The sequence below is a fragment of the Corvus cornix genome, chromosome 9, assembly GCF_000738735.6.
Source record: "Corvus cornix cornix isolate S_Up_H32 chromosome 9, ASM73873v5, whole genome shotgun sequence".
NCBI lineage: Eukaryota > Metazoa > Chordata > Aves > Passeriformes > Corvidae > Corvus > Corvus cornix.
Window position 1 is genome coordinate 2,365,515 of NC_046339.1, and position 72,089 is coordinate 2,437,603.

Below are 72,089 nucleotides of genomic sequence, written 5' to 3' on the forward strand. Positions count from 1 at the left end.
AGATGTGACACTCATGATATGGTCAAAGGTTGGATTTGATGATCTCAGAGGTTTTTCCAAACCTTCATGATTCTTTAAGCAGTTTCTTCTCTAGAAACGTCACATATTACAGAAATTATATTAAATGAGTAACATCCCCAGAACTCCTCGTGGTAGCATCACATCTGTGATGGGTTTCTCAATAAAATGGACTGGTTTTATAGGAGAAGGTGCTACAGAGCAAAAGGCAGGGCAGAGCAAGGGGTGAGGTCTCCTGAGCTGCTGGACCAGTCTGAGATGGTCCCACTGTGGCTTTGGACCTCAGCCTTCAGCTGTAGGTTCAGAGATTTCATGGGCAATTCTGGCCTTTGTGAAAATACCTCAAGTTTGGAATAGATTGAGATAGAGAAGGTTTTTCGGGAATCCTTGCAGACTTGTGACCAGGAGATATTTGACTTTTAGTCCTTGTGTTAGCAAAGCCTCATCAGAGAGCTGTGGCCTGGGAATGGGGGTGATTTGTGTCCTGCTAAATTTAATGATGAATTTTTGGGGGTTTTATTATAGGTGTGTTTATTCCATGGACAGAAGTCCTGGGATTCCTGAGATGAGGATGGTGGAGTTGGGAGTGCTCTGCATGTTGCAGAATTCGCTGTAGAGACTCTTTTCCTCCTTTTCCTCTTTTCCATCTGAACAAGATCTGCTGCCCTTGAGTCTCAAAAATTGGTATTTTCCTGTGTAGAATGAACTTCCTCTGCAGAGAAGAGGTGACACCTCTGACTCATGTGCTGTTAAACAGATTGTTTGATGTATTTACCTTCATTTGCTTGAGCCTCTTACTGTCAGCTCTTATCCTTCTCTGACCTTTGGGGAGTTGACGCAGAATTTCGAAGCTAATAATATCTGCTAAACCAGGCATCTGCTAGAAATCATATGCTGTGCTTCAAATCACTCCAGAACAGGTCAGAATTCAGCTGGAAAATTGAGGAGACTCTGTTAACTTTATGCAAGCTCTGAACTGTCTTCCTAAAAGAGTAAAATATATGTTGGTTTTATAGGAAATCTTTGTTCAATGTTTCACCTCCCTTCCAGGATCAGAGTAAGAGCTTGTTCTACTTTGTAATTCCATAATAATCCATGGATTTTCAGTCAGTTAAATGAATCCAGGTTGTGGAAAAGGCTGGTGGTGTCTCAAGAGTGTGGGAGTCATTGGAAGAAAATGAATGGGAGGAAATTTGGGGTAGGATTGGATTGTTTGAGGTTTGGTGTGATAACCCTCGTTCTTTTTTGTCTGCAGTAAAAATGACTTGGGATAAACATTTTGGTTTGATTCCATGTGTCCATTTCATCTGGAATGGATTTTATTCCCTTTACCACTGATGGTAAATCTGCTGGATATTCAGGATGTGATTCTGCACCTCTTTTCATTGCCATGCAAAACCTCCCTGCAAGGATGAGTTTGTGGAGGAAACAGAACCTTACAGTCTCTCTCCTCATAAATGTTCCTTTAATGTAATAAAATCCCGGATTGGTTTGGGTTGGAAGGGACCTTAAATCCCATCCCATCCCAGCCCCTGCCATGGGCAGGGACACCTCTCACTATCCCAGGCTGCTCCAAGCCCCTTCCAACCTGGCCTTGGACACTGCCAGGGATCCAGGGGCAGCCCCAGCTGCTCTGGGCACCCTGTGCCAGGGCCTCCCCACCCTCATAGGGAACAATTCCTTCCCAATATCCCACCTAGCCCTGCCCTCTGGCCCTGGGAGCCATTCCCCCTTGTCAGCAGTCCCTCCCTGCCTCTTTGTTTCACTTTGCTGGCAGTGGCTGTGCCAGCTGCATTCAGCCCTGCTCCTCCTGTTCCTCAGGACACATTTATGCTTTTTAATTGTAATTTTTTTGGTGCTTTCTATTTTTTAAGCAGCAAGTTGGAGTTGGCAGAGGGAGGTGGGGAGCTGAATATGAACCACATTAAAGCAGAGTCCTTCCCAGAAGAGTGAATGGATTCCAGCATTATCATTTCCAGTCAGAGCAATCCCCTGAGCACAGTGGGGACAGTGAGGAGAGGGATGGGAAATAACAGGAGAGTTGTTGAATGCAATAACAAATGAGGGATGAGGAGATACAGCTGGTAATGGACCTAAGTCACAGGAGATGGAGATGAGCAGGACAGCCCAGGACACCAATTTATTTGTGGTTGTCACTGGTGTGTGTCCATCCCGTGGATTAATGGTTGGGATTGTCCCCAAGCACCGGGGCTGGAGGGGGGTGAGAATTACTGCTTCCAGGGGAAAAACTGCCAGCCAGAAGTGTGAAAAATTACTCTGTGGGATTAAGGACAGCCCAGCAGCTTTTCCCTGGCTTTAGTGCTATTGCTGAAGAGAGGCTTTTTCCTCTTTTGTTTAATTCTTTCTGACGAGTTAGATTCAGCAGTGGCCTTTGGATGTGTTCGCTGTGGGGTTCTGGGATTGTGTTTTGGGTTTATCTTGATTACTGCACATCCCTTGAGTCATTTCTGTGTCTTGTTGACTCCAGTCGTGCCTCTGCTGTGTGTTGGGAAGTTCCTTTTTCTCTCTTGGCCAATGTTATTGCTCTGTCTTTATAAAACATTAGCAAAGAGAAGAATTTAAGGGACAGGGCTGCTTTACCACTGGGCTGTCCCCATCTCTGTTGCCCTGTAGGGAAGAATTTTGCCTTATTTTGGGATGGTTGGCTCAGTTAAGGAAAGGATTTGGTTCCAGTTCCCATTTTTGTACAGATTTCGTGTTCCATTTCCAGCTGAACATCTGGGCTACATCAAGGAAAGTAAGACACGAGCTCCTCTGGGAGCTTGGCCTGAGCACGACATTGCTCAGCTCCCTCTTCCTTCCAAAGAAATTCCATTACCCCATTTCAAAGGGTGCTGTGGGAATAAACACACGGAAAGCTTCGGGATGCTCTGGTGCTGCAGCAGCCTGAGCAGTGCAGGAGAACAGAGCTGGCCTTTAGGTGTTTGTGTCTCAGCTTGTGTCCTCGAGCAGATCCCTCATAATGAGGAATTCCCATCGCTCTTGTCTTTGTGAACAGGAATTTTTTTTCCTTTTTCATCTTTCCTTTTCCTTTTTCATGTCTTTCCTTTTACTTTCCCACTGTCACTTGTTAATTCCCATTGCCACCATGCCTTGTTAAATCTACTGGGGAATTCTTGGTTTGTTTTTTTTTTTTTTAGTACTTACTGACCAATACACTGTTTATTGGGTCATTTGATCACTGTCCATTCTTTGATTGATGCTGATTCTTTGATCATTTGATGTCTTCTACATTCAAGGGTATTAAAATTTACAAAATCAGCATGCTGAGCTTCAGACTCTGTCACAGTTTGGTTTCTGACCCTATTAACTCCTTGGATACTCTTGCTGGACTCTTCTACCTTGACAATCATTAATTAACTCTCTTGGTCATTAACAGCCCTCTCTTGGTAAAATATTTTCAAAATGCTCCAGCTGGACTAAAATTTTTCCCCATGAGAGGCTTAGGAGTTGTGTCCTCCTCTCCTTTGTAGAGAGGAGGACACAACTGATTATAGTGAGCAGAGGAGAGTTTGAGTAAATCCCCAGTTTAAATAATCTCCAGCTTGATACTGGAAGAGTTAAGGAGGCAGATAACATAGTAGAAATAAAGTAACAATAAAGTAAAAATAGTAAAATAGGAAACACAATTGAAGCTTGGTTACAACTTCAAAACAGTTACCAATTTTTAATTCAAAACATTTATTTTCCATTAGCTTTTTTTTTTCCCTTCAGTTTCTGCAGCTTTAAAACATCTCCAGCTTGCTATAACCTTGTTTTTTGTTTTTTTTTTTTAAGATATCATTTTAATTACTTTTGATAAGGAAGAAATCCTCAGGCTCAGTACTAAAACCTAATTCATCCTTTAGTGAAAAACCTGATCATTCATTGCCAGCTCCAATCACCTGCAGAATTTTGGGGGCAGCTGACCCCAAGCAGTCCAGCCTGGAGTCCCCAGTCCTGCTCCAGCAGCGCTGTGGGAAAAGGAGATGGTTTTCCTTGTAAAACCCAATGGGTGAAGGAGGTTTAGTCCAGACTAAACCACATTTCTTTGCGCATTCAGGGAGTCTGGCAGTGTCACAGCAAGCCCAGAGTCCTGTGGCTCTTCAATGTCTCTCTCAGTGAATAATAAAACATCATTTCAGTTTCCTTCATGCCCTAAACTGCACAGGAGCCTCTCTCACAGAGCTATTGGGGGAATTTGCCAAAAGCTCCACAGCCATGACAAGAAGAAAATCTCAAAGTGTGTGTCATATTTGTAGATGAATTTTATTTTGTTCAAATATAGGACAACTCTTTCCAAATATTGTCTGTAGGTTACAGGCTGCTCCCACTTCAATATTGCCACGTCTGTGAATTGCACCTTGTGTTTCTTTCTAGTCCATTCACTGCTGTGGGCACTGAGATTGATGCATTTCCTTTATTTTTATTTTTTTTTATTAAGCCTGTAATATGTTGGCCTTCCTCAGGTTCTCATTCTGACGACCTGATATTTGTCCTTTTGTTTCTGGGGTGTCCCAAATTGCTCACAGTCATAGGGGTATCACTTTGCTTTCCCTTCTCCCCTGTATTTATTCCTTCTTTAGAGCACTGTTTTTGATGCTCACAGGTTTTAGTGTTACATTTTTGCTGGCAACTCCCAAATCTATTTTTCTATCAGTACCCACTGACCCTGATCTGGCTCTCCCTTTGCTGTGCCTGATTGGCTTGATGGCATTCCAGGTTGGAATGGATGGCATCAAACTTTCTCAAGTTGAGTTGTAGCTTGAGGAGCTGTCTCAGTACTACTTTTATATCTGTATTTCTTATTTTCCTTTAACTCTGGTGGATTCAGCAAAATCTCTCCTGATTTACTCTAAGATCTGTAACTAATATCATTAAATTATTGGTGTTACATCATGGAGGCCTTAATAGGAATTCCGTGTTTAGTAAACTTATCATTCTCATAATCAAATTAATGAATTTAGGCAACTGGAATTTATTCAGTGGGTAAGGATGCTGACCTGTTAAAAATGTTTGTCTGTTTTGAAGGGCAGTTCAATACAGAACTTTAATGATAAAATTCAGGGAATCTTTATGGGCATGTAAACCAAGCCCCCAAATTTGCCTGCCCAGCAGGTTCTGTGTGTGCCACATCCTCCTGGGCAGCTGGGACCCAAAAGAGAAGTGGCACCTGCAGAACCCCCCAGAAATTCCTGTAAATCCAGGAAACACCTGAGCTGCCAGCAGAGAACATCTCGGGAGAGCTCGTTTGGACTTGTATTGATGGAATACAAAGCACTGACCAACATGCTCAGGACCCATAAAAATTGGTGGAAATTTTTGTCCTGAAGGATTGGCTCTAAGGATGGATGCTTTAGGGAACGATGAGGGGTCTGCTTCTGGGGGAATTCGTGCACAGTCATTTAGAAAGAGTGAGAAGTCTGGTGAATGTTCCTTTCTAAGCTATTTTTCTGTTAAAAACTCCACGGATTTAATTTGCAATGCTGAGGCGATTAAAGCTAAGTTCTATTTTATGATCTCCTGTGTGGTTAAAACAATAATTTTCTTTACATTTTCACCTTTGCTTCAGTCTTTACCCTTATCTTCTCCTCTGCTGCTCTCTCCCCTCTCTCTCAAGCCTGTAACAGAACTCCTTATCTCATCACCCCCTATCTCTGCTGCCTTCTCTGAAAAGAAAAGGTTGATCCAATGTTTATACCCTTTGCTTCCATAGTAATTTGCTCCTTCTGGGGCTTCTCTCTGGCTTCCCAAGTCTGGGTTTAACATCCGGCTTCTTTTGAAACACTTCTCTGTTCCTTAGACTTCCGTTGTACTTCTGAACATCCAAGTTCAGGACTCATCCAGGCTTTAAGATATTTGAACACAATTTGCAGAGCAGCTTCAAATCAATCCCCTGTTGGAAAACCAGTATAAGCCCAGTCCGGGAAGTCTTATTATTCAAAGAATTATGCTTAAAATTAAGAGTTTAGTGGCAAAAGGAGTCAGGCTCCAGAGGCAGGAGTTAAAGGTCGTTTAATCCTGTTATTCTGTGGAGGCCTGGAGGGCAGATCTTGAGCCCTGCAAGAACTGACCTTGCTATCCACCTGAAAACCTGGAGAGGTGACATGCAGGCAGAAGGCTGCAAGGCAGAGGGAAACCTCTTCATACCTGGAAATAGCCACAGAAAAGCTTTTCTATCACCAGTGAATGTCACTGCTTGGGAGCTGTTCCTGCAGGGACAAAGGGAGAGTGACTTTTGACACGGGAGGGTAGCGAAAGGGGGAATAGTGTTTAAGTAAAACAGGAGAGATTTAGATGGGATATTGGGAAGGAATTGTTCCCTGGGAGGGTGGGCAGGCCCTGGCACAGGGTGCCCAGAGCAGCTGTGGCTGCCCCTGGATCCCTGGCAGTGTCCAAAGCCAGGTTGGACATTGGGGCTTGGAGCAGCCTGGGATGGTGGAAGGTGTCCCTGCCCGTGACAGGGGTCGGATGGGATGGGCTTTAAGGTCCCTTCCAACCCAAACCAATCTGGGATTCCATGATTTCTATGATCCAGCTTTCATCCTTTAGGACTGGATGTTGACCACCCCTCCAAATATAGAACAGTGAACAGTTCTGGTTGCTTTGGGCAGCTGTAGGGTTGGAAATCTCCCCAAATGGTAACAAAATTTGTTCCCTTTTCTTGGTACCAATTAATTCACCAGTGTGCTTAACACTTGCCTTTCTCTGAGATAAGTTAACCCCCTCAATCTGAACTTCTCATTAATTTACTCCTCGTGATTCCCAGGAGCGATAGCGACACACGGAACATTTGGCTGCTGAGCAGACTCCAAACCGCGCGCGTGGTCATTGTTTGTAAGTCCGTGGAATTTGATTAAGCTGCGTTTAAGCACCTTAGAAAACAATGGCTGAAAATGATCTAAATAAAATATTTGCAAATGGGCACATAAATCTGCAGGGCTAGTTTGGAGCCGGGCTCTTTGCAATGCTGGGCTCATCTCTGTGCACTGGCAGCTTCCAGCACAGCCCGCCTCTGGTAATTGCATTTTGCCTTAACAAACACAAATGGGACGGATGCTTATTTTGAATTATGGTAATGCTTCCTTTTTTGATGCATCTCACTAATAATGTGCATGGAGGGATGCTTGGTTTTTTATATTCCAGGGAGAAGGGAAAAGTCTCCATGTTCAGAGTTAGGGAGGGTTAGAAGAAGGAGCAAATTTTTGTCCTTTTAGTGTGAATTTTAGGGCACGCTTCAAACCCGTTTTGTCCTCATGAGACTTCTCCAAGGGAATGGAATTTGTTGTACGTCAAAGGGATGGTTTATGTTTAATCAGCAGTTTTCACTCTAGGTTTTGTTCAGATATGCCACTGTTGTGTGTGGAAATATGGGATTTCAGAGTGTGACAGGACACAGGGAATGGCTTCCCAGTGCCAGAGGGCAGGGTTGGATGGGATATTGGGAAGGAATTGTTCCTTGGGAGGGTGGGGAGGGGCTGGGATGGAATTCCCAGAGCAGCTGTGGCTGCCCCTGGATCCCTGGCAGTGTCCAAGGCCAGGCTGGATGGGGTTTGGAGCAGCCTGGGACAGTGGAAGGTGTCCCTGGGGGTGGAACTGGACGGGCTTTAAGGTCCCTTCCAACCCAAACCCTTTTGAGATTCCATGATTTTAAGTAAAGGCCTGGATCTAACCAAAAATCCCTATTTTCCCTCTCCATTTTTCTTTGTCTCACACATTTTTCAAGCCATGGGAGTTAAGGTTAGTCACACTGTTAGTAATAGGGCTTTTGACAGTTTTTAAAATGCTTACCTAAAAAAAACCCAAAAGCCAAACCCAGCAGAGGAGGATAATGCCAGGGATTTATCAATGTAAATTGGCTTTCTGGCTTCAAATTAACTTTTCAGAAATGTCACAAGACAGTCACAAGTGAAAAGCAGTTCTGTCCCAATTAGACAGAATTTTCTCCTGGTTGTTACATTTTAGGAAAAAAAAATTAAAGAAAGACATTTAAACCCCTTATTTTAAGACACAAATTGAGAAAAATCAGTCTTTCAAAATCATTCATAACCCTTTCCACTGAAAGGAAATGAGAGCACAACCTTCCTCCTGGAGAGTTTGGAAGTGTCACTTTGAACTTGATTTGCCACCATGGAAATCTCCATTGACCAGTTCAAGCTGAGGACTTGGAAGGAATGCTGGGATCTCCATCCTGGCCTATTTTTTTCCTCTGCTAAGTTTATTTCTAGCTGCAGTTGAATTTTGCTGTTGTGTGCCTGTAGACTTTTATTATTATTATTTCCGGTGTGAAAATCCCTAAGAGGTAGGACAATGAAATGTGTAAGAAAAAGAGGAAAAGCAATGATTCCCAGTGATTTCCAGATGATTTTCCAGTGCAACTGATAGTAATATTTGGGACAAGTAGGAAGTTACTCCTAGGTGCATCTGCCATGGTTTGCTCTTTGTTATTAGCACGTGGCACTCTTTGTATTCTTTTGGGATTTGTGGGTATTAGCAACTGAGAAGAGCGGTAGGATGAAGGGTCTGTTCTCTGTGTTGCATAAAAATCCTTGGAAATGCATCAGAGGAATTTCTGCAATTCCATCAAACTCCAGGGAGTTCTTTGCTCCTGCACCACAGAGTGCAAAACTGGGGCTGATAAGAAATTGGGTGAAAATATTTTGTCAAGTAGCCATGGATGCTCCTTGGTTCATTATATATGCTATTCAATAATTTAAAAAATGTATTCACAGGGGGAAAAATGGGTTAACAATGGTGCTATTCCTAAATTTTAATGGGATTCCTCAGGGGCCCAGCAATGCAGAGTGGTTTATCTCATTAGACCTGGGTTTATATCAGCAGCAGTTCGGATTAAACCGGAGTGCTCCCTGAATCAGGAGACCTGGCTTCAGCAAATGCTGAATTTAAAAGAAGTGTTCTTACATTGGTTATTTTTCCTGGATAGGGTAAAAGTTAGTTTCAATTAAGAAAAGGGTTTTCCCCCTCCTTTCACCCTATAGATTAGGAAGGGCCTAATCCTGGAGTCTCTGGGAAGCTGGGAAGGGCCTCAGGCCACTTTTTGGGCAGCAGTGCCAGGTAGAATTCCCCAAATGCCAGAACATCTTTTTGATTTATCCCATGTTAGTGGGAAAAAGGGAAATATTGCCTGCTAATGCTTGTCACTCACCTGCCACATCCTTGTCTTGCTTCCAGCACTGCTGATCTCTTCTGTCCCTCACATCCCTCCCCTCTGGATGAAGTGGTGGCCTCTGGAAAGAGCCCCTGTAATTCCATCCATGTTGGGATGCAGAGGTTAAGTGGGAATCCTTTGGCTGCCTGACAAAAGCAAATTTCTTTCCAAGAGGCACCTCTTAGCCGCACCTTGGGGAGGAGTTGTTGTTCACCTCTGTGGCTGCTGATGGGCAGTGCTTAATACAGCTGCTGGAACAAATTTGGGGTTGTTTTTTCCTTCCACAGAGGGAATTTTCATCTTTCCACAGCCCAGAGCACGGTGGCAGCACACGGTGAACTCACACAACCCCCTGGCCCTGTCTGCTGGCATTTCAGTTCCGACAAAAACGCTCCAATGTGCCCACACCGGGAGTGAACACAGAGAAAAGAACGTGTTTACCCTTTTAGTGTGTTTTATCGGCTCTATTGATTTCTGGATGTAACGTCTCCGAGATCTCTCTGTTACAGAGCAGAGCAGCCTCACATGTTCCAGAGGCTTTTCCCATGTGCCCCACTGGGAAAAATCCTGGAGCCTGGGAGGGCTAAACCCTGATTTCAGGCACTCTGTAGAGAGTCGGGAATACTCAGCTGGGAATACTCACTGAGCACTTTTAACTGGGTTTCTGCCAGTGTTTTAAGGATGACAGATAAACTCCTGCCATTACTGTGAAAAACACTATCATAACTCTCGGTGTTGTGTGTCCTCAGGGAAAACACTTGGAAATGTGGTTATTCCTGCCCCTTCCAAGGGCTTGGAGCAACCTGGGATAGTGGAAAGTGTCCCTCCCATGGCAGGGATTTGGAAAAGATCAACTTTAAGGTCCCTTCCAACCCGAACCATCCCGTGGCATTGGGTGTGTGCATTGCTTGTTTACCACTAATTGTGTATAAAATGGTGATCCTGATGTTGTTTAAATACCAAATTATAAAAGATGAAAAACCTAAAAAGATTTTCACCAAATGACCAATGAGATGGATCAGCTATGGATGTTGTAATAGTATTTTTAGCTTTTGTAACATTTTCCTTCCAAGAAACTCACCCTGGGTACAGCACAGTTTGTCAAATGTCTCTTACAGGAATGAAAGGATATCAGGAGTATTGAAAAATCTCTATGAATTATCAAATAATAGCTCTCATCATCAGAAGCAGCTTCCTTGGAGGTAGAAAGAAATCATTTTGGAGGGGAAAAAAGCAGGTGTTTTGTCGCATGACAGGAAACTCAAGGGAACTCAGACTTCTGTTAATAAATATTTCTGAGTCCTGGTAATGAAGCTGAGAAGTTCACTTTTGAGCCAAAGATTGCATTTAATCCATATTTCTTCAAACACCCTCCTTTATTACAAATATCTACTCCTGGATCCTGTGCCCACAAGAAAAAAATTCTTCAAATTCTCTGCCATAACTTCATGCTGCTCTCTTTTTCTTTATTGTTAAAGATTTGCAGTAGCAAAATGTTAAGATCCAACTTTTATAAACACAAGGATTGGAGGGATGGCTTTTGGGGATTTTTTTTTTCCAAAGGTCTCTTTAGGTTTCTGCTTTTTGGCACAATGAGATCACCAAACCAACTTTCAAAATCCTGGAGAAATTTGCTGATTGATTTCCAACATCCAGGCCCAGGTGACTTTCAGGGTTTGTGATTCTAATGGCAGCATTTGTAATTTAGCACCTTCCGTGGCAAAAAGACAGCACTAAGTTAAGTATATTTAAAATGTAGAATTGCAAATGGTTAAATAGATTTAAAATTCAGAGATTTTGGAGTCTTTTGAATTTCTGTCTACAATGGATCTTTTAAGGGACTGTTATCATAACTGTTGGGAACTCTCACTTCAGGAGTAGGAGTCTGATATTTCCATTTTATGCAACTTCTGGTTTTTTTTTGCTTTGGTGGCTCAGGATCAGGCTCTGAGATGGGAGATAGGAGCCCTGTGATAGTGGGTTATTTTTGTCAATAGCAATCCTGGGTAATGAGATGTATCTCTTTCTTTCATTTGAATTTTAGAAGACGTTTCAAGTTATTTTTAAAACTTTATCACGACTGTCTGAAAGGAAAGATAAGACAGAAAGGATGTGACACTTTTGGAAACTCTGCTTTGGAGATGGATGAGATAAAGGGTCTGAGTGCAAGTGGGAGAATGAGTCAATGTCATGCCAGGAATGGATTTAATAAATATAAATATGCAGGTAATTAGACTATTAGTGACTTCAGCAATTCTTGCTGCAATCTGAGAAAAATATGTATTTCTTTCATGCTCCATTTCAGTTCTGCCACCTAATGGCTTCCCTGGAACAAAAAAACTGGGAGAGAAGGGATCATTCACTGTTTGCTTCCATTGAGGAGACGTGCTTGGTGTCAGATGGTTCTGCTGGCATCCTCCTGGGCTTTGGGGAAAAAACAGTTTTCCCTGTAAATGCTCAGCTGGGAATACTCACTGAGCACTTTTAACTGGGTTTTTGTCAGTGTTTTAAGGATGACAGAGAAACTGTTGCCTTTAGTGTGAGAACAATCTATGTCACAGGGAGTTTGCTTCAATTTTCGCTCAAATTTCTGCTAAAAAAAAAAATCTGTGTGCTCCAGTGGGGTCATTGGGGCTGTTGGTGGCTGCTGGCCAAGAGGACACTTTTATGCAGCAGCTGTGGAAAACATGGAGAGAGGGGTAATCGCTGATTTTGTTGAGAGGAGACAGTGTTTGCAAGGAGAGGGGATGGAGAGATTGCCAGCACTGTGGTCTGTGCACATATAAACAAAAATACCCCCATGGAAGGCAGTATAGAACCCACCTGGGCTGCGTCACAATGCAAACCTCTGCTTGTTCCTCTGCCTGATTGTCAGGGAAGGTTTGGATCTCAGGGAAAGGCCCTTCCCCCAGAGGGTGGTGGGCACTGAACAGGCTCCCCAGTCCCAGAGCTCCAGGAGCATTTAGGCACCGCTCCCAGGGGTGCCCAGAGTGGGATTGTTGGGGGGTCTGTGCAGGGCCAGGGGCTGGGATGATCCCTGTGTGTCCCTTCCTGCTCAGGATATTCCATGATTTTAACAGACAACAACAAAACTGATTTATTCATGCATTAAGCTGCACCAGAGGTCAGTTTAATTAAAACATGAGACTACAGAATGCTGTTCCTACCCCAGCCTTGCTCTGGGCTCCCTCCTGCCCAGGTCTGACCAGCAGCTGGATTCATCTCCGTGGGCCAGTTTGTGCAAGGAAGGCTCCAGCTGGTTATTAATAACCCCAGACCTGCCAGACATTAAGCCCACACGCAGTAATGAGCACACCCTCCCCAGCAGACTCTCTTGCACAAAAAAAACCCCCAAACCCCTCCATATATTAAATATACACTCGAGAAACACGACCTAGCAGCGCTCTGGTTGCAGGCATATGCTGCTGAGAGTACGCAGCAATTTCAGCCTCAATCATATGTTCTCCAAGGAAACCCACTGATACTTAATTACAGGAAGATTACAAACGATAATGACAACATAATGAATTACAGAACCTTTATGACTTATTAGCACAGCTCCCTGCTATGCATCAGGACACTTGGATGGGATGTCAGGAGAGCTTCCAGTGGCATTTGCTCGTGGCTTCCATGGGAGGCCATGGGGAATTACAAACTGGGTACTTCTGGTTTCATGAGGATGGCACAAGTTCTTGTGCCTGCTATGGTTTTTATAAAGTTGGAGCCAAAAAGATCCTAATTATGGTATTTCCCAAGCCTTTGCCATCTCTGTTGGTACCATGGTGTCCTACGTCGTGTCTGCTTTTCCAATTATTACATTTCCATGATCCCACATTTTCCTTTTAGCCCTCATTTGTTCAGCTGTCTTTCCTGCTGTACCCTACAGGTTAAGAACACGCAAATAAAATTGCAAAGGAAAGGAATTATGGAGATTGATACAGCCAAGATCACGCTTCCTATCATTGCGCCTCCTTCTGTAACCATTCATTGGGTTTCAGACATGGACAACACCACGATGTAAGAATTGTACATAAAATGTAGATAAAAATCTCAGTGTCCTCTATACAGTCACAAAAGTAGTGTTGATTTTGATGAAATCATGTTTAACCCCTGACATGCTCCTTGCTCAGGCAGAACTCTGCAATTTTGCAATTATCTTCTACAGATAGCCCTGAATTCATTGCTGACTGGAAATTTGGGTTTCAGTTTGAACAGCTTAGCCAGGATTTCCTTAAGCCTTGCTAATCTTTATTCTCTTCTTCTGTATAACTCAGCAATATTGCAGAATTAGATACTGTGGTTTTCAAAAAATGGAATTTGTTTCAGCCAAAAAAAGGCAGAGGTGAGGTTTGAAAGAAAAGGAAAAGCCTTTGCCTAAAAGGCACACCAGTGACCAAGGAATTTATAAAGAATTTTCCTTCCAGTGGTGTATTATGGCTAAGCAGACAAGAAATGTAATGAAAACACACAGTAAATTAAAAGAAATCCTGTCTTTTTTTTGCCCCGTTGAAAGTCGATGTAAACCCAATGTGTTTTACCCACAGAAGAAAAAGTTGTTTGTCACTGGTGTCAAATGTGAGACCTTGGGGCATTTTAAGAGAGGTGAGACCAAAAAATTTCATGAAACCAGTACATTGAGCAAAATATCAAATATCTGTGTGTGGCTCTGTAGAGCTGTTGGCAATGCTTTTCTTTCCATGGAAACAAACCCTTTTATTTTTTTTTATATCAAAATTGAACCCTGAAGTCCCCTTTTCAATGAAATGTCACTCTCCTCGTGTGGAAAGCAAACCTTTGCAGGAGAACAATGTCCTGTGATTCCTCCTTCTCCCTGATTTCTCTTAGGAGTAGGAGGAAAATCTTTGCCCAAGCCTGTTTTTAAGTTTAGTTTTGCCACTTGACTCTTGGGAAGTACTTGGCAGGTACTTGTTTATCATTATTCTTCCCTGATAGCCGGGAGCTTCTCCTGGGTTGGAGGGCTTGTCCATGTCTTCCTAAATCCAGAGTGACTTGCACAGTTCCCATGGCTGGGAACCATGTCTTTTGTAGTAATTATTAATTCCTACTTGAATTCTATTGTGATTCAATGGGAATTAAGGAGCTGGCCCAGGATCTGGAGATAACCTGCAGTGGAACGAACTGCGGGGTTGGCACCAAAGAGAGCAAAGAGAGATCTGATTTAGATAAAGGGATGGTCACAGGCTTATTCTGGGGACACGAAAAAAAAAATCTTCAGAAATCTGTTCCAGATTCTTAACCACACTGAATTTCCAGCTAGAAGAACATCTGTGTGCTCCTCCAGAGCCCCTTGGAGCCATCAGTGGGATAATTGTATATACTGCCAGTAGTGACTCCTTAAAATACCTTTGACTTTTCTTGAAAGAAATAGAAATCTAGTTTAGAGAATGGTGTTTCCAACATCTTTTGTGTAGCTTTCAGATCAAATATTCAAACAAAAAATAATTTGGGAATTTGAGACAGGTTTAAGATCAGTTTGTCATCCCGGGGTGGTTAGAACCGTGCATCCAAGTGTTGGGCTGTGTATGTAAAAGGAAGGAAGAAATGAAGCCAGTTTCCTCATGGCCAATGAGCTGAAATATTTTGTTCTGAGAAGTTTTTTCTGGTGTAAAAATGTCAAAACTATAACTCTTAAAATTTGTGTCTTCCCTTATCCATCTACCCTAAGAGTCCTGTGGCCTTTTCCCCTCCACAACAGTCTTCCAACAAATGGTCACAAAGCTATGGAGAAGGTTTGCTTGGTTTTGCAGAAAATCTCCAAGGGACAATTGTCCAGCTGGTTACTCTGGACACTGGAAATTCTTGGCATAAAGTTAATAAATTTGAAAGGTTTGAGAGAGAATTCAAGGAGGGTTTCGAAGATGGTCTTGAAGGGCCTTGAGGGGAAGAAGGATGAGGAGAGGCTGAGGGTGCTTGGAGTGTTCAGCCTGGAGAGGAGGAGACTGAGGGGAGACTCATCCCAGTCTGCAGCTTCCTCCTGAGGGGAAGAGGGGCGACAGACACCGATTTCTCTCTGGTGAGCAGTGACAGGACCCAGGGAACGGCTGGAGCTGTTCGAGGAGAGGTTTAGGTTGGATATCAGGGAAAGGTTCTTCTCCCAGAGGGTGCTGGGCACTGCCCAGGCTCCCCAGGGAATGGGCACGGCCCCGAGGCTGCCAGAGCTCCAGGAGCATTGGGACAGCGCTGCCAGGGATGTGCAGGGTGGGGTTGTTGGGGTGTCTGTGCAGGGCCAGGAGCTGCACTGGATGATCCTTGTGAGTCCCTTCAGGATAGTCTGTGATTGAATTATGTTGTTTTCACTTGTGACCACCAAAGCTCAAATATTGTTCTTCTCTCACCTTTGTGTTGCTCTGTGACTGTTAACCAGAGAGGGAGGATGGGGATAATGAGCCACAGATGGTGAATCCTTATATTTTCCTGATGTAAACTTCATTCATCTTATGTGGGATCCAGAGTCCTTCCCTTTGAGAGGAGGCTCTGGGTGAAGCTGTTACTGTTGAAAGAATAAAAAGTGCAATTAAAATACCCATGTTGTGACGGAAAAAATCATTCCTTGAGATAAACTGTGCCAAGAAATCAGCTCATCCCCTGAAGGGAGCTTGAAAACAAGTGAAATAACTCGGTGCTGAGCCTGGCTTCTCCAATTTACATCCCAGTGTGCTGCAAGCACAGTCATTAAAGCGGGCAAGGCACAGATTTTATTCACAGGCAGGGGAACTCTCAGCCAGCTCCAAATGATGAGAGACAACGGGAACCTCCCAAGTTTTGTGCATCTGGAGAAAGTGCTGGAGCTTCAGCTGGTGGCATCCCCCAGGAAAGGACAGGGAATGAAACTTACAGGACAGATGGATCTGGAGCAGTTTGGGAAGCCAGCAGGAAAATCCAATTAGAATTTGCCAAAGGTTGCAGGTGGGAAAGGGTCTCAAGGTGCTTGAAATACCCAGAGTAAACTCCGGGGGTGCAAAGCTCCCTTCTGTGCATGAAAAGTGCCTTTGTCACGAGAGCTGTATGCTTTCCATGCATTTGAGTGTGAAAGACTGCAATGAATCATCCTCCAAGAATATGCAGAGTTAGAAGAGTTAAATCTAGTACAGTATTGAAGAAATTTGAAATTCTACACTTAGGAATTCAAGGCAGTAGGATTCTGGATTAATCAATGAATTCCTGACAACGAATTTCCATCATTTGAACTGTGATCATCTTTTTTTTTAGCCTCAGATTCCTACAGCCTTCACCAATCCATTTCAACACATGCTACATGTTAATTTTGTGGCAGAATCTGAAGACCAGGGAGGAAAAGCCAGGTTCTCTCTTTCTGTTCATCATCTTTTTCTTCTTTTTATTCTTAAGGCCTGGCCACGTTTGACAGAATTCTAAAGGAGCTGAACCTGCAGAACCACATCAAAAAAGTCCTCTTATCTTTTTAGCTTTAGAAATTATGCTTTTAAATTTTAAGACCTGGGCCATTTTCTGTGGGGAAAAGTCATCCTGAATTAATAAGAAAATGATAATTTAACTTTTTTGGGCAGATAATTCTGTAGAAGACAGTAATTATGATTTTGGTTATAGTGAGCTGTGAAATTGTGTAGGCTTCAAAGCATCCAAACCCATCAAATTTCCTTTTGAGACAGAGTGCCACAAATTCACAGACGAGCAGATTTGATCTCTTTTCTAATGTACATGAGCTATAAAAAAATTAAGCTGTCGTATTCTCCTTGCTGGATCAGAAAATAGAAATAACTGGAAGAGTGTTCTGATATTTCAGGCACTCAAAAAACCAAGAATCGAATGTAAGACATTGATTTTCCCTTCCAGTAATTGTTCCAAAGAAAACGAGTTTATTCCACAAAAGAGAAAGGAATGGATGAATGTCTGCACATCAACCAAACTCTTGTTGAAATATGGGATGGTTTATATTGATAAGTAGATGAGCAGGGAAAGTCGGGAAACTTGAAGCCAGAATCAGTAATTTACTTATGAAATAATGATTAGATTTCCCAAAAGCACTCCCATAAAAGGATTTCACCGGAGTAGAATGAGAAGTTCAGGCTGGAAGTGTGCAGAGTTGGAAGTCTGGGATACCTGCAGCCAGTAGAAAAGCAGGATCAAACCTCCAGGTCTTTGTTCAACACATTTTTAAATTTCATTTTTACATCTGTTCTGCAGCCTCTCAGGCTGCTGTCAGAGTTAAGGCAGCAATTCCAAATGGCTGGAGTGGAAAACATCATTTCTGATTCCGAGCTGGAAAATTGAACCAGCGGGTGAGCACAGGTAAGCAACTGCTTTATGGGAAGAACAAATGGTTCTGTGATTGCTGAGGTAAAAGTGCTTCTGGAAACCAGAAGTATATAAGAAAATGTATAAGAAACCAATCATGAGCCTTAGCAACTCCAGACTCATACTGCCTTTATATTGGAAAGAAGTAATTTTTAGGTGTGCTGGAAGATTTGCTGAGGTTCAATTTCCAGTTTTTATTTAGTCCTTTCATTCAGTCTATTGTGTAAAAAACCCAAAAACCCCTTTGGCATGAATTGAGTGGTTTCTCCTTTCAGTTGTTTGTTAATCATTTCATTAAACACCTCAAATATTTAGAGCCTGAAAGGACACTTATTTCTGAGTGTGCAGCTGGGTGGGATCCAGGGGAAGTTCAAATGATGCTTGAGAGATCTTCCTGAATGAGGTGATTTTCCTGGCAGGACCACACTTAGGGAGGAAATTCAATGCCATTTTGCAGGTTTTCTGATGGAACATTTCACACCTATGGCTGGGAGACGAAAGAATTATTTAGCTTATGCTTACTGGAGCTGCTGTATATCCTAAAATCAATTTAAACACGTCTCTTGATACGCTGAGGAACTAGAGAGGCTTTACGTGCATCTCAATGTTTTATTACTGCTTCAATTTGCAAGGTTAATTTGAAAAACATGCCCTCAGCCTAATAATTGAGACTTTTTTTTTATTTATGAGGGTTCTTCAGTGATTTGTTTATTAATCCAATTGCAAACAGATGGTGGTGAGTTGTCTTTTTTTTTTTTTTTTTTTTTTTTCCTGGCTGTCTTTCTCTCCCATCTGACCTCATTGAGAGGTTTCCCAGTCAGCTGAATGGGGAAAATTTGGGTTATGTTTGAGATCCGAGACAGCTCCTTGAAAGAAGGTGGTTCATATGCAAAGGCAGCATAGGAAGGTCATGATTAACGAAAATAACACCTGAGATTTCCTTGTAGACACAGAATGGTTCACATCTGTTCCACAGCTGGGGAGAGGTTTTGTCAGAGTGAAGCTAAAAAACTAAAAGTGACCAACTGCATTTCATTCTCTTGCCACATTTTTCTGGTGTGTTGCGTGCTGCGACAGGAAATTCAATGGCAGCAGATGCACCTCCCTCGTCCCCTCCAAATATTTTGCTCACTGAACAAACTCTGATCTTTAGATATTTAAGAGGGATTTATGCTGCATGAGCTGAAGTTGCTCCTGTAATAACTTTATTTGCTGTTTTTTTGTTGGCGTTGCTTGAAGACAGATTGGATCAGAGAAGTCCCATCAAGCTGATACCTGAGCAATTTTACACTATAAATGCAAAGTGCAGAAGTGCTGAAATTCATCAATTTTTTTCGCCCTCATTAATACTGGAGGAAAAAAAACCTCTGTCATCTTTGAAAAAGTTCAATAATATTTTATCTAATGAAGAATGCTCGTGCCTCTTTTATTTCTGGAAAATTCCTTCTCCTTTAAATAGCTGGTACTTTAATTTTTTTTTTTATTTTTTAAGAACCAGGCCTTTCCATCATTCATTCTTGTTCTATTATTGTTGTTATTGTTATTATTATTATTATTATTATTATTATTATTTTAAGAACTAGGCCTTTCCATCATTCATTCTTGTTCTATTATTGTTGTTATTATTATTGTTATTATTATTATTATTATTTTAAGAACTAGGCCTTTCCATCATTCCTCCAAGCTGGTTTTTGCAAGGACACAGAGATGACAACCAGGACTGCTGAAGGGTGGCTTTGGGAAAGTTTTCTCTGGATACTTTTGCAGGGAACCCCTCTGAGCTGGGATTTTGGGCTGGTGTTGAGAGTTCCTGCTCTGACATGCAGCCGTTTGGTTTGATTTTTCTGTCTTTTGAATTTTGCAGTGACTGTGGGATATTTTATCTTCCCATAAATTAAAATTACTGCTTTCACTGAGCACCACAGGAGATTTCCAAGAAGAAAACTGCTGTGACCTCGGTGGGTTTGCAGGGAGTATTTCACCAGCCATCAGGGGTGGTTTATGATTTAATCCATTTAAAACTCTTCCTGTAAGTACTTATATTTTCCACTTGATTGTATCCACTTGATCCTCGGCAGTCCTTCAGGAGATAAAGTTATTGGACCATTATCTAGTCATGAGGCATTGATTTGTGCCATATAAAGAATGTATGGATCTCACTCTTTTAGAATGGGAAGATCTCTTTGCACTTGATCTTGTAAATGTGAGAAGATTTTTCCCTCTGTGAACTTCAGGCTGAAATCTGTCCAGATCACAATTTTTTTTTTTTTTTTTTTTGAACAATGTGCTGCTTATAACACCCTTAGAAATGGGATTTGGATTTTCCTTTGTGACCTTTGAATGGTGATATTTACAGTCTAATGAAGTGACATGCCTAAAACAAGAGGAGAAGGGCTATTGATGGGATGGAATTGGATTTTATTCAGTAAGACATTGTAAAACTGGCAAAAGAGGAGTTGCCTGTGGATGTGACCAAGGGAATTGGCAACACTGGGCAAGCATTTCCAAAGGTTACTGTCTGTGGTGTCTCCTCAGCACCATCAGCTTCAGCAGGGTGAATTACAGCTGCAATTAGAGCCTGGAAAGAGTCTTAGCAATTCTGATGTCCTCCTGCTCCAGTAATTCAGCTCAGGGATAAATCCACTCACTGCACACACCACCTTCCTCAGGGCACTCCACCTCATGGGGGCAGTTACAATTAAAAGGTCCTTTTCAACTGTTTGTAGGACAAATGTAGGATATTATTGGTATGAGCTGGTGCTCAGGGATGTGATGTGAGGGTGAGGTTATGGCAGAACTCTCGTATTTTAAGCTCAGCAACTGATGGCATGACTCTGCTGAAAATTTCTCTTACGGGTCCACTTGAGTCAGAAACCAGTGCTGGTGGCTCCCCAGCCTCCCAGGGAAGGACTTATCCCAATATTCATCTAACCCTACCCTCTGGCAGTGGGAAGCTATTCCCTGTGTCCTGTCCCTCCATCCCTTGTCCCAAGTCCCTCTCCTGGAACCCCTTTAGGCGCTGAAAGGGCTCTGAGCTCTCCCTGGAGCCTTCTCCTCTCCAGCTGAGCACCCCCAGCTCTCCCAGCCTGGCTCCAGAGGTGCTCCAGCCTCGGAGCAGCTCTGTGGCCTCCTCTGGACTCTCTCCAGCAGATCCATGTAGGCTCTTCCTGGAAGTCCTATCTCCTAAAAAAATATCACAGTTTAAATGAATGTGGTGGAAGAAGCCATCCCTGTCCTGAGGTGCTGATGGTTGCAGGGGGCAGGATGGGAATCCGCAAGAGAATCCCCTCTTGGATGGCCAGATTTATGGGCATGGGCTCACCCTAATAAAGCAAAAGGAGGAGCAGTAGAAAACACAGATGTGTCAGGCTGAAAGGGCATCTTCAGTCCTGCTGCCTGTGGGAAAGGATTTCTGAGAAGGGCAGGAGCAGCACTGGGAGGAAAGGGCTCCCTGGGCCTCCCGAGATTGATGGGAATGCTCATCTCTGGCTTGTGACTAATTAACGTTTGCCACAAATCTTCTGATTGTCTTTGCAGGCTCTGGAGCATCCCAACTCTTCAGAGCCATTTATTCCTCTGCCTCTATCTGTGTTAATATCCAGCCAATCCATTGGCTGCTCTCTTGTAATTGCTCTGCCCGTGGCGCACGAGGCTGGAGGTTTGTTTAAGCCGTCAGGAGTGATGCTCCTGTTCATGTTTCTTCTGCTGAGATGGCACCAAGAGGCTGCAGTCAGTGCCTGAGATAATCCTGCCTGGCACTGGACACGGGCACAGATTCCAGTTAATGCACTCTGCAAGGCTTGGGGCATTCCTGTGGTGATGCTGGAATTCCTGGAAGTGTTCAAAGAGTGGGTGGAGGTGGCACTTTGTGATCTGACTTAGTAGCAGGGTATTATTCAGTCAAAGGTTGCAACTGATGATCCTGGAGGTATTTTCCAATTCCAGGATTCTTTGTTGGTTGTGTGGACCACTGGGAGGTCACCCCCAGCACACATTCCAGTTAAGGATGGAGTTACAAATGGAACATTAAACAGTCCCTGCTACAACCTTGACCCGATTTGTGCAGGTGATTATTTGTACAACTCCATCCTTCTCATCCTCCAGTTCAGTCCATGCCTTATCCTGGGAGAGTCTGTAATTCCTGCCCTCCCTGTGCCACTGCCACCCCTCACTTATTTTCAGAACTAACCTGTGGTCACTCCTGCTTTCTCTGGCTATTTTTTGCAGAGGAAGGTGGGTTTAGATGTTCAGGTGGTGTGTGAGATGGGTAATGGCTGAATTTGTCCTGTTGTGCTTCAAACACATCACAGGAATTTAAAAATATTCCCAATATTCCCCGGCATGCACATTACTCCAAATACACTCTGAAAAATTTTTCATGTTTAATGTGTTTATTATGCCCATGTAGAGGCACATCAGAAAAGTGAATCATGGTTTTAGTAAAAGGAATATTACTTTATACTCTTCCCACTTTTCCCTTATCACTGATTTTGAGGAATGTCCATTGCACAGTTCAGCTGGGATTGGGATTTACTGGGAACTGAGTCTTCATGTGCTTTGGAGCTCATTTTATTCTATTAAAGAGTGTCTCTCTTTGGTTCTTCAGTTCAAAATGCTCATAATAAGAGCTATCACACAGATTTGGTCCCATAATTCCTAAAATTCATAGAATCACAGAGTACCCTGAGTGGGAAGGGACCACGGGGATCATCCAGTCCAACTCCTGGCCCTGTCCAGAGCACCCCAACAGTCCCACCCTGTGCCTGGAGCATCGTCCAAATGATATTTTCTGGCTAAAATCCATCATTTTGACCCACCTGCCTCACCCAGTGACTCTGTACCCTATGGATCTCGTCAGCAATGCCCACCAATCCATATCCTCCTTTCCCAAGCTGAATTTTCTGCATTCCAAAATCCTTTCTATTTCTAAATTTGCAATGAATGTTGCTGCTGTATTTTTTGGTTGTTGTTTTTCATCTGGAGTGCTTTAATTTGCTACCAGTGCAAATATGTCTCAAGCTATTGTTAAACTCCAGCTGACAGCACCTCATGCTAATGTGGCAAATAATAAGCCCACTTTGTTATCAAGCAAATAATTTAAAATACATCAAGAAGAATTCATTATAATCTGTTATAAAAGCAATAAGAAAAGAAAGACAGCTTTTCACAAGGCCATAAAACATGGCTGGTGGAGTTCACCCTACAGCACAATCAAACCAGGAGTAAATGATGCCATAAAATCAGCCTTGCCATCCTTAATTGCTTAATTAACACTGGATTTTAAGGCAGAATTTTAATATAAGGCGCTGCAGAGATTCACCTGAGATGAAATGTAGGCAAGTGAAGTAATTTTGAATGTGTTTACAGCAGACCTCATGCCAGCCTTTCCTGCAGCTGTTGTTGCAAGGATCAGCTTTGGCTTCTGATTCCAGACCTTGTAGGGCAGGACATGCCAAAATATTCTGGATTTCAGAGCTGCCACGTCCCAGGTCATTCGTCTGGAAGAGCGATAGGATCAGCATGGAGCAGCACGGATATTTTTAGAGGAATATTTATTTATTACCCCACGGTGTCACCATGGGATGGCATCCTGTGATCCAGGAACTGAGCCTTTGACACCAGAAACGGGGCCCAGATAAAAAGTGTCTTCAAACGTGGAGTGGCATGTTGTGGAGCTTGAATTAATTAAGCAATTAATTAAGTGCTATGGGGTCTTTTCCTGAAAGGAGCTCTTTGTGGCAGTGCTCTGGTTGTATTTGTAGAACAGAGGTGGACTCTCATAAGGTGAAATTTGCTTCCTAAAACCCCCTGAAAAGAAGTGGTAGGCAGGTGGGACTCGGACTTTCCTCCCAGGTAAAAAGGGGAAACGGCCTCAAGTTGCACCAGAGGAGGTTTAGATTGGGGATTAGGAGAAATTCCTTTGTCAAAAGGGTTGTCAAGCATTGGACCAGGCTGCCCAGAGAAGGTTGGAGTCACCATTCCTGGAAGTGTTCAGAAAATGTGTGGATGTGGTGTTTAGGAACATGGGTTAGTGGGGGACCTGGCATTGTTGGACTTTGATGATTTTGGAAGTCTTTTCCAACTGGAATAATTTTGTGGTCATGGCTTGGAAAGGCTGCCCAAGAAGTTATACTTCCATTTTTCATTTCTTGTGTATGGTTTGGTTGTTGTTTTTTTGGGTTCTTTGACTGGTTTTTTGGATTTTTTTGGTTGGTTTGGGCATGGTAAAGCCCAGAGACTGTGAAAAGCAGGCTCAGTCTGTATCAAACCTCTCCCATTTTACAGTGTTCCTACTCAGTGGTTTCAGTGCCTGGGTGACACAGCTGTACATCAACGTCATTAACTCGGTGCCAGTTCTGGGGTAATCTATGGATTTACAGCTGACACGTTCCCAGACAGGGACTGACGGAACATGCCTTTGACTGATGGGTTACTGCTCCTTTGTCACTTGAAATTAAGCAAATCAATTAGCTCCAAGTTTTGTGTGCAGTGAAATGCAGCTGGAATGGGAGGCACATTCCCAAGCAGAGGTGTGTGGGGGCATTGCAAAAATTCAAAGTAAGCAATTTAAAGTGCAGCTCAGACATCATTTTCCAATTATGCTGTTTGCACCAGTCCTGCAATTCCTACTTTTTTGAGCCACTTATGAAATAACACTTGACTGAGGATTAAAGGATTGTTACAGAAAACAAAGCATTTTATTTATTTATTTATTTCTATATTATAATAGTAAAGTTATTACAGGCTTGTAACAATGAAATGACCCAAATTTGAGCTCTTGCTTTAGAAATTCCAGGAGATTTTTTGATGCTGATCCTAGTCCAAGTTTAAGCCATGAAATAATTGTTCAGCCTGGTGCTCTGGGAAGAGCTTCCACAGGAATTGCTAGGATGGTGGCTGCACCGTGGCCACCGAGGTGACACCTCTGCCTGTGCCCAGGGACAGTCTAGAGACTGGATGAGTTGGTTATGTGGGAAAACGAAATCCACTTTTTATTTCCCAGTTTCTGAGGCAGTTCTGCCTCAAAATAATGGATTTATAGGAGGTAACACCACAGTAGCACTTGTTTATTTATTTATATATTTATTGAGCTTTATTCTGGAACACAGAAGCTGTAGGATCAACCTTGTGGGAAGCCATGGAGTATAGGCATGTGAGCATCAGGAATTCTCTGAAAGTCCATTGCAGACATGGAAATTCCAAAAGAACAACCAAGAGCCCAAGAGGGGCATCGGTTCCAGGAAAAGCTCCCCTCACTTTCTCTCTGTCAGCCACAAAGGCTTCCTGTGGACACTTCATTGAGCCCAAAAATAAAAGTAGTCCAGTAATAAAATGTTCTTTTGCAACTTCCCAGTGCTCCCTGAAAGTGAAAAATGAGGGAAAAACAAAGGTATGGAATCCTAGTTTTTCTTTTGAGTGTGTGAAACCTACAGAAAACGCAGCCTGACGCCAAAATTCTATTTCTTGCAGTTAAAAATGTCTATTCTCCTACGCTGCTCTTGGAAGCACATTCCAAAGGAGAATGTTTGGATGGAAGACTTGAAAAATAATTATTTGTTTTCCTGCAAGACACCCTGTGCAATCTAAGCAAAATAGAAATAGCACTCCTAAAATAGGAAGCATTGTTTCTATTTGTGCTGCTTCATCAACTGAACCACTTCATGATCCTGTTTCTTTATCAAGGAGACATTTAAATCGAGGAAATGATTTTTAATACTAGGGCAGAAATTAATTTCATGCATCTGCTGGCAAATGCCTATTATCAAGAACCAAGTAAACAAACATTTGCACATCTGCTCCTGCTCTGTGACAACAGGATTCAAATTAGAAAGGAAGTTGGGGTTTGCTTTTTAGCTTTCTAAAGGCTGCAGTTTGCCATTTAAAATGTGAAGTGCAATAGAAGAACAGAACATGCATTTGTAGCCAGGATGAGGGAGAAAAATATCCTTGGTGGTGATATTATGAATTTTTAGTGGGAGCTGCTGCTTTTTAGTTTAGTGTATTTTAGTTTGGTGTTTGAGCAAGTCCAAGTCCTGCACTTGAGGTTATTGGGAGAGTCTCCAAAGATGTTCCTCACCTTTCCTTTTGAATTTGGGTGGTAAAACCTGAGGCAGAAAATCAGTGTCACTCAGGCTGCTCTCAGTACTGGAAATGTCCTGTTATGGGACAAGCTGTAGCCATAAACCTGGCAAATTCCTGGGGTGGGAAGGCAGAGGAGCTTCTGCTGCTGGAGCTGAGAGCAAGCCAAAAGCAGCAGGTTTGTGCTCTTCCTGCTCTGAAATTTCTTTTAGGAAATTTCTAGGTCTTTCTATGACTATTGTAGGAACCCTTTTTGTGTAATAAAGGTATTGGGTGAGTAGGAACAGCTAAAAGGTGTTGGTGCAGACTGAAATAAAAATCTCATTAGCTCTCACAGACCAAATATATTTGGTCATAGAATTATGGAGTGGTTTGGGTTGGAAGGGACCTTAAATCCCATCCAGTGCCACCCACCTCCCACTGTCCCAGGCTGCTCCAAGCCCCAATGTCCAGCCTGGCCTTGGGCACTGCCAGGGATCCAGGGGCAGCCCCAGCTGCTCTGGGCACCCTGTGCCAGGGCCTGCCCACCCTCCCAGGGAACAATTCCTTCCCAATAACTAATCCCAACCTGCCCTCTGTGAGTTTGAAGCCGTTCCCCCTTGTCCTAGTCCATCTCTTGAGAAAGCTGTTGGCTAAAAGGACTCATATTGGGAAGTTTTGGCTTTATCCTGCCTGGCTGTGTTTGCTTTCTCAAGTGTCAGATGACACACGCTGTGTTTTAGGTTACATGGTACAGTGGGAAATGGTCTCTGAAGAGCATTTTGTCTAAATACTCCTGCAGTGTGTACTGAATAGAAATTCGATTTCCTTTGGCTGTAGCTTTACTCATGGAGTGTATTTTGGACGGTGGTGATATTCCAGGAATAGCCATAGAGGCACCAGAAGAGATGGGAATGTCTCCATAGGAAGAATTGTGCCAGACAGCTGATTACACACTATAAATAGAGATTTAAATATGGTTTAAGTAGTCTGTGGAAGGCATCATTTAAATCAGTCACAGACACATGCAGTACAAGCATAATAACATATTTTATCTCTGACAGCGACTGGAGTTAATTCTCAGGTTGGATTTTTCGACATCTGCCTCCTCACAACACATCCCAAAAAAGTCCTAACAAAGAAAAGCTCTGATGTTGTTCAACAAATCGAGCAGAAGAGCAAATAAAGCCTTTGTGGCCGGAGCTGTACATCATTAACTGTGATCCCCTGGGCGCAAGCCACTGTTTAATGGCACTGCTAAAAGCAAAGCAGGAAAAACCCCACCCCAAATCAAGGCCAACTTAAAGGTAACATTGTTTTCGTACCCTCAAAAACACGGAGGAGGAAGATTAGGGAATGTGATTGATTTTTTTGGAAAATGCAACTGATGTTTTTAAGACGCACTCAGGAATTCTCCTGGTTTTCTTGTTTTCCTGTGGCCGGTGTCCTTGATATAAAACATCACAGAAGGTAAATAATGGATCAGAGGTATCATTCCCAGAATCTCTCCTCACACAATAAGCAGGAAACCGGATCATTTTTTACCTATTAACTGCAGTAGGAACAATTCTACTTTCCTTGAAGTCAACGAGGCTTTTCCCATTTCCTTCTGTGGGGCCCAGATCTCACCCTGGAATTGCTGAGGTAGACTCTAATATAAAACCTATTGGAGTCAATGGAATTTCTCCTCCTGATTTTAGTGGATTTTGCCTCAGGCCCAGAATGGACACAATGTTAATATTGCATCAGTGGAGACTCAAAATGCTGAGCCCTCATTTTGTTACTCCTAAACAATAAAATGCAGTCTGTTAGCAACAGTGAGACAGATTTCTTTCAGGGCTGTTGTGAACCCTCTGACTTTGCCTTTAAAGGAATCTGAGGATGCTCTGCATTGTTTAAATTTAACCCCAAAAAACTCATTGATGGCTGCACGTTGTACACAAAAAACTTGCATTTCAGCCATCCCAATTTGGCATAAGACAAACAGAAATATATTTTTTCCCAAATCAAAAGCACTAAATCTTGATAGGGGGGAAAAAAAGCATTGGGCACAAATGCCTTGAATTAAAATAACTGTTTTTGGATGGGTGAAACAGAGCATGGAGTAAATCTCCTCAAATAAAATACCAGCACTCTGGAGGATTAGTTGCATGCTCTATTTCCCCCTCATAAATGTGCCATGGAGTGCTGGGCACTCACCCTTGCTCTGCTGGAATCAAGGTGTGTTATCTCCCTGATGCAGATACAGCCAATCCTTGTCAACCTGTTGAACTGGGGGCTTTCAGGTTGTAGCTGTTTATTAGAGGTGACAAAATCATCACACTTTGGGACATAATAATAATAATAATAATGGAAAGTAATAATATTTTTCATAGAAGCAAATGCAGCCATGCACTAGAGCAAAATGTGATGTATTCATTAATTTGGAGCCCCTCTTTTAAACTGGCTGTAACTGAGGGGTTTGTATCTTGTTTTGTTTCCTGGCTGGGGATTGGGATGCTTTGGGAGCTGGATGTCATTCCAGCCCTCAAGAAAGGAGCTTTATCAAGCCTGCAGGGATGAGCAGGTTATTTCTCACTCCTCACCTGCTCTGATGTATTGTGGTAAAAACATGTGCCAAAGTAATGTGGAAAACAGGAACCTGCCATGAAGTTCTGGTGTGTCCTCAGTGTCTTACACAGAAGTTGACCTTTCCATGAAACTAAATCAGGGAAAGTCAGCAAGAACAAGACAGAGGACATCATTTGTCACTCTCTAAACCCTGGCTGTGCCCACAGCTGGAGCAGCCTGTGCTGTCTCCATCCCTGCACCTTGGGAAGGGCACGGGAAGTCACAGAAGTCACTGGGGAGGGTGAGAGAAGTGATCAAGGCTTGGAGAAGAAGGTGTGGGAGGGACGCGATGCTTTGCTTTGAAGAGGAGAAACCCAAGCACAGAGACTGAGTCACAAACCCACGATCTGGGGGGAGGATTTTCAACAGATTGCACTTTTTAAAAAATTATTTCTCTGTGCATGGATTCTAAAATGCGTTACCTTTCTGTACCTTCCTATTTTGCATGTTATAGCTTTATAAAATGCACACGTAATTTTTCTCTTTAAAGAAAACCTGCATGCCTAGGGGCTGGGGCTGGGAGTAGTTAAATTAAATGCTCTTTTCATGGTGAAATAAGGGCAGTGGAGAAGAGTGCTTAAAGAAAGAAACTGTAAAGAGTACATTCTCTGCCTCCAAGGTTTGACCTCACAGCAGCTAAATCCATCCAGCAACTAAATGATTTTACTCTATAAAAGTCTTTGGAAATAGATTTTATCTTTTTTCTTTTCTTTTTTTCTTTTTCTTTTTTTTTTTTTTCTTGGGAACATATCAGAGCAGGGGAATTGATTTTTGGAAAGAAAATAAGCTCCACAGTGTAAATTATGTTAATTGCAGAGTAAAATGCTAATATTAGAGGTATTTAGGCCAACTTACGTGGAGATGCTCTGCTAAAACTCCTGCCTTCTTGTAGTTAAATATATATTGAACACAGATTTAAGGAGTCATTTAATGAGGGGTTTTCTTCACAGAAAATGGGATTGGATTTTAGAAGAAATGGTTGCATAAGGAGGGTTACACTGGTTACTTGACCCAATTAACCCACCCACTCTTATTCCAGATATTTCTTTTCAACCTCCATGGAGGCCTCATCCTGCTTTCCCTAGACAAGGAATACTCATGGAGAATTTCCACTAGAGCTAGGAGGAAAAGCAGGATGAGGTGGTTTTTGGTCAGTGCTTCTTCCTGGAAACACAGAGAAGGGGAAAAGAGAGAAAATGGCAGAGTGGGCAAAGAAACCATCAAATGAACCAGTCTGATTTGCAAACAGAAAGAGAAACCTGGGCAAATAACTCAGTGCATGAGCTGGAGCAACTCTTAGGGGTTATAACTTGTGTAACTTGGATTTATGTAACTTGTAATTCAAACTGACACCGACTTTGCCACCACCGGGAGGGTCATTTTGTGCTGTTCTTGAGAAATTTCAAGGCTCAACAAACCATCCCTCATGCCATGGATTTAATGTGTACAGCTGACACTTTGCTGAAAAAATAGCTTTAATTTTGGGGTGAATCATAAAAAAAGAAGGAATTCTTTGTTGGTTGTCAAAGTCATCTTTGTGTCTCTTGGTGCTTTTTGAGGGCGATGTCTGAGTTTCAGGGTTTTGTTCCAAATTCCTGTTTGCATTTTGGATCTTGTTTGAGAAGCTGGAGCCAAAACTCAGCTGCTGGTGTTTAGTGCTGTCCTGCACCACTGGTTTTTGTCATTTGAGGATTGCAAAGGATTTTCTCCTGGTTTTTGGCATCTGTACATGTGGCACGCGCTTCCCGAATCAAGGGCTGCGGGTGTGTGTAGCAAAATTAGCAGAACTGAGTCCAAGCTAAAATATGAGAGAAAAAAAATCAAACATTGATGAAAAAAGATCTTAATTTTCCCAGAAACTTTATCTGGAGCACTGCCATGCTGCTTTAGTCCTCATGCCCAGAGCCCAGGCAAAGTGAGAGCTGGGATGCCAATGGTTTTTGTGGTGAAACCTCCCCCAGTCCCCACCACTGTGCCCCAGCAACTCTTCTTCAGCTCCTCCTGTCTGCTGCCCACAGGGACTATTTTTTAAATTGCTAATTCATTTTGGTTTGTCTGTGTGCAGTTTAGTTAATCTACAATAAAAATTTCCTTTTTTTCTAGTGAGGTTTGCTCCTGTTGCTGGCTGAGGGTAAAAGTGCCATGTCAAGAAAGGGGGGCTGAACCATCGTTAGTGATTTCATGGAAACATTTTAAAATGCAAGAGTTGGATTCCTCCTTCCTTTTCAGTTCTATTTCAGTTTGATTTTGGGCTTTTTTAATGTGAGGAATTTATGGTTTATGCACCAAAGAAAAAGGACAGTGTTTGCTCAGGTCTGAAGAGTACAAAAACTTTCCATTTTTGATCCTCTGAATCCCAGGATGGTTTGGGATGGAGGGGACCTTAAAGCTCCTCCATCCCAGCCCCTGCCATGGGCAGGGACTCTTTCCACTGTCCCAGGTTGCTCCAAACCCTGTCCAGCCTGGTCTTGGGCACTGCCAGGGATCCAGGGGCAGCCCCAGCTGCTCTGGGCACCCTGTGCCAGGGCCTGCCCACCCTCCCAGGGAACAATTCCTTCCCCAAATCCCATCTATCCCTGCCCTCTGTGTGTCTGAAGCTATTCCCCCTTGTCCTATCCCTCCACCCCTTGTAAATTGTCTCTCTCCATCTTTCCTGCAGCTCCTTCAGGAACTGAAGGCCACAACTGGGTCACCCCAAGGCTTCTCTTCTCCATCTGAACAATCCCAGTGCCTCTTTCTGACTCAGCCCCGGTTCAGTTCCCTCAGAAGGGTCAGAGCACCCAGAGCCCTGGTGTTTTCTGTTGTAGGAGTTCTTGCAGGATTTCTGCTGCAAGTTTTGGTAATATTTCGAATGGTAAATGTAATTGCATGTGCTCTTTCCTCTTCATATTTGCATATCTCAGAGATGGCTCCATCCCATAAATTGTGTTCTGGCAATTCTGTGCTTCACTTCATGTGGGGAAGGGGGCACAAAAGGGAGCGTGGCTGTAGGATCTGTAGGATTTTGGGGCAGATCCCCACTAATTTGTGCCGAGGGAGCTCAGAAGTGAAGAAAATGTTCTGGGGAACACAATTTACCAAGAGGAGGGGTGTGGATAATCCCCAAATCTGGATTACATCAAGCACAAAGTTGACTTGGGGCTGTTCTTTGAACTCGCCTTTCTCAGTGAAAGTCAAATAAATCCCAAACATTTTGAATTCCAGTGCTAACACTCACAGAGATGTTTTGTGAGCTCTCCTGCCAAGCTTTACAGATGCCAGCAGAAGTGTCCAGCTCATTTCTGAAGAGGCTGACATGTGTGTGCCTGGATATTTGGATTAATATTTTGCATCTATTTGGGTGGCAGCATGGCTAATGTGCTTCAGGAAAGTTGGGAGTGTAGTTTATTAGAAATATTTGGTGATATATTATTTATTGAGAGTACTATTGAGCTCCTTGTCTGTAAACAATCCAATACTGATTTTAGAAATAATTGTACTAATGAGATAGAGCTTAATTTATCAGAATAACATGAGGAACTGTGCAGCTAATAATGTTCTTTATTAGAGTGCTATAATCAAATTAATGTTCATGTAAAAGCAACATCATAAAGGCAAGAATGGTTAGTGTGTATTGACTTGTGTGAGAAAGACTGGGGGGAAAAATATGTATATGCAGGAAAAAAATATCATGGAAATTCTGCTACAGAGAGATGGATGATCTTTTAAAAACATCACAGTAAATGTATTTATGGAGAGCAGTAGAGGGATCTAACACAGGATATTTTACATTCTAGCTCTGAGATTCCAGCTCCTAACCGAGATTATAAATCCCAGCTCTCGGATTCCTGGTGCAGTCACTACATCAACGGTGTTTAAAGCAGAAAGGCAGCAATGAGGCTTTGTGGAGCTCCTAAGTAGGTGTGTAATTGCACAAAATGCAAATCAGCACCTGGCAACTTCAAATAAGGACAGGGATCTGCAAGGGAGGCCCGGGAGTTCTTATGGAAGTTGTTTATTCTAATAACGACTCCTGAGTGGTCAGAGTGCCCTGGGAGTGGCTCTTTACAGGAGAATAAGAAGCTGTGCTACTCTGGAAGAATCTTTAGTCCTCTTAGTGTCACTGGCCATGTGATCAAGGAGAAGGGAGGCTGCCTGGGGGTTAATCACTGCTTTAATGAGAAATTCCCCCTGCAGAGGTGGGAGAGGTGGGATAGAGACCTGCCGAGGTGAGGCTGCAGCCAACTCAAGCTGCTTTAATTTAACCCTCATTTAGATTAGCTGGAATAAGACTGAATTTAGGATAATGGGGAGATTGTATTAATAATGATTAACATTAAATCCCCCCCTCTGGAACACTGGTGTAGGATTTATTTTCACGGAAGTTTATTCTTTCTTAAAAAGCTCTGGGAATACGGTGCTGAATGAGAATTAGGCAGGTTGAGAGCATTAGGAATAAACTGCTGCTGGCTCAGGTTCCACAAATGGGAATCACAGAATGCCAGGATGGTTTGGAAGGGACATTAAGGATTATCTTGTTCATCCCCCTGCCATGGGCAGGGACACCTTCCACTGTCCCAGGTGGCTCCAAGCCCTGTCCAGCCTGGCCTTGGACACTGCCAGGGATCCAGGAGCAGACACAGATGCTCTGGGGAATCCATTCCAGGGCCCAATCACTCTCACAGGGAGGAATTTCTTCCCAGTATCCCATCTATCCCTGCCCTCTGTGTGTTTGATGCCAATCCCTCTTGTCCTGGCACTACAAGCTCTTGTAACTGCTCTCTCTATGTTTTACAGGCAGGGATGAATATCTACCTTTGTGCCCAGAAAAAGGGAAAAGCACTTCGTGGGAAAAGTATTCCTTCATAGGAAAAGAAACGCATGAGCTGTTTTCTTTCTACCCTTTTTTAATGACACCCTTTTATATTCTGAGTTATCACCATTACAGGGTGCTGATCCAGTGGACAGGACAAGGGACCTAGAAAATTCAGAACACGTGAAATAACACCAAGCTTTCCCTAAGTTATTTCACCTCAAAATTCAAGAATGTCTCCATCTCCCAGATCCAGGCTGGACTTTGCTGATTGGATTTTGGCTGCCTTGGATGGGAATCCAGAAACTTTGATCGATGTCAGAGCTGCTGTTGCATCTTTAGGATTGAAGATCAAGGGAATAGAGAAACCACAGCTTTGGCAGGATGCAGGAGAGTGGGACAGTGAGCTAAATTAATATGAAATATGTTCACACCTTAACTGCTGTTCCAGCAATTGCTCCGAGCAGGGGACAAACAGGAAAAGCAATTCCCAATTATTTACCGTGGCTGGGAATTCACATCATTACTGAAATGTGAGCCTTCACCTGTTATACTTTTGCCTGAAGAATTTATCAACACTGACACTTCTCTGTTTAGGTCAGTCCCAACAGCATCCCTTTGCCTTTCAGAAATCATTTAATAATCAATCTGAGAGCCTGTTAAACACAAGCTGGGAGTTCATTGTCATCTGGCGAAATCCCAGCCTGCACATTTGGATCTGGCTGTGCTGGGAGAAGAAGAATCAGCCTTTCGTCCACCAGGCAAGCTCAAAACAGGAAAAGTTGCCAATTTTCATCTCCAGCCAGAAATGGAAGTAAGAATATGCAGTATCATGCAGGAGATGGTTAAAAAAACGCACATTTTTTTTCATGTAAATTGGAAGTCTAGACTGCTCATTTGAAATATTACAGTCACCACATCAATAAGAAATGAGAGAAAGCTCAGTCCTTGCCTCCAAATTAATCAATTGCACATCGATCCAAGAACAGAGAAAATAATTTTGAAGTCTTTTCCATCATTTCCTTATCACAAAGTGATCCGTATTTACATCAAAGTCATGTGTTTCCTTATCTTGCAGCTAAGAATGTTTTTTTAAACGTTAAATACCTTCAGACTTTTTAAAAGTCAGCAGATTTGAGAAATGAGCACCTTTCTGTTCTCTGGAGGGAGACCTCAACTCCTGAGCTCCCGTGTGGAGGCAGGAGGTGGTCGTAGCACAGGGAACAGGAAGAGTGTGGGGATGCCCAGCACTGGAATGGGAATAAAACTGGAATGAATGAACTGGAAAGGGAGGAAGGGAAGAGTTCAAGAGTGTGCCAGGAGCAGGCTGGTGGCTCCAGCAATGCAGAGATGCAAGTGCTGCTCATAGACTTTAGACAGAACTTAGAACCACACTAATAACTTGATTTTTCCATGAATATTTGGGATTGATTTAGGATCAGTGAAATCCCCTTTGGAAAGAGAAATGGGCCAAAGCCCACAGGATAACCCAAAGGGTGCAAAGGTCTTTTAAACCTCTGTTGTCCCAATGACTGCCCTTCTTCCCTTCTCCACCTCAACCCTCACCCTGGTGGCTTCTCTGTGTCCCTCTGGGTCATTCTGCTCCTTGGGCCTTTTGAACCTGCTCTTTCTTCCTTTCCAGAAGCCCTGGTTTAAATCTGGGGAGTTTAAACTCTGAGAGTTGGGTTCCCAGTGTTGGTCCATGTGAATCTTGGACTGAATTTCCTCTCCTACAGCTCCTGTTGCCCCCAGCGTTGTGAATTCTCACCACAACTCACCCCGGCATGGCCTCAGATGAGTGGAAATGAATTCCTGGTGCCCGCAGGCTGCTTCAGAAAGGAGCAGCACTAAACCTGGAATCTGAAACAGATCCAGAAGCTTCCAAACCACCAAACCCAGCTGAAGAGCTGTTGAAATGGAGGTTTTGCCAGAGAGCATTGATTTGAGCTTCAGCCCATGCAGTGCTTGGTTCCAGACCATGTCCTCTCTCTGCCTTGAAGAAAGCACTAAATTCCATTCAAACCACTTCAGATGTTCAACAAGATGACATAACTTGGGCTCTAGAAAATATCTGGTCCTAACTGGTTAGAAATTAGCTTTAATATCTGAATTTTTTAAAATTAATATTGTAACTTTGACTGCCCTCATGATCTGTAAAGGAATACAGGTTTTTTAGCATCTGGAAAAGTTCTCAGCCTCGGTGATAAACTTGTGAGGATTTCAGGTGTCTAATTCAGTCTTGTATGGAAGAAATCCTCTTTCCTGCTTTGTACCCTTATAATTCCTCATGCTGCTCCTGAATTTTTACATCAGGAGACTGGAGAACAGGATTCCACCATCCCTCTGTTGTTAGTAAGTCTGGATATTTTATTTATTTCTTTTTTCCCTTGTCTCCAAGGCAAACAATGCTGCTTTAAAAAGTTTTCCATGTCAACAACAATCCTTATTGCTTCTTTCCACAGGCCATCATTCCGATGGGATGCTCCTGAGCACGGGGTTTCAGGAGGGAATCAGGGATTTATTTAATGACATTATAAACTTTTCTGGATTATTTTTCATCCTACTTAAATACTCTGAAGTTTCAGTTGCTTTTCCAGCAAAGAGGTCTACCCTCAGCTGCTGGAAATGATCCCATCGTTTTCCTGCTTTGCTACAATTCATGTTGAAACTCATACAGGCCCTGGGTAGTTCAGACTCTCCTCCCCTGTATCCATCACTTTGTATTTCTTAGCACTCCTTTCCTTTTCCCCCCTTCCTGAATATCAATTTAGGCTGGAACTTCCTGGGGAAGCTCAGGAATGCAGTCCCAACAGCATTTGCATTTCGGTAATGGTGTCTCATTTCCATGTTGGATGGCGCTCCCTTGTAGCATTTTCCTGTGTCTATCCCACAACTTATCCCAAATGCTCATTTTAAATAATTTTAACTGGCTGGGAGGATATTTTAAATTTATTTTTTAAACGTTTCTGCCGGCAGAGTGTAATTTGTGAGAGGCAGACAATTTTCTAAATCAAAGTGGAATTCCTGTGCAGGTAGAGGTTGTATTTCATGTGGTACCTGGAGAGCACATGGAGTTATACTTTATTACAGCTGAGCACCAAAGGGAAGGAGAACACTTTGAAACATATATAAATAGGGTGTGCTTTATTTCAAGCTTCATGAAAGGTTTCAAGCTTTGATTTCTGGTGTTATTACAATGCCTTTAATTTCTAGATATTTTTAGCTGTTCTCCATTTGGATTTTTGAAAATTATATTTCAAAGCATGGTTGGACTTGACGATCTTGAAGGATGGAAGGGAAGTAAAAGCCCATCCAGTGCCACCCCTCCATGGCAGGGACTCCTTCCACTGTCCCAGGCTGCTCCAAGCCCCAATGTCCAGCCTGGCCTTGGGCACTGCCAGGGATCCAGGGGCAGCCACAGCTTCTCTGGGCACCCTGTGCCAGGGCCTGCCCACCCTCCCAGGGAACAATTCCTTCCCAATATTTCCCTATGATTTTCCAGGGTAGTCTGTTCATTCTCCACGGTGCTGAATGTTGAGAGCTGCATTGAAAGATCTGTGTTGTGTCTCGGGGGTGAAATGAGGATGGTGGGTGCAGCTGAAAGATAAAGGACACGGTAAAAGATAAGGGACACATTAAAATTCCTCCTAAACAAGCTGGAATGGAGAATCTTACACAAAAAGCAGCACTGGTAGCCCAAGGTCACCCTCTGTCACTCACTCAGCTCCACCCATCCCCAGCGTGGTGGCATCCGGGTCCTCCAGCTGGAAAAGTCTCCTGAGAAGGACACAGCTGGAGGCTGCCTTGAATTCACCTTCTGCCTGAACACCATCATGAATGATGAATTACAGGTTTATTCCAGGTGCCTGAATATTTCAGCCTTACAGCGAGTACTAAAACACCGTCCTGAACGCTGTCAGGAGAAGTTGATAATACTGAGATTTTACACGAGTGCCTGGATGTGCATAAGGAGCAGGAGAGAGCTGTGTCTGTGCTGCTAAAGAGAAGCAGGACTCAGAACAGCTCTCCAGTAAATACAGAATCCAAAGCTCAGCTCTGTGCCTTGTTAGTGCTCTACTTTCCTTTTCTCCGGCCCCACGAGTTCCTTGTGCCTCCTCAAAAGTTTTAAAAATGTTTCCTTAGGAAACTTTGGCAAAGTGTTTTATTAAAATCGTGATCCTCCTGACACATTGATGAAGTTCTTCTCTAGTGGAAGCTCCAACGATTTTAATTTCATCAGGAAAACACATGAAAATCAAGCAAGAGGAAAACCATCAAACCCTAATAAATCTTTTAAAACAAATTAAAGTGATGGCTGAGCTGACATATTCAATTTTCAATAAAAAAAAGATTTTCAGCAAGCCACAGGCATTACTCAAAGACTTAAATCTGCAAAACCAGAATTCTGCTTGCTTGTTTGCACTTTTGAGTGCATTAAATCAACTGGGTGGCTGATCTGTGAAACACTGCCCACACTGTGATTCCCAGTGCTGCAAGTTGCAGACAAAGACAGAAAAATGACTTTTCGATGAACTGTCTGTGCACAAATGCTGTGAAGTTTCATGTTTGGGTCATCTGCAAGCCAGATAATTAAGGATGAGGTGTAGGATTTGTGTAGTCACAGGTAAAGGACTTGCTCCTACATAGTTCTCTTCTGAGTAGTGTTGTCCTAAGTGACTTTGCTCAGTTGAACATATAAACACCAGGAAAAAAAATCCCAATCCAAACTGGAAAATTTCCTTCCTCCAAGTGTCCTGTGTAAGGATAACACACTACAGAAACAATATTAATCATCAAGTTACAAAGCAGGGTATCGGTGCAAGTATTTCAGTGCACAGACAGCAGTGCTGTGGGAATAAAATCCTTATGGAGTTCTCTGTGAACATGAGGGGAAATGAGTGGATGAAAACTCTGATTTAGGGCCAGGATAGTTGGCTCATGTGTCTGCCCCTGCCTGGAGTCCAAAGAGCCTCCTTATTTCTCTCCTCTCTGATTCTTCAGCCTGAGGGCTCATTCCCATTCCAGTTAACGAAGGTAAACCCCACGTCCATCCTGCTTCCATATTTTGCCCCCTTCATTTCTCTTGTCCTATGTCACCTTTTCCATATTGTGAATGAAGGGATATTTCTTGGGCTGATCCCTAATGACTGAGTAAACTCCAGAAAACAATGCACTGTTTTCCTGACAGCAACCACAATTACTCTGCCTTTACTCACAGCCTTAGCTTGATGTGTTCCTGATTAATTAGGCAGCATTTTTTCAATCATGAAGCAATTTTAAAATACCCTTTGAGGTCTAACAAGGTGTGCACGCTGGATGCCACAGATTTTACAGTTTAGTTTATTCAGCTTTTGATGATTTGTGCATCCTGCCCCAGAGTCCACCTTTGGATCTTTACCTCACTGCCTTCAAAGCTTGGGCTGCTGTTTCTCTAATGAAATAATTAATACTGGTGACAGAAAAACACAAGGCATGAGTACAGCAGGAAGTGGGTTATGGCCTTTAATTAAAATGAGTACAGAAGTACAAAAGAAATTCCTCTTTTATAATTATCATCTATATTATACTTTTAATGAGTGTCTTGTGTGGATCATCAGGAGGTGGGATGTTATTGATTGCTCCAGAGCTGCGCTCCTTGAGGCACTTCAGCTTTTTCCAGGTAAACTTTATTCAGCTTCTGGTGTGTGGGATGTAAATCTTTATTGGGGATGGTGTGTCAGTAACAGCATGGTAAAAGTGACTGTTGAATATTCCTGGTAATTTGTGGTGCTCTGCGAAGGTCAGCTCTCGGCTGTGGGAGAGGGAGAGCAGCTCCCGGAACAGGCACCAATTTATTGTGGAATTTCTGCCTGGTTAAATGGCTGTCAGGCGTGACAGCTGCATTTATAGCAAGAGTTAATGCTCCAGAATCTGTCAGGACTCTCTGACACCCCCGACCTCATCTTTAATTCAGTCCCACATTTCCATTTTGATGGGCATGGGACAAATGTATCACATGGATGGATTGATCGCTGTTTTTCATATTAATGGTTTGTACCCTCGTGGTGCTGGTTTTGTTGTTGCTGATGTCCATCCTATTAACCAGTCCTGTAATGAAGGCATTCATTTAAAGCCCTCTAGAACAGGGCAATATAAACTTCCTCAAGAATTACTGTGGGGCTATAAAGTTTAGGCAAATGTTCAATCTCTGCATATCCAAAGTCCACTGCATAATTAAAAGGAAGAAGAAACACCCCCAATTAATATCAGTTCCCCAAAAGAGACTTTTTATTTTAACACACAGCATTCCTGCTCTGAGATTTGTAGGCATTTAAGGTTATCTTAAAAACACACCAGTTCCTTCTTTATGAATATGCTGATTGTCTATTAGAAATCCTTCTTCCTCCAGGTTAAGAGAATTTGTTATGTATCAGAAATTCTGTATAGGTTCCCATTTGTTACTGGCACACACAGCTTTTCCTGTCTTTAGAAGGACACACTTTGTCAGCGAGGAAATATTTTCTGGCAATAATTTAATTGGGAGGGAAAAAGGCTCCTTCTTCTCTTTTTCACTGCAACAAAAAGGCTGCCCATGATTTTGTTTTGTGAACCACGGAACAGCCATAGACTCAATTCCATTTTATCCCAATTTCCAAAGGCACTGCTCTTTTGAGCTCCCTGTCCTGTCCCCCCCCTTTCCCTCACCCCTCGTTATTTTGTTGTTGAAGTTAAATTGGAGTTTGATGGTTCAGTGTTTTAAAATCAGCAGCAAACCATGAGCTGGAAAAGCTTCCCTTCCCAAACTGATCCTGTACTTGAAAGTGCTGAGAGTTGAGTTGTCTCTCATTGTTTTTAATTATCTCCAGTCCTGCTGAATGCAGAGCTCACATTTCAGTGTCTGTGTTGTGGAAATTGTCTGTGTTTAAATAAGTAGCTGCAGGTGAGGTGAGGACAAAAAGAACTTAAAAATAAGCTGAGCATTAACAGCTCGAAACAGGTTGAGTGCTAATTGTGTTACTAATGCCACCTTAATCTTCTTTTTCATGAGAAACAAAGTTTTAAAAGCCCACACTTGTAGATCTGTTGTGCAAATTTTCAGAGCCACAGCAAAGTTCTAGACAGAGCAATTTCTTTGCATAAAAAATATACGGAGAGGCCAATTTATAGACAGCTGATAAACTGCCAGTTGTTGTAGATCCAGCCCAATTGCTACTTTTAAGACTCTTTAAAATTTGGTTTGGTGCTTATAGGAAAATTTCCTCTGGCTCTAAAGGAAGTTTTGATAGATCCTGAAAAGAAAAAACCAACCAACCAACCATACATACATATATATATGTGTGTGTATATATATATACATATATATATGTATATATGAGAGATAAGAAGGGAAAACCATCAAAGCACAAGGTGGAACACTGCTGCTGAAGCTCCAGCCGGAATGGCTGCTGGAGAAGCTACCCTGATGGATTTTTATTGTGTGAGCTCTTGGCTGGGATGGCAGCGAAGAGCGGGAAGCGAAGGCGCGAGTATCAGGAGCGCCGGAGCCGCGGTGGCTGCCAGTGGCACAACCCCACGGAATCCAACCTCCTGGTGCATCCCTGCCTGGAAAACAGGCACAGGGCAGCTGGATGCCAGGGGCAGTGCCATGAAATTGGGCAGCTTGGCTTTAATCCAAGGTCTCAGCTTGGGTCTGACCAAGAGGGACAAAGCCACAAGAGGGGACAGCAGAAAAACCTTTGGGAATAGAAGAAACGACCTGAACCAAAGGGCACTCACTTCCTGCTCACCAGAGCAATTTTGCCATGAATTAGGGTTTTGTCATGCAAAAATGATGTGTTTTGACTGCTGTGATAATTCTGGAATCATTATTTAATGGTATTTTTAACCTTTCACTGTGGCATGCCAGTGAAGCTTGCAGGAGGTGGGGACATTTCTGGAAGTGTCACTGTCACATCGTGACTTGGTGACAATTTATCTGCTGCAGGTGTGGCTCTGCTATTTTATTTATAGGTAATGCCAATAAATCCATCATGGGCTAAAAATAAATCAGGCAGACTAGTCCAAACAGGTGTACATCCCTCCAAAAAAGCAAAATGATTGATTATTTAACTTTAGTCTCCTCTAAAACAAATTAGGAAGTTATTAATTATCAAAATCCATATTTATTCTGCCGTAAAAATTATCCATTGCCATTCACAAGATGTTGCACTTGTTCCTAGGACTTCTCAACTAAGCTTAAATCTTAGCATTTAAAATCTCTTCCCAATGCTAAAAACATTGTACATATTTGCAAATTTCGTATTATGGCATCATAAAATCCATGAAGTGCTTCAAGCATTTAAACTGTACAAAAAAGCGACTGCAACTCATTACTTTGCCTCGAGTGTGATGGTTTTTCATGTCTCCAAAATGAATAGCAGGAGAGGGAATTCCAGGTATTTATTCTCAATTGGGCTTTTTTCATCTGTACAATGGGTTAGTTAATGGTATTCGAAGTTTTTATTCAGAGAAAGAATTCCATATTCTGCCTTGGTAAGGATTTTTTTTCTTTCTCCTCATACTCCAGTGTGACACAGGCCAAAATAATAATATCAAACCATTGCCTTTTTGAAGGAGTCATTATTTTTTCCTTAATCATCTGATGAGAGGAATGCATTCATCTCCCAGCAGCAATTTCTCACGCTCTGCTCCTGGTGAATGGAGCTTTTGTGAGGCAGCAATTTTACCTTGACCTGTAACACAGCTCTGAACCTCTCTCTCCGTAAGGAATTGTTCCGATTCCTTCTCTTCAGCGTTCTGCATTTTACTGAGTGCCAGGAGCTTCAGAATTCAAAGAACTACATTTCCTTGCCTGTGTTCAAACCTAATTCTGTGTGAAAAAATCAGGATTTATTTTCCGTGATGTGTTCCTCAACTTCTCTGCCTCTGGATGTGCAGCATCAGCAGAAGGTGAAAAGTAGTTTTATGACAGGTGGTAAATGGTTTTACACCATCCTGAGAGGTGCTGGGAAATGTTTGGAGATGATTCCCAGAGCAGCTGTGGCTGCCCCTGCATCCCTGGCAGTGCCCAAGGCCAGGCTGGACAGGACTTGGAGCAGCCTGGGACAGTGGGAGGTGTCCCTGCCATGGCAGGGAGTGGGATTGGATCATCTTTAATGTCCCTTCTATCCCAAACCATTCCATGATTTTATGAGTGGCTGAGAAGATTCAAATTCCTCTTTCCCTGCCCCTTGGAGCTCTGCATTGGAATGTGCAGCACTTCATGCTCCATATGTTGCACTTGTGAACTCTTGCAATGGAAAACCAGCCAGTGCTACAAGAAATCCATGATTAGTGGGGTGTACATCCCTGCTGTTTACCCTTGAACTTCATGGACTTCTTACTTTTTTTGCATGGTTGTTTAGGTATTAATTAATTTAGGTACTAAATTATAGTGAATTTAATAGTGAGCAGAATGGAAATAGTAAATTAAATTAATTGTTCTTCAGTAAAAACCCCACAAACACATTCCTTCCATCCAGGTTTGGTATAACCCAATTAAAAATGGGATAGAGCTCATCCCTTTGTCTTAATAAGCATGTTAAATTAGCTATTTCCTCCTAAGAGAAAAACATGCTTAGAAACAAACTCCAGAATGTTTAGGAATGGGAAAAGAGTTGATTTCTTGTCCCCTGCTATTTGTAATCTGTGATTAAGTGGTGTGAAATGGGGCTAAGCCTTCCTGGCGCTGCCTTAGAGCGCTTCCTCCTCCCCTGTGCACTCCAAATGTGTCTGGAACAAAAGTAGAGCAAGGCAGGACTAATCTCCATTTTCTCCACAGCCTTGGAAAATCTTTCCCAGTGATGTAAACTCCAAGCAAAGGCTGTCATATGTTTAATCCCACAAAGCTGGAACTCTTAGGAAGGCAGGGATATAAAAAAAAATTGTAGGGAGTTCCTACATTCCATGGGAAAAGGAACTGGAAGATGTGTTTCTGTCTCCATGCATAAAGTTAATTTCTTAGGTCCTTTTTTTTCATATGGTTGCATTTTTGAAATTGGAAATCCCAGTGATCAGAGATTGGACTGCAAAATATTTGAGTGGATGCTCAGGTGTATTTTCAAATTTGCTTATAGTGATGCTGAAAATGAAGTTATTCAGCTGCTTTGCTGTTGGATTTACACCTGCAACCACATCCTGGGGAAAACACACACCTGCCCATCTCCTGCAGGGACACTGAGGGATTGTTCCCTGCCATTGATACTGCAGGAATAGAAGCATTACTGTGAATAAAAGCTTCATTTGGAAGTTCTCTAAGTCTGGTTGCATTGATGTGACCATGACTTTAACCTGTTTGCCAGTTTGATTTGGAAATGGTCCACATTGCACATCTTTTCCTTTAAATCTCCTGTTGAGCAGCCTAAGATAAATTTATTTTATTTACTCTGATTTTTATTTGCACCAGAATAAAAGGAGACATGGTGCTGTCGTACCAGGTAAACTTCTTTTCCCTTTGGAATTGTGGATACCTGTGGCTCAGTGTGCTATAATAAATAAAGCTTTGCTGAAGCAAGGTTATAAAGCAGATTATTATTTTCTTAAGAGTGATAGAGACGCAGAGGAGTCGCCATAGAGGCACCCAAGCAATAAAAAGAGGAAAATTTCAGGATCCTAAGGCAGCTGGAAGCAGATGTGTAAATGGAACAGGGAGCACCCACTAAAATGAAAGGTCATTTCTGTATAATATAGAGAGAACTTTAGGGCTATACATTGCTGAGGAGACCTAATGGAGAGGCATAGAGCAAAAGGAAGTGAAAGCATAATATTGTAAGGAACAGGAATCAGTAAAATAGCTGAGGGTCACCAAATATTTGGGGAGACTGATAGAATGACAGGAGTTTAACTGTGGTGCAGAACTCAGGCAGCCACAGATTTCAAACCTGTTTTGGAGGCATGGGAGGGGATCCTCGGGCAGGGAGTGGTGGAGCCAATCTTTTGGGTAGTACAGACCTTCTGGGGATTTATGGAGAGTTGTTTTGGTGAGAAACCCCCATTGAATTTGTTCATTTTCTTATATTAACGTAGAGGTAGAACAAGTCTTTCCTGAGGTGATGTTCTCTATAACAGAAGCTGCATTCCTTGTTTTAAGTCATGTTTACATAGGGGGGATGCGGGATCCTCCTCCTGCCTGCAGTAGAAACAGCAAAACATCAGCTCTGTGCCCAGGGCTGAGAGAATTCTGACTCCAAGGTCAGCTGCACTCCACAGCCTCACCTTGGAAAGCAGCAGCTTTGATTAAAAAAGGGCAACCCAGCAAGAGCCGTTTCCATGGTCTGGAAAAATTTAATCTCCTTGACTGTGATCCTCGAATCTGGTCCAGAGGAGGTTGGTGTGGCGCAGTGCTGAAATCCTGGAGCATTGTCTTGCTGCTTTCATTTGCAGAAGACCTGAAGGTTCTAACACAAAATTAAATCCTTCAATGAGTGGCAGCAGTTTATTGATCTAAAGAAAAGTGTTGCAGTTAATAATTCTTTTGTGAGAAAGGGTTTGGTTTATTATTAAGCATTATTGAAGTTTCCCGATTCATCCGTCTATTCTTTTCCAGTTTGTTGTGATCATGGCACACCGCAAGGGCCTGGAGTGACTGGACAAGAGGAAATGGATTAAAATTGAAAAGGAGCAGGTTTGGATTGGAAATTGGGAAAGAATTCCTCCCTGTGAGGGTGGGGAGGCCCTGGTACAGGGTGCCCAGAGCAGCTGTGGCTGCTCCTGGATCCCTGGCAGTGCCCAAGACCAGGTTGGATGGGGCTGGAGCAACCTGGGATAGTAGAAGGTGTCCCTGCCCATGGCAGGAGGTGGAATTGGATGATTTTTAAGGTCCCTTCCAGCCCAAACCATCCAGGAATTCCATGATTCAAATCATGTAAGTTCATATCTTTTATTTACCTGAACCGCTTTTAGGGATCTGAGCTTTTCCAATACTCTGCTGTAGAACGCTTAAGTCACCAATACCCCTAATCCAATGTCACATATTGTGCCTGACTCTTATTTTTCAGCGGAATGAGAGCATTTAAAATTGAAATTTGTAATTACCATAATCACTCTACAAAGGTAAATTCAGTAATTATCAGTGTTTCAGTAGAGAATTTGGCTCTGTGGCTCCTCAACATACAGTGAATTTTCGCAATGTAGTTGTTCTACAGCAGGTACTGTCTAATAATGAAAAGCACTTCCTTTTGATTAGGTAATTGTACCTGCTAATTAAACTGCATTTAATCACAGTACCTTCTATTTAAACCTTGTTGTGGGGAGCATTTCTTAATGTACACACGACTTGTTTGGGTGAATAATTCCACCGCATGTTGTTTATTAAAAATTCAGAGCCAAGATGCTGCTGTAATTTCCCCAGCAACGTCCTTGGTGGGTTCTACTCATTCAGGGCATTTTCATTTTTAAGAGGAAAAAGAGATTTCCCTCTTAAAGAGATTCCACTGCTGTAATTGGCAGAGCCCCACTGACTTCGGTGGAGCCTCAGTGGTTCTCACCAGAATTTATTTGTATCATTAAAGGTGTTTAAAAATCTGGCCTTGTGAAGAACAAATGATGTGGTGTTAAAAGAAAGTCAAGCTCATTGCTTCATTAAATTCCCTTCGAAAACTCCACTCTTCATGGCTTTTCCTCTCTCTCCTGCCATGAGAAAGGTTGGAGGCTTGGTGTTAGTGACTCAAAGCACATTGAGGGGTCCTGTCCTCCTCCTGGTGGCTTCCCAAATCCAGCCACTGAATCCACCTGGGAGCAGCTGGGAGAACTCTCTCTGCCCAATAGAAAGTTGTCCCCAAAGCAATGAGTGCGTGCATTCATCAGCACCCTACTGAAATTTATAATCTGAATTTTTGGTTTATCTAAATTGTTATCATTTTTAAGAACAAATTTAATATGGGAAAGTGAGAAGCAAAACTGCTTTTCTGTTGAAGAAGCTGTTTCTTTTTAAAGAAAAGGTTGTTTTCTTTTAAAATTAATTTTATTTATTTGTTCTTTCAGTTCATCACCAATCAGGCTGGACCTTTGACTTCCCAAATGCAGTTTTCTTGTTTAGAAGCACCTCTGGAAGTGACTCACTTAAACTGTAGAAAATGGAATAGCAGCACTTTATTCTTAATTATTTTGCAGGATGTGTTGAAAAAAGGATATGTGACCTCAGTATATTCAGTGTGTGCATCTCTCTAAGATCATTTATTAGGCTTGAGCTACGTTTGAGCTTCCAAAAAATGGACACATTTGTGGTGCTGTAGCTGAAAGAGAAGAACAATGGTCCCTAATAAGGAGTGAGAATCCAACCTCTCATCTATTTTATCCCAATCAGAATTTTCTGGAGCATGGTTCATTCACTCTGTGAGTTCCTCCCCTTCACCTGTACTAAATGTCAGAGCCTCTGAGGGATCACAGCTCAGCCTCAGGAGGTAGGAATGAGCCAGCGTGCACAAATATGAAACCAGAGTAAATAAATACTCACAGTATTGCAGTTCCCAGAGAGGAACGATGGTCAGATCCATAATGTCCAGATTCAGAGGCACTTCTCGAAGACCAAAAGTGGTTTTGTTGCTTAAAATGGCATAAAAAAGGTAAATTGCCTTGCCTGGGCATCGTGCTTTTCTGATTTAAGAGCTGCTTAACTCCCTGTCTGAAAGGCCAGTTCCATTTCTTGCCCATGTGATCCACCCAGAGTGCAGGGAGCTGTGAGAGATAAAAAGCTTGTAGAGCTGTTAACACTATTTTATGTTGGAATTGATGCACCAGGCTGCCAAGTAGCACAGATGCTTAATACACTCAATTTGTAAAGGAGATTTTAATCTTCACAAGCGCATCTCTTTTCACTTTCAGTCCCCAGCTCTCCTTGGTGAGAAGGAGAAATATTCAGGCAGGCTGAGGACACAAAACCAGCCTGAAGAAGCCTCCAGGCCCTGAGATGGCCACTAATGGTTCTTGAAGTTTGCCTGTGAAAGTGCCTGATGTTCAAGTGGATAAACTCCAGTTTATTTCAGTGAATTGCCACTGGATGTGAGGCAAAAAGCTGGACAAGGCTGCAAAGTCTCCTAGGAAATGAAGTCATTTGAAATGGTCAGGACTGAAATTCATCTTCTGAGGGGAGTCAGGGCTTGTCCCTTGGGAAGCTGGAGTGAAAAGGTGAGGAATGTTTTGCTCTTAGTATCAGCCTCCTTTAGTATTTGTGTGTGTATAATTAAGGAGGAGTGCAATCTGTAAGTTCTAGGTTGAGATTTTCATTAATTTGGAGGTTTGTTGATAAGTGTTGGTGAATTCAGCCATAATCTGGTAAAGACTTTTTTTCTTTGCTATAGCAAATGTGTTTTTCTTTGGGATATTATTAAAATAACATCACTAGGTCTGTTCTCCAACATCATTCCCTCACAGCTGCGTTCCCACCCTCTAACAGTGTGGGCTCTGTGTTTATGGGTTAGTTCAGGGCATTTCACACCCTTTTCAGCTTTAACATTTGGTTCATGGTTAGAGGTTTAAATTTGGCTTCTGCATAGTGAAGGCAGCTGGGCAGTGGGATTGGTGACCTTTGCAAACTCCACACAAGGAAGGAATCGGTGATAAAAAATATCTCCAAGATCTGTAGGGTCAAGAGCCCGAGGGGAGAGTGGGCACCATGAAATTATTGGAAGGCAAGGAACAAAGTCCAGGCCCAGCAATTCCATGTGGGGACTGCTTTGCATTTGGGAGTTGCTGTTACTCGTGGGTGTTTAATTCTGGGGTTCAAACTCCCAAAGGGAATTGGTACTTGGGAAAATGGCAGTAAAATCTTGGTGGGGTATTTGCCAGGGAAAGAGTTGCTGCACTCATTGGTCAAAAATCCCAAAATCCAGTCAGGTCAATGGATTGACTGTCATCAATCCAATGATGATGTCCTCATCATCATCATCATCATCATCATCGCTGACCAGCTCACCCAAAGTGCAGGCAGGCCTATGGACTCATTGTCAGTGATTTTATCAGGATTTGTATCAAGCCCATGGTGAAAATTTAACTTTTATTGAACAAAATTCTGGTATAAAATACAAAACCATTTTCATCCTTCTGCAAATACTCCATATTTGGGTTGATTGAGAGCTGGTAAAAGCTGTATTTCTGTATTTTATCACTGTCCCATTTGCCATCCATGGTTGTGTCCCCCTCTGATTTAGGAAGGGGGACTCAACCACCTCCTATACAACATTTTCATTATTTTTTTTGTCCAGCAGGGCCAGGAGTTGGACTCGATGATCCTTGAGGGTCCCTTCCAACTCAGCATTTTCTGTGATTTATTGTGGCTAAAACAATGACTCAACCTCAATCTTCCCGTTTTCCCTCTTCCTCTCAGGCTAAACGACACCATTTCTTTGGCTCTGTACTGACTCTGGTGGGAGCATTGCTCATATTGTGCTTGATTTAATGAACATCGTGTCATTAAACCCAAAAACCGTCCGGAGAAAGCGCTGCAAGCTACAAGTGGAACTCCTAGAAACTCCAGGGGTGAGTACTTAATCCCATTATATTGGATAAGCTTCTCTAGAGTGGGTGTGTTCAGAGTCAGAGCTCCCTTAATTATAATTTTTTGGCTGATTTCTGGTCTGGATCACAGATCTAGACTGGCATGATGTCTCTGAGCTATTCAAAACTGTCCTGAGGTGCTTGCCAAAGCAGGATTGCTGTGCCTGATGCCAGTGAACAGCAAAGGAGCTGCTGTTAAGGTGCTTCATTCATTGTGCAAGCTCTGGGGATGAAGCCTATTTAAATACCCGCAGGTTAGGCAGCGCTTTGCATTCCTGCTTCCTGGAGCATGACAGGGAATCTCACCCGCTACCCAAGTGCAAATAAATACAATCATCACTCCTATCATCATGGATTTTCTGCTTTGCTTACCCAGCCCTCAGCTCCAAGACATGCCCAGACTCCAGTGACTCCCATAGCACACGTGAGAAGTGGCTCTGAGGGCTGCAGAGTGGATTCATTAGTAATTTTGCTGTTTAAGCTGCTCTAACAGTGCTGCATCACTGCTTGGGTTTTTTTTAAGGAACAAGTTGTTGTGGCTGCTGTTACACACATAACTCCAAAAAGCTTTGTGGTAATAACACAGATAAGCCAACGGTGCTCGTAGAAAAAACCCAACATTTATAATAGCTGGAGAACATTCCTATTTGTATTTCAAATTTCCCTTGTACGCGGCGGCTGGAATTGATTTCACGCCGGCCTCGGTGCTTGGGCTGCGCTATCGTCGCTCTTGCAGGGAGAGGAGGCATTTGAATGAAGCAGATCCTGTTGTTCTCCCACCGAGGATTTGTCACATTTGCTCCTGTTTGAAATGAAAAGGAAGCGGGATGGGAAGGAAACTCCTCCGTCTTTCTTTGCACTGTGGGCAAAATCCCTGTGAGCAGCCGCAGCAGCTCTCGGGGGCAGCGCGCGGGCTTGGGGTGCCGGTGGCTTTGTGGCAGGGTGGGGATGGCTCAGGGGACAGTTGGGGTGGGACTGGGGGCTCTGCTCCATGGCTTCTGCCAACATGGACCTCTGGAATGGGAGGGAGCCGAGGGAAGCTGCAGGGAGGTGGAACCATAGGATGGTTTAAGTTGGAAAAGACCCATAAAGACCCTCGAGCCCAACTGTTCCCCAAGGCCACCACTAACCCACATCCCCAAGTGCCACATCCACACAGCTGTAAATCCCCCCAGGGATGGGGACTCCACCACTGTCCTGGGCAGCTGTGCCAGGGCTGGACCACTCTTTCAGTGAAGACATTTTTTGAAATACAAAAAACCTCCCCTGATGCAATTTGAAGCCATTTCCTCTTGTTCTGTCACTCTTTAACTGGGAGAAGAGACCAACCCCTCCTGGCTCCAACCTCCCTTCAGGGAGTTGTGGAGAGTGAGAATCCCCAAATCATTTAGGTTGGAAAAGCCCTCCAAGACCACAGATTACAACCTGTGACCAATGCCCACCTTGTCCCCAGCCCTGAGTGCCACCTCCAGCCCTTCCTTGGACACCTCCAGGGATGGGCACTCCAAACCTCCCTGGGCAGCCCCTGCCAAGGCCTGAGCACCCTTTCCATGGGGAAATTCCTGCTGCTGTCCACCCTGAGCCTGCCCTGGCCCAGCCTGAGGCCGTTCCCTCTCCTCCTGTCCCTGTTCCCTGCCAGCAGAGCCCAACCCCCCCGGCTGCCCCCTCCTGTCAGGGACTTGTGCAGAGCCACAAGGTCCCCCCTGAGCCTCCTTTGCTCCAGCCTGAGCCCCTTTCCCAGCTCCCTCATCAGACAACAAGACAAGGAGCATGAGCCATATCCTGAGCCTGGTGTCTGCTGTCAGCCTGGTTACTGCACTGGGACACCTCTGGAGCATCTCTTCCTCCTGGCAGGAGAGATGGGAGGAAAACGGGATGAGCACTGTGGGCTGGCTCGCTCTGGGTGGTGAGAATAGCCCAGGATTCCCAACAAAATCCAATAATCCAGTTGCAGCTGTTGGTGCAGAGTGTTCCTGGTAATGGAAGAAAGAGCAAACGTGTCTGAGTTGGGAAAAGTCCATCATGACCCAGAGATGATAAAAAATACAGAATAAAAACTTACCTGGAGGGGCTTGTGAGTGCATCAAGGGTCTTTGTGCCAAATGATTTTATAATGGCTGAGGAAGAAATTATTTATTAGTTCCTCAAACATAAAGGAATACTTAATGAGAGCATTCATTATAATCTTTGTTGTGGCAAATAATTAGCAAGCTCTGCTTCTGTCTCAGTGCTGTTGCTGAGCATGACTAGGAGAGTAACTTCTGTGATTTATAATAATATTGCAAGTCACACTATTTGCCTAAAAATTAATGAATCCTAGCACAGAGAAACAGGGAATGCATTTGCCGAGATTTGAGTCTCGTTTTAAAGCAGCAAATTGTGAACCGGCAGCTGTTGTCCCACAAGTCTTGTGCTTTTTGTTAAAATTGGGGATGTTTCAGACTGATGGAAGTCAGATTTCTAGTAATGATCATCGTTACTGGAGGGTTTGGGTTGTTCATAACAGACAAAACATTTCTGTTCCTGTTCAGCAGGTTCCACTTTTAGTCCATCCTTCTTTACTAGAAATGGACAGGGAAGCTTTGGATTTTATGAGGCATTAGGTGTCCAACCCCAAAGTCCTGGGCCTTACAAGGAAACCTTTCACTGAGCAGGAAATTAAACCTGACCTTTAAATTTGGGCCTCCATCATCCTCTTAAGATGTAACAATTCCTCTGTGGTTGTTTCAAACCCTTGGAGTGTTGACCACGAATAATTCCCAAGCCGTCCCACACCAACATTAGTTTAAGGCTATTAACTCCTTACAGAAATTCACCTCCTTCAGAGTTCAGAGCACAGAATTTATGCTAAACAAACATTTTATGGGATTCTAATTTTGTGAGTGCAATAATAGAACTGCCCAGGTTCTTACCAGTGTAATCAAACAATATTCATGTCTCTCTTTCTTCATTTATTTTTTATCTTTTTATTCTTCTAAATTCTGCCAAGGTAGCTATTTTTATTCTTTTAACAGAGTCTAAAATACAGAATTCTGAATAGGTATCACATACCTGGATAAATAATATCGGGTCTGGTTTTTTGGGTTTTCTTTAATACATTAAAAATTTTGAATTTTGAAGCACATTTTGAAAATACAGCAAAACAAATGGCCTCAAGTTGAGTTGGGGAGGTTCAAGCTGGATTTTAGAAAAATTCTCTTCCCTGAAGGAGTGGTTCAACACTGGAACAGGCTGCCTGGAGCAGTGCTGGAATCACCATCCCTGGAAGTGTTCAGAAAATGAGTGGTAGCTCTCTGGGATATGGTTTAGTGGGAATGGGGATATTAAGGCAAAGGTTGGACTTGATGATCTTGGAGGTCTCTTCCAGCCTTAATGATAATGAAATGCTTGAGTACTTCCCTGAACCAGGGCTTGTGTCAGTTGATCAGGCTTTGCAAATATTCTGGATTGCTTGAAATGTCTCAACATCTTTAGGAGCATAAAGAGAGCATCAATAAATAATGGGGATTATTAGAAAGCCTGGCACATTCTAACGTGCTTCCCATCATTAGGAAAAATGCTGCAAGGTAATTAGGAATTCACAAAGAGGATCCCTAATTAATGCTATCTGCTTACAACTCACTGATGATTAGGTTTCGGATCCACTGCTGCTCGTGGTGCTTAGCTGGGCTTTCATTTTTTATTATTTTTTTCTGCAAACAATAATTGAGATAAATATTTTAAAATGTAAGTAGGACAATATTTACTTTTGGGTTTCCAATGTAGGACTTGCAATAGCCAGCAATGTTTTCTGAGAGTTCCTATCCCACAGCAAGGCCTTTGGGAGTTCTCTCTTCCAATATTTCCATGTGCTCAGTGAGATTTTCCTTGGATTCATTGTTGTTTGTACAAGGGTGTCCTCCTGGCCCAGGTGTGGGGCTCAGTTAAACCGAACCAGCTCAGAGACCTTGTGCTTCAAGAGAAATATCTTTTACTGGGACATGGAGACAACAAAATCTTTCCCTTCTCCAAAAACACCAATGAAATTTAGCTTTGGGGACTGAAGAAAGCTAAAAAAAACCCCCCAAAATAAAGGGGAGATCCCCATGGGTGGAACATCTTGTCCTTCTAAACTCTGCATCCAGTCCCTCAAATGCTGGGGTTTAGTCATGGTATTAGGTCCTGTGTGCATTAATTAATTTGCTGCATTTTGGAAATAATTGGGTTTTGATTATTGGTTTTGCTTACTGTCAGTACTACAGGACCCAAAAAAAAAAAAAAAAAGATTGATAGCAAGGTAATTCATCTTGTTTTCTGGGAATTAGGGGACACAAACTGAAGCACTTTGCTTAAATATTAATATATATTTGAATATATATGTTCTAAAAAAACCCCCAACACCAATGTATTTTTTAAAAATGAAAGCCTTAGGTCCAGCTTGTACCTGAAGCAAAAATTGTCCCTGATTTCAGCACACTTGAAGGAGAACTCCAGTGGATTTAGGAAGATAATAACTCTGTGCTGAGATGGATGGGATTAAGAGGTCAAACTGGAAAGAAACAGAGCAGAGCAGAGCCTGAACCTGACACAACAATCCGTTGTTTTCATAGATTTTTAAGCAAGAAAATGCCATTATAAATATCTTTCCTGACCTCCTGTGTACTGCCAGGCAGGAAATCTAATCCCTGATTCCTGCATTAGAGGAGACCTCTCTGCTCTATTTCATAAAATGCTTGTCTTGTTTGTTTTGCTGGGTGGTGTTTTACCTTCTCAGGGTGGAGAACATCAGCCATTAGAAAGCCAATTTCTGCTCCCACTGCTGGGGATTTCTTTGAAGCATTTTGAGATCTGTTGTACAAATAAAGGTTTCTCAAAGCAAACCCCGCTGAAAACAGGGCAGTCACTGCTCAAATCTCTGCCCATCACTGCACAATTCTGGGTTATTTTTTTCCCCTCTCTTCAGATTACAAAAAGCTCTTTGTCTTTTTCAGAAGCCTGAGCCCACCTGGAGCCCTCCTAAGCCTGGTTTTACCATAAATGCAAGATGAAAAGTGTCCCTCTAGTCACAAGTGGGACATTTAGTGAAGGAATGCCACAAAATCAAGGTAAGATGAAGTTTTCTTGGAAACCCACCTCCAGCTCAGAAAACTGGAGGGATGAGGTTGGAATTCTGGCCAAAAGGTAAATCAGAGAATAGAATAAACTGGAAAAATTGCTGAGAAAGGTGTTTTGTAGGGATTATTACATCTCCCATTCATTACAAACCCAGAATTGTGCTCCCCACAACGAGAAAATCTGCTTTTTTATATCCTGGCACACCGTCAGAGACTGGATTTATCTGCCCTCGCTTTATTATGACAAGGAGTGGAATCTCAGGGGAATTTAGGCACTTAGGCTGTTCTACTCAATCCCTGTAAATATATTTATATGTAAAGAAGTCTGAATTTTCTACCAAAAATGAAATAGGAATTGTGCACTGTGTATTCAGGTATCTGAACAGAAGGTGTAGAAATACTAAATTTCACTGAATTAGAATGCACTGCCCTGCAAATACCTCCTGAAAAGGATAATTTAGGAGTTTGGGGATTTTGCAGGTTGTTTAGATGAGTTTCCCCACAATCTGATTTGGGCTGCCCAAATTAATGAAAACACCACGTCCTGTAGTAATTTTGCAATCACTGCTTTATCTTAATTATAAGTAATTTGCAAAAGGTATTGGAGTGGAAAAATAAACAAAGTAATAAGAAAAATCTCAGATAAATGCATTGCCAGAAAGATATAATTATATTATTGATTTCATTATCAAACATTAACTAATTTGGATTTTTAAATCAGCTTTTCAGCCAAAGCATTGCTCTGAGAGTACTGAGTAATCTTAATGTTTTGTTTTCCATTTTTTATTAAATTTTCCTCTGGAAGAATTTTCTGCATTATGAAGGTGGATAAAAATAATCTGTAATTACGTTTTAAGATTTAAAAAGTACATTTCTAAGACTTCCCATTGTTCTAAAAGAGGGGAGCAGGAAAGAGAAAGACCAACTTGACTCCAGGGAGTTCTGGGGTCGATATCAGAGCAAAATTTCTGTATGAAACACTTGAAAAATACAAACTCTGAAAAAAACCCCATCCTGAAGAAAATCAGGAAGAGATCCATTTGCAGAAGACATTAATTTCAGCATAAAATCCAGCCAGTGGGAGTAAAAATCATTACCCAGGGAGTACCTGAGGCTGTTGGATGGCTCAGGGACCCAAATGCAATCTGTGTTCTGGTTTGGCTACACTGGAATTTTCAATCAAGGCACGCTGGAAATTCGTTTCTCTCCTGGTGCTGCTTTGTCCTTGGCTGGTTTGGGTTTCCCTTCTGTGGAGGAGCTGAACAAGAGACAGCAGAGGGGAAAAGCAGGAAGAAAACTCTTCCCCAGCCCGTGTGGACACAGATGTCTGCGGGTGATGAAGGTGGAGGATGTGCCCATGTGTCTTTTCTCATATTTATTTCTTAATACCTCTGGTTTTTTCATGAGGTTCATGGGACAGAGGCATTTTTGGGGTGCTCTAACCTTACCCAAGCACTTGGCATTGTCAGAGGTGTTTGCTGATTGTGCTGCTGCATCTCTCTGCTTTCAGGTCTTACCTGAGAGTATTTCTGATGGGCTATAAATCACCTACAAATGTATTTTCAAACACAGTTTTCTATCCTTTTTGCAGACTATAAATGAGAGACAAACTGCCCAAATGCAAGCGCTCCTTGGCTTTGCAGGATGAGATCCATAACCTGTCCTGAGGGATTAATAATAATCCAGGGTGCTGGCAGGCCATCAAGGTGAGAAACTTTAGCTGATTTCATAATCTGGAGGTGATTAACTTTGCATACAACTGGTTGGAAGCTCTTGTGGAACATTTTGTGTCTCAGTTTGTGCTCCTGACCACAGAGGGTCTGGCTTGGTGCTGGGGAGGCAGCGGGGCCCTGGTGGATCCAATTCCTTGGGGCTGAGCAGGATGAACAACCAAAACCCTTTCTGATGTCTTCTGTTGGGTGTGAGCACCCCCAAACTGGTGATAAACCACAACTGCAGGTGACTTTATGAGTGAGCCTGGGGGGATCTTATCCAAAGAAAGGTTGGAAGGCCCCAGTGGGTCAGGGAAGTTTTAGCCTGGCTGACACAGTGAGATTCTGAAGGGAGGATGAGCTCTGGGTGATTTATCTCTGGCTTCTGTTTCCAGGTGAGTTAATAAAAGCTCATTCCAGTTAATCTGCATCTGCTGGGTATTGTCTGGGTGTCTTTGTGGCTGGAATGAGGCTGCAGTCATGCCTTGGCGAGGGGAGAAGAGCTTAGAGCTTCTGATGTCCATGAATTAAATGAATCAATCTCTTCCAACACACTTGGAATTGATCTTTGATTGGACCACATGGCCCTTGGATAAGGCACCCTGGTATTAGTCAATTTGACTTGGAAAGATGATGATACAAATTAAAATGGAAAGATGATCTATACTGAGCAGCTGTGGTTCTGCAGAGTGATCTTTTTTCTTTCTTTTTTTTTTTATTAGTATGCTGCTGTGTTTGTGAAGTCCTTTTGTGAATACTGATGGCTGAGCCCAGGGCTGTGTCCAGAATTGCAAACTTAGGCATTTGCATTAATGATCTGCGGCCTGTATTATTGCTTTAATCCTGGCTTCAAATTGCTCAGAATCTGTAACACAAAATGCTCCTATATCTTCTGCTTAAAAGAACCTATTTATGTCTAACACAGTTACTCAGAGCTGCCTGCTGGTTTGAAGGTCTGTCTTCAAGTAATTTGAAATTCATACGAAGGTCTTGAAACTGTCCAATTGAGATTAAAGTCCTGAATTCCCAAAGGAAGGGGATGTATTCAGGCACCTGGACTGCAAGGGAGGCTCCTTGTGTGTAGTTTTTCGTGCCCAAAGGAGAATGGGCAAGTGGAGTAAATCTCTTCCTCGATTCCAGCAGGATTCATGTGACCTTTCCACAAGCGACAATGCAAAAATGAGGTGTGGAATGATTTCCAGCTGGTTTCTTTTTGATTAACCATAAACCAAACCATAAAGTAATTTATATGGGCGTGGAAAGGTGAAACCTCACTGACCTATCTCAGACGTTCTTTAAATGAGTCTTATCCTCACAAAGAAGTGTTTATTTTAAAATCCAATAATTACCTGATTTATTAACGAGCTAAATTAATGCCTCTTCAATGTCAAGCACCTTCCGCTTTCAGCCTCTCTCTCTCTCACGCAACTTCACGACCAAACTTTATTTATAACCCCAGCCGATTTCAGCCCACAATTAAAATTTCATGGCTAAATTATAAATAGCCCTTCCCCCTTACCCCCTGCCAAAGAAGATTTGCAATGGGACAAGTGACAAGGTGGGACACTTCTGAATTTAGATCTGGAGGCTCCATTTTGTCAGCTCCTTTGGAGCCGCCCTAATGCGATTGCCTCGTCAGTGGCAGCAATAATGGAGGGCCAAGATCAATCTGTAATGAAGGGAGGTGAGGTCATTTTTCTGACTGCAGGACTGTGATTCTTCCCCAGTGACTGGAATTCCCGTGGTCATGCTGGATGTTACTCTTCACATGCCCCTGGTTCGGCATAACCAGTGATAAATCAAATTAAACCTCCAGAGCAACGCGTTGCTCCTAAAGATTTGAATAAAAGTGGGTAATAGTTCAGGTTTTAGGATGTAGTTTATATCTCTAGAGCAAAAACCACAGCATTTTGCCTCTGTTTTGTTGTTTCTAAGCTTTGTGTTGTATTTTTGCACAAATTTAGCTGGAGAGCTATGGGTGAAAGGGGGAGAAGTGAGAGCCTCAGGTGGCTGCAGCCAGGAGGGTTAACTGGGGGCACGAAAAAGCTGCTTGGGCTCTGCTCTGCTGAGGATCTGCAGCTCATGGAGGGGATCATCCAGGTGGATGAGCCCAAAGGAATCCTCTGCAGCCAAAAATGACACCTGAATATGCCCCTGACCCTTCCTGCTGCTTTTCCCATCCGAGGCACGGCTCGTCTGTTCCACGTCCCTGCAGCGTGTGCCAAAGGCTGGATAACCACACTGGGTAGATGCTCATGAAGGGATCACAGTCCCAGTTTTAGAAAGGTTAAAAGACTACTCAGGATCACTGTTCCCCTGCAGGAACTTTCCTACCAGCGCAGGGTTTCATGCTCCATTTGCCTTTGGCAACGTGGCGTGGCTTTAAGTTCCCATCTCAGCAGGGTCACTCCCTCTCCCAGCACTACAAGCAGGTTGTTTTCAGGTAATACCTCAAAGTTTGATGTCTGGGAGAGGTGCTGAGCTGCTGTAATGCAGCAAACCACTGACAAGTGCAACAGGGTCACGTCTGTGCCTGCTGAGGGCTCAACTCGGTTTCTATAAAAATTATCCAGAGCTGTGGCTACAGCCTTTGCAGCAGCAAAGATGTGTTAGAAGTTGTGATCTCTGCTTCTAATCCTTCTTTAAAATTAGTGGTCTGGAGAATTAATAATAATGCAATGCTAGGGGAGAAAAGTAAGGGTATGCTCCTCACCTGTGTCCTTGCAGACGCTGTCACAAGATTTTGCTGCAATATCCATCCTACAGAACTGCCCCAGTGCTGATTGTGCTGTTCCAGCTGTCTGTCAGCAGTCAGGACTGGGTAAAGAGAGCACTGACAGGGCAGCCAGGGATGCACTGGGACACCAAGGAGACTGGAAGAGCTCTGGCTGCCACGAATGGCAATTCTATTCCTTGCCAGAGGAAGGCTGACAGCTCCAGGGCTGTGGGCAGCCAACCTGAGGGCAGCTGGGAATTGGGATTAAGCTGCTGATCTCCCCAGGATCTGGGAAGGTATCAGAGTCAGCCCTGGCGTGGACCAGCCAGGGCCAGGGGGATTAGGGAATAAACCTCTTCAGCTGCACATCTTCCCTCCAGGGCAGGACGAGACCCAGCAAAGTGGACTGTGGAGGGTTTTTCTTGCATTCTTTCTGCATTGTGACTCTAAAAATTACCCCCCTTCAAGCGTGTCTTTGCTTGGGGCTGATGATAAAGAAAGAATAGGACTCACAGAACTCTGCATTTTCGTTGAGGATGTTTTGGAAGCTGAGCCTTGCTGAAATGTGATGCAATCTTTTAATTTCCACCTATTCATTGCATGTTTTGGAGTAGTTTTGTCAATTCACATTTTGCTTTTAGTTGACAGAGAATTTTATGGTTCTTGCTATGGATGTGCCATTCCTGCAGCTTTGGCCCTCACTGTTCAGCTCACTCCTCACAAGAATTTCTTCTTTACTGAGTGGCTCAGGTTAAACTGGCATTAATTTAGTAAAAGTAATAGTCCAATTTAATATAACTAACAGCTATTTAGTAGCTGTTTAGCACTGCTGAATGCAGAAAAATCTGTTTTAACCAATACAAGTTTAAAGTGACAGAAATAATGAGTTGCTGTATAGGAAAATCTGCTGACATCTTTCTAAAAATGAACAAATACAAAGCACAGTTCATGATTATTTGTGTAGTTTTAAACTGGAGGTGCCTGAACGTTTTGGTGTAGTGTCAAACAATTAAAACTCTGAATTAAATTAGTAACACAATAACTAATTAGATAATTCTGATAGTGACTGTGTACCTGGCAGTGTGTTGTCCCACCATTCCCTGGGTTTTAATTGAAAAGAAGCTCTTGGCACTAAAAGACCTTACAGAGCTGGAAGGGTTGGTAATGAGGAACCAAATTAAATCAGAAGTCAGCTTTTTCCAAATTTAATATCTTCCTAAAGTTAATTGGGATTAGTTTAATCATCCACTTGTTTAACTTGTGACTCTTATTGAAATAGAATCATCACAGAATGGTTTGGGTTGGAAGGGACCTCAAAGCTCATCCAGTGCCACCCCTGCCCATGGGCAGGGTCATTTTCCTCTATCCCAGGTTGCTCCAAGCCATGTCCAACCTGGCCTTGGACACTTCCAGGGATGTGGCAGCCACAACATTTCCAGGTAATCTATGTCAGGACCTCACCACCATCTTGGTAAAAAATTTCTTCATCAATATCCTAAATTGATTAAAAACTACTCTGAGTGGAAAGATGGATTATTGGTGAAGGTCATCAATCAACTTTTTATTAAATAAGACTTTCCCAAATTTTTCCACCTGAAAAGCTACTTTTTGTCAAAAAAAAAAAAAAAAAAGATTCGACAGCATTTTTAGAGGTAAATCTGGAATTTTCAATGCCTCCTTTAAAATCTTTCCTTCCTAAGAAAACCTCCCTCCTTCTGTAGATTGCCACTGGAATGTGAAGCACTAAAAGCCCCCCAAAATGCATCCCAGAAATCTCCCTTTCTGACCTCCGTGAGAGGAGCCCTCCTGCTTGCTGTGACATTCCAAACAAAACTGATACAGAACCCAACCCTGACAAGGGTGGAGAGGAAAACGTGTCACAGCCGTGGCTCAGAGGGGGAATAAGTGAAGGGTGGAGACTCATGGCCTGATGAGCTCGACTTCTCCAGCTCACTGAGCATACAGAGCTGCACTGCAACCACTGACCAGTGCCCAGAGTCCTGATTTTCCCCTCCCTCTGGAATTTTTAGATGGATATAACCTCACTGAGATAATGCTTTACTTATCAAGCTGTGGCTGGAAGGATTTTGGGCTTAGAACGGAGATGCTCCTGCTAAAACACGAATGGGAAAAGCCACTCTTTATCAAGAGAAAGGATAAACATGATGTCTTTAATATTCAAATGAGCCTATAGATCGATTTTCTTCAGCAAATGAAGCATCCCTATTCATTTTTTATAAACTGATTTCAGAAAAATCACAATTGATAAAAAAATTAGGGTGTTCTTTTTATTTAAAGAGAATACTTAAATATTTACGCTAAATACAGACAAGCCCTTCACAGTCTACTAAAGCAGAAATAATTCTGCTGCCACAGCAATTGTGTGAGGAGTTTCCATTGAGAAATGAGCAAAATCTCTCTGTTTGGGTTCACTTCAAAAAAATATGGATCATTTTCTTCTTTCATGAACAATTTTGCTATCGAGATGTTTCTCACTATGGCATGGCTGGGTTCACACCTGCCCTGGAGGAGTTTGTGCCAGCAGTTCTGTGCCATCCAGGGATCTACGGGGGATTAACAACCCCCAAAATTCCCTCACAGCTCCAGCTTCAGCTCATGCTTAACACAGAAGGTTGTGTGAAGTATTATGTGATAATTATGTGACATCTTAAATCCTAAAAGATGATACGGCAGCATTCTTGAGTTATTTTTTTAATTAGATTTCCTTAAGAGTATTATCTCAAAATTCTTACATTTACTTAAAATTGTAGATTCAATGATATCTTTCAAAACCCCCGGTTTTAATTTTTAATATGTTGCAAAATAAACCAAGAAGGGGAATAAGAATGACTCAAGACTTGTCCTTGACAATAATCAATATTTTTTATTGCTTTTATGATTTTAATATTTCTAATGATTCAAAAATCTGTTCTGATGTTATTCTGGAAGAGACCAGATGGCCAAATAATGTGTAGCATGTAAATTAAATCAGCAGTCTGATCGAAATACTTATCCAAAACCAAATACAGGCTGTGACAATAATTCCACAACCATTTTCAAAAGATAGGAAAAAGTCTTGTGCCAAAAAATGAGCTTTGGATATTCCTTTAGATTGCATTAGTGATTTTAAATGGAAGGAACATGGAAATCGATGTCCTGGGTGATAGAGGGAGGTATCTATATAATATAGAAGCATGAATATTGTTAATTATTCAATTCCTTAGTAATGAGTATTTCAGTATTGGCTTCTTATGTTGGGTTGAAGCAGTGTGGTCTGTGCTTGGCAGTTCTGTCCTGTGCCAAAAGTGAAGGAGAAGTTCTGTGGATGTGTGGTTTTCCAGACTTTTTGCTTTAGAAGGTGTTTCCCAATGCTGCCATCAGGGAAGCAGCCCCAGCTCCAGTTAAACCAGTTAGGCCAGCAATAAAGACCAGTTTGTACCTGTCCAGGCAGTCCCTGAGTAAACTGGAGCTGGAATTAGGATTAAGGATATCCCAAAAAGGAGTAAACCCAAGTGATTGTGGCTTTGACATTTTTAGGGTGGTTTGGGGTGTCCCATGCAGCCATTTCTTTCCATATTGCCATTTTAATTTTGTGGTACAAAGGAATGTTGCTGAGTCCCAAAAAATTTGGTAAAATTGGGTTTTTCTGGAGCAAGAAGCCTCATCTCATTTTATCTTTCTTTCATTCTACCCAGCAGATCTCTGGAGATTGTTCTTGATTTGCTCTTGCCAGAGATTGTCCCTCTTTATTAATATAATAATACCGAGATTTAATTAGACCACATCTTTTATTTTACTTCCCGTCCTGTCAGCAACAAAAGGTGCAAGGAGAGCAGATCATAAAATATGTCAGCTTGGGGGGGGTCACTCCGTCAGCTCTGCTCCACAGGGCACGGAGCAAGGTTATGGAAAACGGGCAGCACAGAGGAGGAGGGAATAATGGATACTCTCAGATTGGCTTAGATCTGCTCCTGTTTAAATCAAAGGCACTTTTAATATAGTGAGACTAATTCTGGCCTCTTTTGCAAACACTCTGTGGAGAGCAGGACCCTCCTCACGTGGCAGTACCTCCAAAGGAAGGAGTTTAAGTGGCAGTGAAGTTTGATGGCAATGGCTTAGGTGACAGTAATGCCTTATAAAGTTTCTTACCTCTAGGTCACCACTCCAAATCCAGTCTAGGTCATTACTGACACAGAGTCATTATCATCTCATGAATGTCATCAAATGGCACTCCAAATGTTAAGTATCCCATTCTGCAATTGAGACATGAGGAATCTTTCTGTCAATTTTCTGGACGAGTGGCGAATCGCTCGTCGTGTCGCTCTTCACCCGTAGCCTCTCCTTTATCACATCCAATGACAGCCATCACCTGCCAAGGGTGGTTGATATCCCATGGCTAACCTGCCATCCTCATTGGCTGTAGGATAGCCCAAATAATGTATTTGGCTTGTGTCCGATATGATTTTTGTCCTCTCATTGTCTCACATTAACATTTCTCCTTACTTGCTCCACTGTGGAGGTTATTTGGTGCAGTGGACCTTCATTGCCAAGGGGTAAATAATTAAACTCAAACAGTATTTTCCATCTCTGTGTTTTCTGTTGTTATTTGCAGAGGTGGCTGGAGGACAATATTGCCTTTACCAGTGATATTATGTCCATTTTATGTTTCAAGACACAAATAAGAGTGATTATTAGTCCAGTTCCAACAATGTTACGTCAAAATTGATACAGGAAAGCCTTATCAATAAAACACTCAGAGTTGGTTTATAAGTAAACATTCTTTTGCTTGGTATCATGCTCCCCCACCATCCATCTGGATCCAAGTGTCCACAGCTCCAGTCCTTGTGAAGAGGGATAGGGAAAGGTGTTTCAGTGATGGTCAGGGTGGGGATTTCTTCCTTTTCTCATCTGGGTCCATCTCTATTATCATTTACTTTAAGTCCTTTTCCCCTTTATCATTTGTGTTGCATCTCAGTTACATTTTGAAAACTTCCCAACAGCTTCTCCAGCCCTGTGAGATGTAAAGGGCAGCATTTTGTGACCTGGTGGCAACTTGAGCCTGTCAGGCCTTGGCCATGTGCAGCTTTCAAGGGGCAAGGGCAGGTGAGACATTTGCTGACCAGGGCTGAGGTTTTAAATAATACCAGCCCTGCTGGAACAGTCTCTGCTGAAGCTGGAGTCCTTTGTGTGGGTGACCCTTCTTGGGGCCAAGAGGTCACTCTCCATTGCCTAGAGAAGAAAAGAAGGACAGACAGCTGGAAAGAACAGTGAGGAAGAAACCAAGGAACTGTCAAAATATCTTTAGGATATGAGCAAATTATTACTTCTTAATGTGCTTAAAAGACAGAACTGAAATGAAAACTAGTAAGGTCTTTTTTTTTCAGACAAAGTAGAAAGAACCTGTGAAGTTTTTCTTCCTCTTTTCCTCCTTTTTTTTTTTTTTTTTTTTAACCCAGAGATTCTAAAATACTTTTAAAATAGGATTGTACTCTCCAGCCTTACTTTTCCAATTTCCTCTTAGCGCTGTTCTATAAAAGCTTGTGCTGGTGCCACTGGATCTTTTATAGCCAGCCTGCTTTTCCCCATCCAAAGTGCAAGCAAGGCTGAAAATGGAGAGCTATTAAAAGCCCTGATCCAAATCCAGGTGGGGAATGGTGTGTCAGCTGCTGGAGGGGAAGGACGTCTGAGGTAAGCGGGTGCTTCCCTTGTCATTTAGAACAAACAAGGTTTCAAAGTCGAGGGCAAGACCCCTGTGCAAAGGGATGCTTGGGGAACCATTTCTGAGGCCAATTGTGCATGGAAAATAAGGTTAAACCTGTGCACAGCTCGGGCTGTGGGTGACAGCTCCCATCCAAGTGCAAAGGGGTTCCTGTAGCACCAGCACAGCCATGGAATAATGAGTGCTCCGCTGCCTTTTTCCATGTGTTTGCACCAATCCAAAAGGAGATGGGTGCATGGACAGGTACAAACTGCTCTGGCTTCAGGAAAACACACAGGAAGGAAAGAAACCAATCTGGCTTAGCAGTAAAACCTGGGAAATTACAGATTTCTACCTGGCAGTGCTGAGGAATGCACAGCAGGTAAAGAGGAGGGCGCAAGATTTGCCTGGATACATCCCCACCAAAGTTTCCCTTTTGTAAAAAGAAATTAAAACAACCATTACAATTCAAAGGCATTTTGATTTTTGACATTACACTGGTTTCTGCTTCCAGGTTGTGTAAAATGTTAAAAATCAGCTCTCCTGCAGAACAGGTGGCTGCCTTTCTATTCATTGTGGTAACAGGAGGGAATCTGTAATGTCCCCATTACCTCAGTTTCCTTCTCAAGGAGCCAGACTCAGACCAGCTCTGCCAACAGTGAAATGTGATTGGAAGCTCTGCTAGGTCAGAGAGGTCTTTCTTCCTCAAATGTGAAAATAACTTTATATGTAATAGACCACCAGAGTCACCAACTTTTCCAAACCATCTTCCTAAAGAAAAAGAAATTCAATAAATTTGAAATCACTTAGGCAAATCTTGTGGGAAATTGCATCTTGTGGTCCACATGCAAAGCTCTCAGAGCCTCTTGCAAATCATCTCTATTTTATGTATTTTTAAAGCACAACTCCTTTTGGTTTATTTTGTTTTTACTGGTACAGCGCTTCTTGAAAGGTTTGATGTATAAAAGAATGGAAGCACAGGCAGCAGCTGAAGCAGTTTCCAAGCAAAAGCAAGAGGAGGATGATTTACTGAGAGCTGTAATGAGAAATAGACTCCCAGTTTCATAAATTCAGAGTAAGTCCTGGTGCATCTTCCTTAATTGATGTCCTCTCTCCTGAAGTGCCACGCCACTCCGAGTCCATCCACCGGGGAGAACACATGGGTTGCACTGGGTTATTTAATAATGCAGCCAGTGAGGAGGGGAAAATCACTGCAGGCAGAGAACTGCTCGTAGTTCAGGCCTGAGACCCCCAGAAATGAATGGCAAAGTCCTGCCCTCCCGACGATCCAATCGGGAAGATGAGTACTCCTGCACAGCTCTTTTCGTTAGATCCCGAGCAGCACTGTGGAATTATTGATGGAGAAATCCATGGATTGCAGGACGAGAGCCTTGGAGGCAGAACAAGAAGCTTCGTTTAACCCAGGAATTGCCGTTGCCTGTTGGAATCTCCAGGAAAGTCGAGTGTCTCTGAAGATGTTTGATTCTGCGCTGCGGATCAGAGGAAATGTGACAGTTTGCCTTGGGAATGCTATCTGGAATATTTTTTTACATCATTGAGAAGCATTTTGCCTGAAGGTGTGAATTTCAAATTGTGCACTAAGAATATCGAGATGTGGTGCTGGGTGTCGTGAAAAAGGGAAGAAAAGGGAGAGGAATCCAGTAATGTAGATAAATAGCAGAAAATGAGATCTACATGAGAGGTTTGATTAAATTTGGAATCGGCTGCTGGACCAGAAAGATAGAGCTGAGTAAAAGCATGGAGTTAACTAAGGGAAAAATGAGTTTGGAGCAGGAACAGAACTCATATTCATCTTTGCCAGCGAGGCAGGAAGCTGGAGTGACCTTGAGAGCTGCTGTGAGTGCCGTGCATGTGCGAGCCCTACGGTGGCACGGAGAACCCTTCGCCGTGGCAGCTCTGGTTTTTATTTTGGTGCATTTAACCCTGAGCTGCCATGGACCATGTGTGGCAATTTGTTTTAAATCCATAACTCAGCCTGCTGAGAAACCAAGGAACTGGCACGGAAACTCAGGCTCCTGAGGCCAGGGTGGTTTTATATCTGAAGTAGCCTCAGTCTCTTCGTGGTGTAGAAGAACTGGATGTGTCATTAGATGTAGATTAGTGGGGGATGGCTTTGATTTAGATGTGATTTTTAGAAACACAGGGGCTCTTTCTGGCCAGCAGGAAGCATTTCTTCATGGAAAAGGTTGTTAAACATTGGAAAGGGCCACCCAGGGAAGTTTGGAGTTCCCATCCCTGGAGGTGTCCAAGGATGTGGCACTCAGTGCTCTGGGCTGGTGACAAGGTGGGGATGGGTCACAGGTTGGATTTGATGGTCTGGAAGGGCTTTTCCAGCCTCAGTGATGGTGTGATTCTGTGATAGGACCTTGGTCAGTGGTGATAACAGCAGTGGTGACAGTTGTAGGGTCTCTGAATCAATAAATGGGTAAGCTACTGCTATGTCAAGGCCAGCGGTTGTCCTAAAGCTCTTCTGCTTTTGGTCTTAAACTGAACTCATCCTCCCTGCATGGGAAGCGTGGCCACATCCCAGACCAAGGCTGTCCTGTGTCCCATCAGGTGGCTGAGCTCCTCTAGAGGGTGTTTCCCCAGCCCAGCTGAGATGAACCTGCTGAGGAAGGACCATAAAATAACCAAGGGAACTCCAGAGGTCCCTGGGCACAGCTCCTGCCTGGTGCCATGAGCTCTCACTGCTGTCGGTGGGGCTGCTCTTGTCACTGTTATGAGCCCAGAGGGATCAATAAAACACTGAGTGAGAGCAGAATAATACAGTGACACCTTGAGAAAAATCCCAGGTGTGTCACCCTCCCGTTTGGGCACCCTTCCCACTAACAAGACACTCAGCAGTGCCTTCCTGCAGGTATTTTCCATCATGCTGATCCTCTGTGGGCTCATTTTTCTGCTCCCATGACCTATTTTTTCCTTTCTGTCCAGTCACAGCCGCTGTATCTCCTTGTTTTAACATCCTGTTCTTTCTGTCCAGACTCTCTTTTTAAAATTTTTTTCCCCTGCTAGTTAACTGTAATTATACAGCTTTTTAATGAGTTTTGATTCACTTAAACGTGCTTTATGTGCCTAACAGCAAACTCCTGCTGGTCTGATTTTATATAGTGTATTTAATTGAGACCCCTTTTGCAAGTACACTGTTTGTGTGTGGTGAGCACAGTCCCCAAACATAAATTCTGCTTTATTCCCACTCTTCACATTAGATTTTTATTTGCATTACATGAATGTTTTTTTCCCACTAAAATCCTGTCACGTACATTTTAACCACTCCAGCAAATTAATTCTTCCTATATTTAATGCCATACCCAGAAACGCCTTTATGGAGCTTCTAATTGTTCATTTCAAACATTCCAAAATTAGTTCCCTTTTATTAATTGGGGAGTCATCGCATTCTGGAGAAGACAGAAAGCTCTCTTGCAAACCACATTAACTGGACAGATGCTCTGAAATATGTTAAATATTACCCAGTGAGAGGTGATGCAGTTCATCAATCATGTCAGTGCCACAGCCACTCTGGGATTGGTGTTGGGTAACGCTGCTGTGAGAGAGGCAGTGTCAGAAGGGATGAACTGACACCACAGACAGCAGTTTTATGTTTAGGGTAAAGCAGGAAGAAAATCAAAATTTAAAATAGCTGGAGAAATGTCATTATCCCTGATAGAGAATCATAGAATGGTTTGGGTCATCTAATTCCAACCCCCTGCCATGGGCAGGGACACCTTCCATTATCCCAGGTGGCTCCAAGCCCCATCCAGCCTGGCCTTGGACACTGCCAGGGACCCAGGGGCAGCCACAGCTGCTCTGGGCACCCTGTGCCAGGGCCTGCCCACCCTCCCAGGGAACAATTCCTTCCCAAAATCACATCTAAATTCACCATCCAGCTCAAAGCCCTTCCCCTTTGTCCCATCACTGGAGAACATTGAATGGAAACTTGTAACTCAATGAGGCCGTGAGAAAGGAGTGGGACTTGATTTGGATTTCACTGTTGATTTGGGTTTCACTCTTGGTTTGGGTTTCACTCTTGGTTTGGGTTTCACTCTTGGGTTTTCCCTGGAGCTCAAACACTTTACAAAGAGTCAAGACCATTTTATGAGTGACAAATAGCAAGTTCAAGCAAAGCAAGAGTTGTCCAGGCAAAATCTTCCTGGAGATATTGATTATGTGGGTAGGAGATTAAGACTTTCTTTCCAGACTTTGGGTCACCCAAAATAACCCACCTACCTCCTGGCAACAGTTCATTAACTGGATCATCTCCATTCCTCTCTTCAAACAGATCTTATCAGCAAAACATCTAATGGGATAAGAGTGTCTTGGGACACATATTTACATATGTAGAGATAAAAAGACTTACATAACCCTAGGAGCAGAAAATACATCTCCCTCAGACATTTGCCAATGTTCCCTTGCTAAATCCTTCATAAGGGGGTTTTCCTGCCGTGTCAGCAGCTCCATGACAATAAAGCCACTGGCACAGGTATCCTGACAGCCAGTTTCAATGGCCACGAGGCAAGAAATGCCAAGTTCCCTTCCTTTTTCCAGCTAGATGGATGATGTTTGAGCAAAGAACAAAATCTGTGCATTATGGCTCTTAACTAACCCATTCAAAATAGCCTCAGGAAATATCTGTAGCTCCTTGCTTTATAGCAGGGTGTTCAAGGCTCTTTAATCTTTTTCAAATAGGCGGCAATAAAATGGACTTTTCTGAAGCCTTCCAAGAACCCAATCACGGCAAAATCCCGAGTGTTTAAAATCATGTGCACAAAAAGAGCACTCCAACAACAACATTTCACTCTTTAGGTGCTGGGTGTCCTTGGCAAGCCTGCTTGCTGACTCAGCAATTTTGATTTCATCCTCCCTCATCCAGGTTTTCCGTAGGATTTGCACAAAACAGCCGATGGATGTGGCCAACAGGAGCCGTGAGGTTGAAAGATGAAGCACTGAACTTATGGACAGCCACTGGAATCTGGCTCAGCTTCCACATTTATTTCCTGAAATACCTGTCCCCAGTGTGTGCCCTACGCCGCTCTCAGAGGGATGAGTTGGGATTGGATGTGGGGTGGCCTTTGAAAACAGAACTCTGTGTCATGACTGTAATGAAGAGTGCTGCTTCCTGAGGGATGATCCTAATTGATCGTAACTTCCTCCCACAGAAGTCTGTTGTGGTCCTGAGGAGTTCTCTGGAAATCTTCTAGGAAATGTGGAGCTCAAATGGGGTCATTAGGTGGTGGAAAGTGATGGGGGCTTCGTGCTTCTCCCAAGGCAAGAACTCTCCAGCCATTCAAGTGAAACTCAGTACAGAAAAATCTCTACAGGATTTGTCTACAAAAAACTGAGCAATGAATTAGTTCAGTCACATCATGGAAAATAAGGAGTTAGAAAGTAGAATGAGAACATTTTGATGAGCTGTACAATCAGCACAGAAGAAAACTTCCCATAATAGTCACAAAATCTATTGAGGTTTATTTTTGCTGTGAGCACTTCAATTTTCTGTGAAAGCCACAAGCAAACAAGACTTTTGAACCACTTCAATTTACTCTAAGTTAGAAAGCACAGTCTCTGTAGGCATCTCTGTATTTTATTATTGTGTCCAAAATCAGGTGAGAAGGACAAAATTAGGTGAGAAGGAGAAACCTGAATTAAAAAAAAACCCCATGTGTCTCGTGTTACAGGAATCGTTTTTGCCTGGCTCTAAACAGGCAGCTCCAACCCCCAGCAGGATTTTGGTGTTAGCTCACAGAAGAGTCAATGTTTGCTCAGTTCCCTCTTCAAACACTTCCAGAATTTTGACCACTCGTTTGAAATCCTCCAGTGTTCCTTTGAAGGGTTCTGCTTTCCTGGGGTGTTGAAACAAACATTGGACATCTTTGTGACTCTTTTCAGCCAGTTTTCCTGCAGTGCCATCCCAGCTCTGTGGGATTCCTAGTGGGGAAAAAGGATTCAGGACCAGCTTGCACATCGAGTTGTGACGCGCTCGATACTTGCAGCAACTGTGTGATATTCATTGAGCCCATGTAAGGTCCACAGAATCTCCTCTATTTATGGTTAAAGATCACCCAGGTCAGGAAGTGTTCTCCAAAAGCCTTGCTGTTTGTGTGGGACAGAAGTCCTAAGCCCACAGGAGACGTTCAGAGGAGTGGAAGGACATCGTGCCTGTGTCACGACACAGCAACAGCAGGAAATTCGGTGGTGTCCAAACAATTAGAGAGAGGTCAGCAAGGACAGAGAAATCCTTGTACAGTGTTTTCACTCTGTGCTTTAAAACAGGATTTGAGTGTCCCATTTTCCAAGAAGTCACGTTGGAGAGTCCTTTATCAGAAATGGGAATGTGTTGATCACGTTTGTAGCTGATTTAAGTGGTGTGATCAGCGTGTTTCCCGTTCCTGCTGCCAGAAGTGTTTTGCTTGCTTGCACTTAAACCAATTTTTGGTGCTTCTGACGCCACCATCTTCAAAAGCACAGTAAGAGTTTTAATCCAGCAGGATAAAATTGATAACTTTTATAATGACATAATTATTACTGGGAGTATTAAAGAAATGAATATAATTACTGCATTTCTTTAAACCGATGTTATTTTTAGCCTTAACTCTACGGTGACACATTGGATGACAGTATCCTTGATATTATTTTAAAATTCAATTTAAAATGTACCTCATTATGTGTGAACTCCCATTCCTGTCAGGTTACCTGCCATGCTTTCCTTGTTCAAATCCCACTGTAACTTCCAAATTACTGACTTGACCTTCTCCACACTTGAAATTAAAATCAAAATTTGAATTTCAGAAAGATTTTGGGGGGAGTTTGCCCATTATACAGTTTTTGTATCTTCTCCATGGACATTAAATGTGCTGCTGGGAAGGTGAGATGTTCTGTGCACCCAACAGGAGGTGAGTTCTCCAAAAAGAAAATCCCTCTGGGTTGGTTCACCTGGGGAAAAGGGGCTTGAGCATCACCAAAAGTGTAGGAGGGAGTGGCCCAGGAAGGTATAAAAAGAGTTCCTCTTAGCCTGGGATTTGCATTTATAAGTGGATAACTGTGCTAAGCTTTACAATTCTTTTATTTTCAGTGAATTTAAGGTTCCTTTCCAGCCCATTCAGAGCTGTAGAGAAAAGGGAAATAAATCCAACAAGAATATACACGGAAGGTATCTCCTCAAGCTTTTTCAGCTGAAACCCCACACTAGGTAAGGTTGTTTGTTTACTAATCATGTCCTAAAATACTTTTGCAAGCTTTTATTTTTAGCTGATTTTTAAAATGATGTTGCAAAGTAGCCAGATTTAAAATAAGATGTTTATTAAATCTGTTAAACTTCACATTGTTGGGTGAAAGGGTTCTGAAAGCAGGATGTGTTCAGCGGTGCTTTTAGGGAGTGCAGCTGGAAAATCCTGTCAGAGTGTGATTCCTACATGGAGCAGTGGATGCACAGGAAGAGCAGAGCTGGAAAATGCTCTCAGGTTCCTGGGAGTTTTCTCCTATTTCAGCTCAGCACAAGAGAACCTGAGATTTTCCCTGGGGCTCCCTCTGAGATTGTAATCAACGACGTTCCTGCATGGAAGCACCAAGGGGACGCTGTAGATGTCCCTCCAGCCCTGGGCAGGGTGTGTTTTCAGAGAAAAGAAATCTAGAAAAATAACCAAACTGAAAAATCAGAGTAATATTTATGAAGGCCCTGCCTTTCACAAGCTCAGGGGAAAAATCAGCTGCATTCTAAACTGACAAAATTACTCCCTATCTTTTGTTCGTGAAGTAATGGGGGTGGAGAGAGATTTGGATGTCGCTGCCTAAATCCCAAGGTAATTTATCCAGTGGCTAACAATGTTCAGAGGAAAATACCTCTGGAAAGGATGTAAATCAAAGCTGAGCTAAGAGAGAAAAGCTGCATATATTATATAACAATATTGCTGAATGGGAGTTACAGATGTTTTAGCAGAAGTATGAAATTATAGGAATAAGGGAGACGTGGTGGAATGAGAGAAGTGATTGGGGATTTAAAACATCAGGAGTTTCTGGGAAGGATGTACAAAATGAAATAGGAGGTGCTATTGGCAAGGGATTATGGAGGCTTGCAGAGAAATGATGGATATATTTAGGTGACATGGCAAAGAGTTCTGCATTTCACTGCTCTCTGCATTGCAATTAAGAGCAGGGAAAGTGGAGAGGTGGCTTTGGTGTTTTGTCTCCAGGGAATGAAATCAGGTCATTATTTTAAAAATATATTAAGAAAACATTAGTTCATCAATTACTGCTTGACAATGTGTATGTTGATAAAGGAATAAAATTGTGATATGGATTTGACTCTGGAATAATCTGTTCAGTGGGAATAGCTGTGGGGTAGAACACTGCAAGTGAAATTGGGAAAACACCCCCCTTGTAACTGCAAATTCAATATTATCCTGA

At 42.8% G+C, this 72,089-nt stretch overlaps 1 long non-coding RNA gene across 1 annotated transcript; it reads left to right on the forward strand.

Annotated features, from left to right (window-relative positions):
- The first annotated feature begins 46,747 nt into the window (after positions 1-46,747).
- On the forward strand, positions 46,748-55,242 carry LOC104688065. Its single transcript, XR_751631.4, has 4 exons — positions 46,748-47,084; positions 48,283-48,434; positions 53,423-53,536; positions 55,137-55,242. It is a non-coding gene; the product is annotated as an uncharacterized LOC104688065 (long non-coding RNA).
- Positions 55,243-72,089: the final 16,847 nt, after the last annotated feature.